This window comes from Trichosurus vulpecula, chromosome 7 (genome assembly GCF_011100635.1).
Source record: "Trichosurus vulpecula isolate mTriVul1 chromosome 7, mTriVul1.pri, whole genome shotgun sequence".
In the NCBI taxonomy this organism is placed as follows: domain Eukaryota; kingdom Metazoa; phylum Chordata; class Mammalia; order Diprotodontia; family Phalangeridae; genus Trichosurus; species Trichosurus vulpecula.
In genome coordinates this window covers 158,955,032-159,027,120 of record NC_050579.1, presented here as the reverse complement: position 1 = coordinate 159,027,120, position 72,089 = coordinate 158,955,032, and the positions used below count along the sequence as shown (strand labels likewise).

General features: G+C 40.7%; 1 protein-coding gene across 1 annotated transcript; it reads left to right on the top strand.

The window, feature by feature from the left end:
* Positions 1-38,425: 38,425 nt before the first annotated feature.
* NR2E1 (nuclear receptor subfamily 2 group E member 1) lies at positions 38,426-67,998 on the top strand. Its single transcript, XM_036767913.1, has 9 exons — positions 38,426-38,450; positions 44,630-44,775; positions 49,288-49,375; positions 51,504-51,739; positions 53,435-53,581; positions 56,065-56,161; positions 56,549-56,698; positions 57,003-57,108; positions 66,857-67,998. Exons 1-9 carry the CDS (start codon positions 38,426-38,428, stop codon positions 67,017-67,019), a joined length of 1,158 nt encoding a protein of 385 aa, XP_036623808.1. The 3' UTR covers positions 67,020-67,998.
* The last annotated feature ends 4,091 nt before the right edge of the window (positions 67,999-72,089 follow it).

The following is a 72,089-nucleotide window of genomic DNA, read 5'->3' as shown; positions in this document are numbered from 1 at the left end:
TCAGTTTGGATAGAAATGGTCCTGGGACAAGATGCTAGTCTACCTACTATTACTCTTTTGTATTTAATATTCTACAGACTTTGCACAAGTGGGTAAAAAAAGTACTTGTAATTGAATAAAAGTATTTGATCATCTTTGTAGGATTGTATGCTCATTCAAAGCATTTTTGGAATAAATCCAATGGCAGACAGCATAACAAGGATGATATGTACCTCATCCTAATCCCACATGATTTTATTATTTTTTCTCCTAGGTCTCTATATTTTAAAATGTTTTCATTCATTGGAGTTTATGAGTATTTGGTAACATGACATCTATTAAAAACATTGTTCATAAATCAATGTTATGTCTGGACAAATATAAATAACAGTTCTGTGTGATAATGGCCTACTTCTAATTCAGTTTCTTTGTTGAATTCTCAAGGATATTTTGAGGTCTTTAAATTTTTGTATATAGGTATTTGTTTTCTCTTAGTTTATGAAGTACAGTAAGCTGCTGTTGAATAATTATAGTAAGCATTTTGTATCTTGCTCGGTTTCTACTCTTTCCTGGCTTACTCTAAATTGATCAGCAAGTCAGGCTCTTTGTGGATGGGCCATATATCACCATTTTTATTATCATCATTATTGTTGTTATTTGCTTCTTATTCAATAGAATTCAGAAAGAAGTGGTCCTAGGACAATTCACTATCCTGTTGTTATTCTTTTAGATTTTATAATTATTATCATCACCATGATCACTACTACTGCTACTACAAAGTGAAAGACAAATAGGTCAACAAATTCGTTGACTCCCTATTCAGATTTTGAAATAAGTAGGAATAGAAATTTGGATTTTTAAAAATTTTAAATTTAATAGTCTGAGTATGACAACCCAGGATATGGCACTTATTGAAAATCTTTTAAACCTAAATTCCTTTGGAAGAATGGAGTCTGGAATAGCATTTGTGTGAATGACTATTGTTTATTTGTTTGTTTCTCTGGTAGCCAATACAGTCCTCATTCTCCGTGCAGCTCCAAATATTAGGTGAGGTTAAGAGGAAGCATTTCCTTAGTGAAAATTTCATTTTTGGAGCTATTAGCATTTATACTTAAAAACACATCATTCCTCAATAGCACAATTGCTTAAAATGCACATGCTTAGTACAGTATCTTTTCTTTCATAGATACAAATGCATTCAAGCAAATGCTATTTCTGCAAGATAAGAATTTGGTTTATCAGCAAACTTTTATTGAATATCTGCCAGTCTTGCATATGTCAGTGCAGTGAACTAAGTTTAACATTTTTTCCCTGCATTTTTACTTATTTTATTTTATTTTTCCTGCATTTTACACTGGAAGAAACTAAGGTTAAACAATTTTACCCAGTCACACAGTTTGTTGATAGAGCTTTGGAAGGGAAGTCATGAGCTACTGATGACTAGAGCTAATAGAATACATGACCCTCCCACAGAACAAGACAGAAGCACAGTGAAAAAGTGGGGGACACAAGTGCTACCTTAGAATATTTCCCAATAGCCCTGACCTCACACATTTTGAGAAAGGGCAATAATTGGGGAAGGGATGGGGGGAGGGCAAGCAAAGCAGTGTCTTCCCCATACATTCTTTAGGGTTTCACTGCTGTTACTGATCAATTTATATGGTCACAGGTTTCCAGAAGATCTATCTGCTTCAGCAGTCTTTCTGTTTGCCCTTGTGGAAAACACAATGCAGCAATTTGCACAAGGATGAGTGGGGAGGAGATGAGCAAGCAAGTGATTTGCTAGTGAGATTAGAAAACTCTCCATAGGAATGGAACCCAAGTTGCCCACATCTTGAACAACAACAAAAAAAGGAAAGAAAAGAAAGAAAGAAAGGGAAAGAATAAAGAAAGACATTTTATAATCCCAGTTGTTAATCAGTAGGGTTAGATATCACCAATGAGAGCTGGGAATAATGGACTGCAATCGTTTGGTCACCCTTGCACATTATCCCTGGCATCTGTTCTTTCCTCTTTGTATTCAATATCTGTGAGATCCGACCCACAAGAAGGAAGACTTCCTCCCAGTGTGAAGAAACTTCCTAACATGTAAGAAAGTTGAATGTTGTCTCTACTGAAAGGTTACATCTTGTTTAAGGGTTGGGTTCTCTATTTTTTAAAGTTCATGGGGAGAGGGGTCCTGTGGAGATGTATTCTTCTCCTTGGCATAATTTAATCCCATCATTCCATTCGTTACTTGTTTTCTCTCCCTTTACCCTTTCTCTTAACTTTTTGTTTCCTGTTATTTTCCCTCCCTTACTTTTCTCCAACCCTTCTCCATCTCATTCCTCACTTCTCTTTCCCATTTCTTTTTATTCCATTCATATTTGGTTATATATTTAATGTTCCTAATAAAACCCATACTCTGTCTACTAAAATGAGTTCTTGACTCCTAGATTCTGACTGCTACACTCTGACAAAGGTCAGCTTAGTACTAGGAGGGAGAAGTTGGCCAGCATCCTTCACTATGAATAAACATTCAATATCCATCAATTAGACAATGGGAACCATACAAGGAAGCTCCCTAGCAAGTTTATCCAGAAATAATCTGTAGAACCTAGTTGTAGGTATTCACATATAGCTATACATGCATAATATATACACTTATATACATAGATGTGCATATATATTAAAGATGTTCCTGGATTTTCTTCTTCCTTTGATGTCTAGTCTGCATGTTAATTTCAGTACTAATCCAGATGCCACAATTCTTTGTAACATTTCTGAGGGGTCACTGAACACCCATCCTGATAACCCTCCAGGGATAAACAATGGAATAGCAGTACAAAACATTTTTTTATTTACTAACTTTTTAGTATATGCTTTGCTGTCATCCTGTCATCACTAACCCTTCCACTGTCCCCCTTCCCTCCACTTCCACCCCTAGGAAAAGCTAGTCAAATTCTAAGGAGATCTTGCATCTAAAACATTAATTTCTCCCTAGTTCAGTCAGTCATCAAGTGTCTGTAGGAACAATTTTGAGTTTTTTTCTATTAGCAAAGGTAGATTCTGTGAAAGGGAACCTATTAGGAATCCACTTTGAAACCTCCCCTACCTAAACTACTCATTTTGGTATTTCTTTGATGGTATGCTTCAAAAATTACAAATGTTACAAATGACTTTACCTAACAATTTGGACTTTTAATAGCTCCACATGCAATGACAGCTTACAAATTAATGCTTTGTATCTGAAACCTGTTACACATATTACCAAGTAGAATTTTCCATTTGGCATGTGCAGTGAATAGAGCACCAGGTCTGGAGTGAGAAAGATCTGAGTTCAAATCCAGCCTCAGACACTTACTAGCTGTGTGACCTTGGGCCACTCATTTAATGCTGTTTGCCTCAGTTTCCTCATCTGTAAAATGACCTGAAGAAGGAAATGGCAAACCACTCCAGTATCTTTACCAAGAAAACCCCAAATGGGGTCAACAAAGAATTGGACATGACTGAAATGACTGAACAACAGCAATAAAAGTCAGGCACAACTGAGTTTATGATAGACCTGGGGAAATGTTTCATTAGTAAAACAAATCAGTTTTAGATGAACTGTTTTTGAACTCTACATTTACATCTCCAACTGCCTAAAGAGCACTTGCACTTATGTGTCTCCCCAGACCTTAAATTTAGCATGTCCAAAGTTGAGCTTATTTTTAACTCATTCCTTTCCTTCATCTCATAAATGCAATTATCAAGTCTTGTAAATTCTAACTCCACATCTTTTGCTTGAGTCTCATTTTTATTTCCCCTGCTACCACTTTAGTACATGTCTTCGTTACCATCCTACTAGACTATCAGCATAGCCACCTAAAAGATTTTCCTGACTTCATTCTCTTCCTCTTCCAATCCATCCTTCATTTTACTGCCCCCTTGGCATATTGAAAAGAATACTAACTTTAGTGCCAGAGATCTGGGATGGAATATAGGAACTACTGAGCAGCTATCTGAGTGACTATCTACAGGCAAACCACTTTGCTGAGTCTGTTTTCTCTAGCGAGAGAGTTGGACTAGATCATCTTTTCAGTATCTTCCAAATCTAAATCTTGGATCCTTTTTCCTGACAAGAGTCCTTTTTTGCCTAGTTCTCAAGGAATTCAAAATCTTGTAAAAATGAATGCTAAAAATTGTTTACATGTAGTTGGAGAAAATACTATTAAAAATAATACATTATAATCAATCAATCAATAAACATTTATTGAGTGCCTACAACACACCAGGCACTTAATCTCTGTGTACCCTATCTCCTTACAAGGCTGAGAATTCTATGGGGGAAAGAAGAATGAATTATTTGAACTTTGTATCCCACCCAGTGCCTCCATTGCTTAGTGTTCAGCACGTAGTAATTACTTAAACATTTGTTGAATGAATAATACTCAAGTTATCAAAAGCAGCTCACTGATTCAGATGTTCCCTGCAACAATGCAGACCATAATCCATCCATGCTAGCCCATACTATGCAACTAAGATTGTATGTCCTCCCAAAAGTTAACCACAGAGAGTCCATCCAATATGCTCAAGGTCTTCTTCCATTTCTCCTGATGTTGTAAGGGTACCAGTGGAGCACTTTGGCTGACTACCTGTCATCCCTTATTCATGACCAGCCCATCTATTTTTTCCACCACACAGGTCCTTGATGACACTTTCATTTCCATTCTTTGAAGTTTCTCAGCGGTTATGTTACATCTAGTCAGGACCACCCTCTCCACCATATAGCTCTCTAATGCCCTCAGTGTGATACTCATTTTTAGTTTTTCAGAGTCGATTGAGTTCTGTGTCTTGATATGAGCAACACTGATAAAATGTTGTTTTGAAAATATGGGTCTTTGGTTTCATGAAAAATTTGGGGTTAGTAAATGAGTTTTGCAGTTTCCTGAAAGTAATCCAGCCTACTTTCCTCCTCTTGTTCAACTCTGGGACCTACTCTTTTGTCTATCTAAAAAGGGGTTGATTTTGCTCATCTCTCCCTATATAAGTTAAAGAATGTTATGAATTCCATCTGTGGACTTCTTTCACTCACCACAAAGCATTGCTTACGTGGAAGTGACCCCCTAGCTGTATGCCTGCAAAAGAAGTATTTATTATTTATAGCAGCTCTTTTTGTAGTTGCAAGAACTGAGAACTAAACTGGTGCCCAAAGTTGGGGAATGACTGAACAAATTATGGAATATACATTTAATGGAACACTGCTGTGCTGTAAGAAATGATGAAAGAGGGTTTCAGAGAAACCTAGGAAGACTTGTGTGAATGGATGCAGAGTGAAGTAAGTAGAACCAGAACAATTTATACAATAAATTTATACAATTTTATACAAATACATATTTATACAATAAATGTAAAGACAAACAACTTTGAAAGACTTAAAAATTCTGCTTTACACCAATCACAATTACTGAAGCCTGATGATGAAACATGCTATCTATCCATCTTCTAGTGGATACAAAATGTGACATTTTGGGGGCATGAACAATGAAGAAATTTGTTTTATTTGACTATATATATTTGTTACAAGGGTTTTCTTTTTCTTTTTCAATGGGAGAAGGGGGCTGGAGGGAAAAATGGATTTTTAATTTTTAAATTTAAATTTCTATTTATGTGCTTTTCTGCTTAAGGTCATAGGATTTGGAGCTAGAATAGACCTTAGCAATCATCTACAATTCATTCTACAGATGAAGAAGTTGAGATGGGGGGGGGGAGTGACTTACCAAAGGTCATATAGGTAATAAGCATCCAAAACCCATATTTCAACCAGATTTTCTGACTACATATCCAGTGCTGCCTTCCTGAAGCCTCTTCTCTTGAGTAAGCCTTTAGGAAGCTCCATGAGGATAGGGACCATTTCTTGTCTAGACTTAGCACAGAGCTTCTGCATTTAGGATTTGTTTGATTAGATTGAACTGATTGGATAGTAACACTCATTTGGAACTTTAAAATGTGGTCCTCAGATAACTGGGGATCCCTGAAAACCTTTTTAAGGGCCCCATAAGTTCACAATTATTTTGATTATAATACTAAGACTTTATTTACTCCTTATTTTTCCAGCTACACATCTTTGTGAGGCCAGTTTTTCTTCATATACTTAGATTAAAATAACAGATCAAAATAGATTGAATGCAGAAGCAGATTTGAGGATCCAGCTGTCTTCTATCAAGCCCAATATTAGATTTGTAAAAATATGTAAAACAATATCATTTTTCTAAATTTTTTTTGCTTAGAAAAATAGTTATTTTTCATTGAAATTGTTATTTATTTTAGCATGTAATAGGTTTGTTATTTTTAAATGAATTAGTATTTTTAAAACTATCTGTTTTGATTTCTAATAAATAAATATCAGTAGCTGTATCTCACATAAGCAAAAGCTCTTTGTGTGGGGCAGGGGTGGGGGGCGGGGCAGGGATTCTCAATAATTTTAAGAGTATAAAGATGTTCTAGGACCAAAAAGTTTGAAAACCACTGCAGCAGAGGTACTTTACATTTTTTTTACTGCTATTTGATATTAAAATCACCTCTGTTTCAAAAGCATGTTGGTATTATAAATGTAGACATTACATAATCAAAGCATTCTGTTATCATCTTAAATTTATTTCCTGCCTCCTTTGTTAGTATGCTTACATTTGTAGTTGTATGTATGTTTTAAATGAAACTGATGAAAACTGGCTTGGGATATTCCTTATATCTGTTATAACAAGTGTTGTAGAATACAATCTTCTCGAGGGTAAAGATTTTTGAAGTCATACTTTTTGTCTCCAAAACCTAGAACAGTGCCTGGCATATAGCAGGCACTTCATAAACAGTTTTGTTGTCATTGTGAGGAAAGTGTTCCAGGAGCTACAAAAGCACCATAGAAATGTGAGTTGATAATTCTTTTTTTTATGGCCTGAAAATAATTTTTTTTATTTTTCTTGAGATTTTTTATTTTTAGTTTACACTTGGTTCTACATAATTTTGAATTCCAGATTTTCCCCCCTTCCCCCCCTCCCTCCCCAAGATGGCATGGAATCTGATATATCTTCTACATATAACTTCACATTGAACTTATTTACACAATAGTCAAGTTGTAAAGAAGAATTATGACCAATGGAATGAATCATGAGAAAGAAGAAACAGAACCAAAAAAAAAAAAAACAAAAATGAAAGAGAAAAAAAAAAAACAAAGGAAAAAAAAGGCAAGCATAAGGTGTACCTCAATTTGCATTCAGACTCCATAGTTCTTTCTCTGGATGTAGATAGCATTCTCCATCATGAGTCCTTTGGAGTTGTCTTTGCACCTTGTATTGCTGACAAGAGCAAAGTCTATCAGGGTTAGTCATCACAGAATCCATATATCTTTGGTTGTGTATAATGTTCTCCTGGTTCTGCTCCACTGGCTCAGCATTATATCATGTAGGTTTTTCCAGGTTGTTATGAAGTCCATATCCTCCCCATTTCTCATAGCACAATAGTATTCCATTACCTTCATATACCACAACTTGTTTAGCCATTCCCCAATTGATGGGCATCCCCTTGATTTCCAAAAAGAGTCACTATCAATACTTTTGTACATATGGGTCCTTTTCCCACTTGTGTGATCTCTTTGGGATACAACCCTAGACTTGTTTCTAGTATTTTGCTTCATAGATTGTTGCTCTGCCTAGGATAAAACTATTGGCTTTTTTCATGTCCTAAGTGTTGGAAAATGCCAATCTCTTTTTAATCTAAATCCAACTGTCCAGTGCAAGTGATTTTTTGCACATTTTTTTCCCCAGAAAAGGAAAACCCTATTCTGAAACATCCCTCTCATTAGATAGGTCAGAAATAGTTGGGCAAATTGTTGCACGTGTCAGATATAGTCCCTGTATCAGTCGATTTTGCTTACCTGTTTTTGCTTTTTAAAGTTTTATTGCTGTCTTTTGTTTTAACATCACAGTTCTTTCCAGATATGATCCTCCTGACCTTCCACCTCACTCCCCCTGCCCCTGCATTTAGTCCTTTGTCCTTGTGACAAAGAAAACTAGTTGGATAAAAAAAATTTACAAAGGGGCTGCTTCTGATAGCATATGCAACATGCCTTGCCCATATAATTTCCCCCTTTCCAACAAAAGGAGAAAGGTGATTTCTTTTGTTCTTCTCTTGGACCAAGAATGTTCATTACAATTACCATGGTCAGTTTCATTTTATTGTTCTTTTATGTTGTTGTGGTCATTGTGTATATTGTTTTCCTGGTTCCACTTACTTTTCCTTGTGTCAGTTCATACAAATCTTCCCATATCTCTCTCAATTCCTAATGTTTGTCATGTCTTATGCCACAATAATATTCTATTACTTTCAAAGACCACAGTTTTTTCAGCTACTCCCCAGTCTATGATCACCCACTTTGTTTCTATCTTTTTTTTTACTACCACAAAAATACTTAACTATTTTTTCTTTGCTACAGAAGAGAGTTCAATTCTACATCCAAAACTGATGTGATATAAAAACAAAAGACATCAATAAAAGATTTTTAAAAAACAGAAATACTCCCTTTTTAATTGGTGAATATATTCTTCCTTCCTCTTCTGTTACCATAAAAGCCACATTTCTATATTTGTCTGTCATTCTGTTACCACACACCTCAAGATTCCCATCTTCCTTCTACAGAAATGTTTGCTCAACCAACGAGTGCCAGGGAAAATTAAGTTTAATTATAATCATATTTCCAGTGCCTTTTTTCCTCTGATGATTTAAATAGCAAGTAAAAAAAAAAACCAACCCTAAAAGGGACAGCAATTCCAGGATTTGAATGGCAAACCAGATAATCAGAACTGGAGAATTCTAATTCCAAATTTACCACTCTTTTAATGTCTCCAACTATAAAATAACAATTCATATTTAAATAGCACTTTAAGATTTGCGAAGCACTTCTCTCACAAAAACCTTACAAAATAAGTTAAGCATTATTGTATATAGTATTACTGTATGTTAAATGATAATAATATATTAATATCCCTCATTTCACAGATGAAGAGACTGGCCCAAAGTCACATGGTCTGCAATTTGAACGTAAATCTCTGACTACATGTACATTATTCTTTTCACTTCTATGAAACTGCTTCTTTTTTTTAAAATCTGCATCTCTTTTCAATTTAAAATTATTTATTTATGGCATTCTTTTTTATTTTGAGTTCTAAATTTTACCCCTCCCTCCAGCCCCTCTTCCACTCATTGAAAAGGCAAGCAATATGATATCAATTATACATGTGAAATCATGCAAAACATATTTTCCTATTAGCCATGTTGCAAAAAAGCAGGAAAAATAAATGAAAAAAAATTGTATTTCAGTTTGCACTCAGAGTTCATCAGTTCTCTCTGTGAAGGAGGATAGCATTTTTATGAAACTGCTTCCTGAAATAAGATGACAGGATTCTTTCTTGGCTAAAGTAGAGGTTATGATCATAAGCACAGAATAAACAAACAGGAATTTTCAGTCACTTAACTCCTTGTCTCTGTCCAGCCCAACCCCAAACCCAACCTAAACATTTCTATGTTTGTCAGCTTTTAAAATTTATGATATTATTACTCTATGAGATTCAAAGTCTCCTTTTCTAGATATTGTGTTATGTCAGTTTTTGTGTTCTCATCTCATTTTTTTTTACTGACCTTAACATCTAGCAAATTCATCCCACACCTTGTTAAGGTCAAAGATGACCTTGTTCTGTAGACTTTATGGGCTTTGAATAATATGTGAAAAATTCTAGCTTTCCTGCTTTTTTTCCTCTCTCCCTTTTTCTTTCTTTTTCTTTATTCTTTCTTTTCTTTCTTCCTTCTTTTTTCCCTCCTTCCTTTCTCTCCTTTCTTTCTTCCTTTTGATTTAAACTTTCAGAAAATATAACTTAATGACACTTTATCTCCTGACCCCATGCATTTTCACTGGTTATCTCCCATGCCTGAAATATTCTCCCTCCTCATCTCTGCCTCCTGGCTTCTGTCAAATCTCAGCTAAGATCCACTTTCTGCAAGAAGCCTTTCCCTATTCTTTTAATCCTAGTGCCTTTCCTCCAAAATTACCTCCATTTATCCTGTATAGAGCTTGTTTGTACATAGGTTTTACATGTTGTTTCCTTCCTCATTAGACTTTTAGTTCCTGGAGAGCAGAAATTGTTTTTGCCTTTCTTAGTATACACAGGGCTTAGCATAGTGCCTGGCACATAGCAGGTGCTTAATAAATGCTTGTTGACTTAAGATGGAAATAATCATACCCAGAGAACCACTGGAATAAAAATACTAATATTCCCCAGACTAACTTTGGGGATTCCAAAATGTACAGTCTTTGAGAGTCTCATCAGAGATCAGTAGATAAATCATTAGAGTTACAGAGTTTTAGAATTGAAAGGGATCTTTTCTAATCCAAACTCCTCACATTACAGATGAGGAAAGTGAGATGAATAACAAATTTTCATTCCCTTCTAGTACTTTAAAGTTTGTAATGTACTTTCCTCACAACAAACTCTTGTTTGCAGGTTGCCTCCCCCATTAGATTGTAAGCTCCTCGAGGCCAGGGACTGTCATTTGCCTCTGTTTGTATCCCCAGTGCTTAACACAGTTCCTAGCACATAGTAGGCATTTAATAAATGTTTAATGATTGATAGGTTATGAAAGTACTACTATTCCCAATTTACAGATAAGAAAAATGAGGATAGAGGTTGATTGACTTGCCCAGAGTCAAACAGGCAGTGAATGGCATTTATTTTTGAACCTAAGTCTCCACTGTGTCTAAATCTTGTCACTTTACCCCATACTGCACTGCCTCTTATCCACTCCATAGCATCTCATCATTATTGAAATACAAAGTTGAGCTATATTCAGACAACTATTTGGGACCCAGCTTTCAGATTCTCTGGATGAATGGTGATTCTGAAAGCCTGACAACTAAGAATCACTTTTTTTTTTTAAATCTTCAGCTTTGATATTTGGTGGAAAAGAAGTCTATGTCGGACCTTGGGGGCACAGTTTGTCTGTTGCTGCTGTTTCCCAGGTATCAACCTCAAGGTTACAGGGCCTCAAATTGTGCTTCAATGTGTCCTTGAAGTGTTTCTTCCCCCTTCCCATTCAGTTTGCCATAGATTAAAGTACCTGGCATCATAGCACTCTCTTCCTGGTGCCAGCCCAACACAGCTGGGTGGCCATACAGTGGCTTTTGATGCCTTTGGAGTGACTTCACTTCAGAGCCTCTCTATTAAAGCCTTTACCCCAATTATCAAAGTTATTTAGCCTTCTTTGGGACCTCTTTCACTTGCACATCAAGTCCCTCTTAGGGACCTTCCCCCGTTAGGAGGAGTCCTAAATGCTTTTGGTCTGCATATCAGACATGTTACTATCTTTTTGGTTCACCTTAACCTTATGCATTATCAATCCTGGGGGACCCCCAAAGAATGATGGGCTGAGGAAGGGGATTTGGCCTGTGGAAACACACAACAACCAAAGAAAACCAACCTGCCCTTTCTACATTGGGCCAAAGAAGTGGAGAGCTTAGCCTCTACAGTGGAAGGGCATTAACTATTATTTTCAAAGAAAGGCTTTCTTGTGTAACTTTGAGGAATGAACCTCTCCATACTTTCTTGTTCATGGGCTGAGGATCTGGGGTACTGGACCTCATCATCTTTGGACTAATAACACGCTAGAGAATGATAAAACCACTGCACTTTTCTTACAGCTCATTGCTTTGAGTTCGGAGTGGGGCTCGTTCAGATAAGGAAACTGATTTATACGAACAACTTACTCCCACTCCAAATCCAACACCTTGTTTTATAGTCCTACCTTCCTTGTAAACCACCAGCCAGTGACAAGCTCCCCAAACCTCCTTCTGAAGTCAACTGCCGACCCTATTCATCTCCCCCCAAACAGCAAGACCTTTCAACCTTAACTGCTAGCACTTTCTCTCTCCCTATACCTCCCCTCAATTCAGTGAGGCAATAAACATTTATTAATCGCCTACTATGTTCATCTGAGGAAAGCAAAGACTTGGGGAAGAAGATGGGGACCAAGGGCTTGAGGGTATTGTACGACAACACAGCCCACTCTCTGGTCACCTTTTATTCCATGCCCCCCAACCCCCCACACACACCCTGTCCTCTCATGTCAGCTCCCCAAGTTCCTGCCTGCCTCTCGGTGCCTCCCCCTCCCAGAGTGCAACTAGGAGGGCAGGCTCTTGCTGGCCATGCCCCCCTCCCCCGCCTTATAAAAAAGAAATTGACTTTTGTTTGGAGTTTGTGAAAAGTGGGACTCGGGGCCCAGTCAATGGGGCGCCCCGCAGCGCGGGCTGAGTGGAGCCAACGCGAATCACTCAGCCGCGGCACCAATTAATCCGCTCTTTGTGGCGGGCCGGGCCCCGGCCGCCCCGGCGGCCCCCGCCGCAGCAGCACCAGCGGCCCATTGTTCGGCCTCTCCAGGCCGCGGGATTTACCCTTTTCAAACAGCCGGTTTTGTCCGGGCCAGTTCGAGCGGAAGTTTCTCACTGACAATTTGCCCCAAATAGATAGATTTGTCAGCAGCGACCTTCGGGAAGGAAGCAAAAAGCCAATGGCCGGAAAGGTGCGTCTAGAAGCAGGGGACACCGAGCTACCCAGGCCCGGCCTGAAGGGCTCTTCTACGGCCCTTCTCCCGAGTCCCAGTGCCAGTCCTAGTCCCCCGAGCCTGCGAGATCCAAGTACTGGGACCTCAGCGCGCACTGGCCCCAGTGGCTGCGCGCATTCATCGTGCACATCTGCCCCATACTAGAGCACATCTGCACCACAGCTATTCCACCGCCAGCTGGGCCAAAGCTCGGACTCGCCTCCTTTCCAACTTTAAAGTCCCAACTACGCTGACCCTGGTCGTACCCCACGATTAAGGCACTCAGTCCGCCAGCCCAGCCTTTGCTTATCCTTTCTGTGAAATGGTATTGCTTGGAGCTTATCAGCCGAGGTTGGCAAGAACAAATTGGGTTGTTTGGGAGAGAGGAGGACACCCAAAGAATGACAAAAACCTCAACCTGAGAAACTGGCAGAACCATGGCGTCTATTTGAAACAGCCTTGAAGCTCGGTAACAGGTGAAGGAAGAGCTATGCACGTGCTTGGTGTGCTCAGCTCTGGGAGCCCCTCCTTAACAAAGATGTCAATTGTGCTAGATCTTCACAGGTGGTGCCTTTGTAAGTCAAGCCATTGTCCCCTTCATAAGTCAAGACAGAAAACACACTCCACCGAACACCCACTCCCTGATCAATTGCTCCCAACCTGGGTTTTAGACTGTTAAGTATTTTTTTTTCTATTCACTAAAGCCACTCTTCTCTCAAGTGACCTCACTTAATATGCAAAATTAAAATGGGGGAAGGGGAGGGAGGAGAATAAAAGCCCTGGTGCTGTTGATGAAAAGAATAGTTACTGATTTCTTCACACTTAATGGCAAATATGAGCCTTTTAAAATACAGTCTCATACCAAACAGAGCTATGAATTTTAAGCAGAACTGAATTGTATTAATCAGTTGATGGGTTTGCGCATTTTTCTGTAACTAGACTGGAAATCCAAAGGTTTGGTTTCATGGCAGAGGCTGTTTCTACTGTAGATGAGCAGCCAGTTTCTTTAGGCTGCAAAAATGTCCTGCAAGTTGCACAAGAGAGAAAATGAAAACAAAAAAAACCTGCGCTTTGTTTATCCATCAGGTGAATAGACACTTAAACACCATAGAGGGGAAAACCCTAGGTGGTCTTTAACAAGATTTCAGTAGTTAAGAGCTACAATTTACTGAAGATGACAATACATACACAGTGTCAACAATATTTAAACAAACATCCCAGACAACAGAATAATGGTTATTAACTATGGCACTTTGGGCTTCTGACTAATTTTCCATGTACATCTGCAGCCAAACAGCTGCAGGATTTTTCTCCTTTTAAACTCATTGGTGAAAATCATTATTTTTAATGCCACCTTCTTTGAACCAGGAAATAAACTGTGGAAATGAACTGCACAGTTAGGGCATTAGTGGCAGTAGATATGTATCATGCCAAAGAGGACTCTTTTGTAACCACACAACCAAAAATCAGCTCCTTCTCATGGCCACACATTCCTCTGTAACTTGTGCATCTGCCTGTAAGAACCATTCTTTCTGGAAGAATGTTGCACCCAAAGTGCTGCTTTCGTATTGGATCATAAAATCCAAAGGAGAAAATGAATCTCTGCAACCCTCTGCATACTTGGTCAAAACTGTTTTCTAAACCGATTAACACCAGCTAAAATTGCCTTAAGTGTGCTAAAGTATACTACTCAGTCTGACAGCCTAGAATTCTTTATTCCCTGAAGACTGAAAATGCCTAAAGGAATCGAGAGAAGGAAAGCAAGATTGTCTTGGATCATCCTTTGAGCTCTCACTTTCCTAAACAAAAGTCTGGTTTCTTAAGTGACCCCACTGAACAATTTGGACATTTTAATAAACATATTGTCCTGAACACCTAAAGTATGCACTTCCAATCATATTCACTTCCAATTAATTTAGCTAATTCAAGTGGAAGCACATACATTTGGATATCCAAATATGTGCGGTTATGAATACTTGGGTGATTATACATTCAGTTTATCTAATCATGGATGCATGGACTGATGTTGCATTATCACCCATGGGTATTTTTGTTGTTATTTGGCATTCATTAAGCACACACTTGGTACATAGAAGTGTGCAAAACACAGAAAAGGAGGAATCTCCCTGTCTTCAAAATAAGGGTGTGTCTATGTACGAGAAAAAACCAATGCTGAAGGAGAAATTTCATTTGTCAGACATTATTTACCTATCACATAGATAACATACATACCCTTTTAGCAGTGTCTAAATGTCATACTTAATAGTTTTCTATAACATAAAGTTGACATTTTGTTCCACATTTCTGAAATAACATATTTTGAAGATGTGAGTTTGTGAGTCTCCCTAGTTTAGATAATACCTATAGATAGGGATATGCAAACCTGCACATACATGCCCTCTCCAAATTTAAAGTCTTGGTTTCAAATCACTGATCCCCTCTGCTCAGAAATGATGGTGGCTGCTTTAGCCAGTATCTGAAATTTCAGAGACCAAGAAGACCAAGAAAAAAACAAAAGGCTTCCAACCCACCTCCTGAGTCCTGAGCCGCTGATGTACCTGAAGGGGCAACTCCTTCCTGATCCCAGCAGGCAATCATCTTATGCCCTGAAGCATGAGATCTGCTTACCCCTATCATTCTCTTGGCTTGCATAGATACAGATGTTATTAACAGTTGTAGTTTATCCAGTCTTTTTAAAAAACCCAGCTGCAGCAGTTGACTTGAGGACCCCCTACAAATTCCACCAGTTGACTCTACCCTGCACAAAGCAGTTGGAGTTTGGGGGAGTGGGAGTTTTGTTTTGTTATGTTTTGTTTTTCCTTCTAATCACCTCCCCCCACCCCATCAACCCCAGAAACTGCTCAGTATCTGTGGCTCTGGTGGTTGGTGGCAGTGCTGAGGAGTCTGGAATTATCTATTGGAAAAGGGCAGTTTACACAGTGGTTTACACAGTGAGGAAGCCAGATCAGTCTGAAATAAAACATATTTAGTAAAATCTGTTCTGCTTTTTCTTCCTTGCTTTAGGATAGACCAGATAGTCAAGCCATTCCTTTGCTAATTCTGTGAGGAATTGTAAAATGGATCAGAGATGGCAGACACAAACAAATTAGGTCAGCCATTTTCATTTAAGGACTATATATACAAAAGCAAAGTTAAGGGCAACCTACTGCTACAGAAAAAGTATTGTTTTAATAGAAATGACTCCAATTGAGGTGCTACTAGCATAGTGTGTGTGTGTGTGTGTGTGTGTGTGTGTGTGTGTAGATGTTTGTCCTTTGTTCTTGAAGAGGACCATGACATTAGGAAGGTGATGTCATGACTTGCAATAGAATTGGATTTAAGTAAAGAAAGGCTATGCAAAGTCACCAGCCTCTCTCCTCTGGAGCCATTTGGGTCCAGTGGCAAGATATAGATCAAGATGACTGGAGATGGCCCCAGAAGCAGTGGGCGACCTTGGCCTTTTTAAGTTAAGATATATATGTGGGTAAGAATCACCTTTAAATGCAGAATCTTATTGGAAGTTCACAGCAGCCTTAGAATAGGGCAAGTGTTATTTTATTATCACTTCTGTGTTATAAATGAGAAAACTAAGACCTGGAAAAACTAAACAACTGGCTTAAGTGGCAGACAGGACGAAAACAAATAGATTTCAAAAGAAGAAATGCAAAATGTAAACAATTACATAAAAACATGTTTCACATCACTAATAGTAAGAGAAAAGCTAATTCAAACAACCCCGAGGTTTTCATTGAACACAGAAAGAATAGGCAAAGGGGGCAAAATGTAGGAAGTTAGAGACACTCTGAGAAAACCACCACTATTAAACTGGGTGTAAGCTGTGAATTTCAGCAGCTAGGTGGCGCAATGGATCAAGGGCTGGGCCTGGAGTCAGGAAGCCTCATTTTCCAGAGTTCAAATCCGACCTCAGATACTGACTAGCTGTGTGACCCTGCACAAATCACTTAACCCTGTTTTGCCTCAGTTTCCTACTTTGTAAAATGAGCTAGAGAAGGAAATGGCAAACAACTCCAGCATCCTTGCCAAGAAAATCCCAAAAGGGGTCACGACTGAAAGTGGCTAAACAACAGCCACAAAGCTGTGACTTGGTCTAACTGTTAAAAGTGACTAATCCTTTCTTGTCCTTTGACTCAAAAATTACACTACCAGGAATACACCCCAAGACCAAAGACAAAAACAAATGTCAAAGTAGGGACAGGAAGTCAGACTAAATGATCATAGACTTAAGAGTCAGAAAGGACTTTAGAGACCACCAAATGCAATACAAGACACAGATATGAAACGGCTTGCAAAGGGTCATGTATCAAATCCTGTATCTTTCTTATTCTGAGTCCAGGGTCCAATCCACTGTAGCACAAAAAGCTTATCTTTTTTTATCCTTCTTTGCTGCATCAGGCTGACTCTACATTAAGTTGATTCATTGGGCAATATGCTGTGGTGTCCATTTGCCTATATGGGGTTTGGTTCTAAAAAGTTTCTATTGCATCTTGCCTCACACCTCTTTTAGATACAGATGAAGATTCTTTATCCAAAGGTGATTCTTACCTACATGTGTGTAAACTGTGCCAGTAGCACATCAATTAGAGTCATTCTCATTAAAACAATAGCTTTTCCATAGAAGTAGGTTTGGATCCAGATTATCACTATAACATTGCCCCTAACTTTACTTCTGTATATACATTTCTTAAATGAAAATGGCTGTGTGTCTGTCATCTCTGAATCCATTTTATAACTTCTCATAAAATTAGCAGAGGAATGGCCTCCAGCTACAGAGAGACACACAGACAGAGACAGAGAGGAGTGAGAGAGACAGAGGTAGAGACCCACAATTATGGGAAAGTGGTCAGTCTTAAAAAGCAAGAGGGAAGGATCCAGAATGTGGAAAAGGATAGAGTTAATGAAATAAAAGTTCCTTAATCTCCTACCAAATTAACTTTTCTTAACCTTCAGCTAATTTACTAGCAGGGTAATTAAACCAGTGGGCTCTATGATTTTGTCAGGTATTATTATTTGCAAATGATTGGATATAGATACTCCAAATGCAGAGATTGATCAAGGAATTGCCTTATTTGGAATGTTTAAGACCCTTAAAATAACATATCTAAATGAGATTGTTCAGAAGTGAAAGATCAGACTATATTGTGCTGTGTGATAAGATCAGCAGCTCCCTGATGTCTGGGAAGTTTGCTTCTTAAAACTCTGGTTTCAGAAATCAATAGCCAATGTTCTTTTATTCCTGGGCCTGAAATCATCCTACTGCTTACTGTCAAGTTTCAAGGAGATTGGAAGACAAATTCTAGTCCGTGGCCTTAGCAACTCAATTAAACTTGAACATACGCAGAGGACTGTGCTAGAACCCTGGTAAAACATCACTTTTAGATCAACATGATTTTTTCCTTCATAGAGCTTCCACAGGGGATATGATATAATCACAGATAACTACAAGACAGATTATGTAGCATGTAGGTCATCCCCTTTTTACTTCAGAATATATATCCCAGATTCAAGATATTCTCTGGATCCACATATACTCCAAAACCATAGTTCAAGAGCCCCACTAATATATTTACTTTTTTTTTTCTAGTCAGCCAGAGGGTACTGTTCAAAGCAAAGGCATTTAATTCAATAGCAGAATATGAAAAATTCAATACAACATTACTCCCATAAATACATCATCAGCAGGAAGTGTGGGCCTGTATCAGGATCACATGGGAGGGAGAATGCATGTAGACAGTGCATCCATGTGTCAAGACAACTTATACTTTCCATATTTCTAGACCAGCATTATCTTATGGTGATGTCATGATGATCTTATTGTTCCTGATAACTGATGGATGTGATTTTATCCATTGGACATAATACTTTGTTGGTCCTTTGTTGGTGACTACTGGGCACTACTTCAGTGGTCCCTTGGTTTGGGAGTGAGATAAACTCTGCTGGAAATTACTCCCTGTTAGCATCTTCTAGGCTTCATCTTTTCAGGGCCACCTACCAATCAATTCATCTCCAGTTCACTAGAGTATAGTGGAAAAAACCTCTTCCAAATCTGGGAAGGCTGATAGCTCTTTAGTCATACTTACTATACCTAGTAGTACAAGGGGGAGAGAGAGAGAGAGAGAGAGAGAGAGAGAGAGAGAGAGGTATGTAGACTGCAACCAGGATAAGATTAAATCTTTTCAGTCTCTATATTTGTGTGGACATCACATCCAACTATCTCAGTTATTGGTAAAATTACTAAGACCCTCTCTGACATGCAAATTAACCTGAGCCAGAACAAAAGGTAAGCAAGGTAGTCAAGGTCATCATTGTTCTCTACCCACTTACCCAGAATTTTCTGCCTTTATTATGTATTACTTTCAGTGGAAAAAAAAATCATTGCTTTACAGAAAAGCTATGCCATTGCTATGGTCTTGTCCTTTGACTAGCAGAAAAGCCTTTCTTGGTCCCTACAAATACATCATAAGTTCATAAGGAAAGTACATAAAGTAACAAATAAGGTAACAATTTTTTTTCAAGTAAAGATGTTTATTTGGGGATAACATACAACATAACACAACGCACCAAGCAGGCTCTCCAGCCTCTTAAGGACCTATAGGAAAAAATAACTCCTTTTCAGATGTCAGATACTCAAATGGAAATACCCCTAAGAAGCCGCTTGCTAATATTTTTGGCTTTGAACAAGAACACCACCAGGCAGATAAGAGGCTCTCTTCCCTCACTTGCCACCAATAGCCTGCCAAGTTCCCCCAGCTATTAAACAAACAAAGAGAAGAGGTAGCCTTTCCCTTGTAAAGATCTCTTCCTTGGCTCTTTCCTTTCTCCTTTTCTCCCTTCGCATGTCACTATGGCTTGCTGTTGTCTTAAAAATCAAATAGCTTAATCTTGAAAGTATATATTTAAAGCACGTTGTGACTGTAAAACACAGTATAATATCAACAAACATCATTATCATCAATATCAAATAGTCCACCTGCAGTGATGGAGAGAATTCCAGCCTTAGACTTTGGAGGCTTGGGTTGAAGCTTTACCTTTGACACTTAGTAGTTGTATGAAAATAGGCAAGTCACTAACAGGCAATATTGTATCCTGCTAGACTTGAAAACAATACCTGGGTTTAAATTTTGCTTCCAATACTAATTGTAAGACTGGAAAAAATCATTTCACTTTTCTGAGTCTCCATCCCCATTCATGGGGAACAGAAAGGGACAATAATAGCACATATCTTAAAAGGTTGTTGTGAGGATCATAGGATCAGAGAGCTAGAACTGAAAAAGGGCTTCAAAGGCCGTTTAGTTGAACCCTTTCATTTTATGGGTGATGAAACTGATACCCAAGGCAAAATGGGCAGAATTATGAAATAGGCAAAGTTGGCCCATCTCCTTCCTGGAAGCATCCCAATACCAATCCCTGGCCTTTACCTTATAGCCATAGACAATACCAATATAGGCAGCTAGGTGGTACAGTGTCAGGCAAATGGCAATTAAGTGACTTGCCCAGGGTCACACAGATAGCAAGTATCTGAGGTAAGATTTGAACTCAGGTCTTCCTGACTCCAAACCCATCACTCTTTCCCCTATGCTACCTACCTGCCTCTATCTAGAAGAGAGATTCAATTTTCTCTGTTTGTCTCCAGAGGGTAGAACTAGGAACAATGAGTAGAAGTCAAAAAGAATCAGATTTAAGCTTAATGTCAGGAAAAACTTCCTAAAAATTAAACCTATCTAAAAGTCGAATGGACTACACCAGGAGATAGTGAGTTCTTCCTCACTGGAAATGAGGAAGTTATATGATCAAGTATAACCTTTGTATGGCATGTTGGTATGTAAAGGCGATGTACCTAGGACATGGTTGGACTATATGGCCCCTGAGACCCCTCTAAGATTATACAATCAGTTTGTCGGCCACCATATCGCACCGTTGACTCATACTGAGTTTGCGTTCTTTTAGAGCTTTCATATCATTTTCGGGTAACTTGCTGTCAATCTTTGCTCTTTATGCCTTGCACTTGTGAAGTGTTTTGTTTTTTCAACCCAAGTATAAGACTTTACATGTCAACTTATTAGCTTTAGCACAATTTTCAAATCTAGATAGATATAGATACATAGCCAGATAGATACACAGAGCAACTGTTAAATACCTACTGAATTCTAGGCATTGAACTAAATGCTGAGAATATAAATACAAGCTAAAATAAAATACAGTTTTTACCCTCAAGGAACTTACAATAATACACAAAAGGGAGCTTAGGAATTGGCAGTGAGGAGGAATGTCCAAGCAAGGCCATGATGAAAAAAAAAGTCAGGAGTGAAGTGTTCATGGATAATGGCCTGTGCACTTCCCTAGATGGAGCAGGCAGGAGCTCACCAATTAGTAGAGAGAGGGCCTCAAGGGCTGAGGCATTTCTTGAGTGAGAAAGCTGCCATGGGCAGAGGTGAGATATTTCTGAAAGTCAGGAACTGAGAGAGTGATACTTGGAATACTGCAATATATCGGTGGACTTGTGATCCTATCCATGTGTGCACTGCCTTTATCGGTTCAGATTACGACCCATTCAAATCTTCTCATTTTGGTAATTCTTATCCATGTTACTCCTTAGCCTCTCCCAATCATCCTGGATACCTTGTAGAAATTGTTATACTTCACAGGAACAATGGAATATTCTATATCTTCCCTTGCTCCAACCATCTAACCAGAGCATTTTCTTTTCAGATCATACACTTCCTAGATGATGTTCCTCATGCTCCTTCCTACACATAGGTAATCATTGAGACATTTCTACCCTCCTTGCATCTCAGTGATGGCTCCGATGTCAAATCTGCTTTCTTATATTATAATTTCTAGTTCACTTTGCTTATTATCCATAATTGGTGAGTATGTGTGTAGGCATTCAAAACCATAGATTTTATTGTTGGTTCCCTTCTGAGAATTTATGTTCTATGGATTTCTGGATACATATTGCTATTCTTTTTTCCTATATCAAAGCTACTCTCTGTGATATATAACTTGGTGGATAGGTATTTTTATCTTCCTCCTTTTCAGTCTAAAGCCCTTTCGATATCTAGACACACACACACAGACACAGACACACACACACACACACACACACACACACACACACACAACTCTCCTTACTAGGATATAAACTCCATGAGGTGAGAAGCTGTCATATCTAAACTTGATATGTCTCAGAGTCTAGGACAGTGCCTAAAACTATTGCAGGTTGCACTCTGCCTCAAGTCTCTGCCTACAACTTCCACTCAGCTGTCAAATTCGTCTTCCTAAAGTATAGATCTGATCATGTCACCCGCTCCTGCTCTCTTTCAATAAACTCTATCAGCTTCCTATCACCTCTAGAATCAAATATAAAATCCTCTGTTTGACCTTCAAAGCCCTTCATAACCTGGCCCCTTCCTACCTTTCTAGTCTTCTCCCACCTTATTCCCCTCCCCTTACACTGCAATCCAGTGACCCAGGCCTCCTTGCTGTACCTAAAACAAGACACTCCATCTCCAGAGTCTTGGCATTCTCTCTCGCTACCCCCATGCCTAGAATGTTCTCCCTCCTCACCTCTGCCTCTTCACCTGCCTAGCTCCCTTTCCACTGCAGCTAAAATCTCATCTTCTACAAGAAGCCTTTCTTGAGTCCCCCAAATGCCCTGTATACAGTTATCCCTTCCAAATCTGGGGGGAGGGGAGATTTAGGAGTTCAGTGCCCCTGGATCTGGAAAATTCAAGTAAAATTTTTTGGCCATCCCTTTGTACCAAAGAAGAAGTCTGAATTATTATGGTATTAAAAGATAAAATGCGTTGATATTATATAATACTATACATATATTTAATGCATTTCTGAGTTTCTAAACTTTTTCTGTCATCTGCTGGCCTTTCCATGTCATCTACAGCTTCTGCAAAACTCCCAAAAAGTTCCCATTTAATTTCTTATGCCAACCTGAGATATAGCCAAAGCAAGATAGAGAAAGTCGAGATATGGAAGGGATAACTGTATATCCTATTTGTATGTTGTCTCCAATATTATACTGTGAGCTTTTTGAGAGCAGGGACTATTTTTGCCTTTCTTTGAATCCCCGGTACTTAATATGAGGCCTGTCACATAGTAGGTGATTAATAAATACTTATTGACTGACTAGTGAATTTAGATGAATGGAGCCACACTTCAACTAGAGACCATGGGAGAGAGAAAAGTGTGTTGAACCTTGTTTCAGAAGACTGAGGTACAGATCTCTAGTTTGGGCTCTTTCTAACTCTATGACAGTGGGCAGGACAAGTAACGAATCAGTGCCTCAGTTTTCTCAGTTTGTAAAATGATAAGGAAATAGGAATAATAATCCCTGGAGGGAGGTCATGAAGAAATTACTTTGTGAGTCTATAGTTTTGGTCAACTTTATAAGGTATTAGCTTCTCAGAGGTTAAGGCTTCTGCTCTTCCAGGGGTGTTTGCATTTTAACAGGAGAACATAATTTCTGTGGCACATTCCCCTTGTGACTGTTCCATTAACAATCTATGCAATGTATCAAGTCCATTTTCCTCTCTTGGCCTAGATTTCCTTATCTGTAAAAAGAAGGGCTCTAGAATATCATTTTAGTCTCTTCTGGCCTATAAGTCTATGGTTCTTGAAGATTAAAGAGGTCCAAAGAGCCAAAAGGGATAAGATGTCACCTAAAAATGGAATGTCAGGCAGTGAGGTTGGTAATTTTGGGCAGGATGACCTGCCCAGTCCCCCTTTCATATTCCATTCCTTTGGTAGCCACTTATTTCATTTACTTCATTGAGCTTTATGTGCAGGTAATAGAAACATTTTTAAGGGGGGAGATGGGTAAGGAGAGGGGAAGGAGTAAAGGGAGAAATGTTGGAAGAAAGTAACTTTTATCAGAATAGCTAAATGGCACAATAGATAGAGAAGTGGGCCTGGAGTTGGGAAGAACTAAGTTCTTGGGCAAGTCACTTAACCTCTGTTTGCCTCAGTTTCCTCAACTTTAAAATGGAGAAAATAATAGCACCTATCTCTCAGAGTTGCTGTGAGAATCATATGAGCCTCTGGGGTCCCTCTCAGCTAAAAAGCTGTGATGTTACAAAGTTTATAGGGACCTTGTAGCTCAAAGGACTCACTTGTTTTGTTTGCTTGTTTCACTTGTCCTTGTCCACTGAATAGGGCCCAAACTCTTTAGCCTGGCACTCAAGAGGCTACCACCCTCCATTTCCAGCTTCATTTCACTCTACTTCTCACCATGTACCATATGTCACAGTCAAACAGGACTGCTCATCACAATTCCCCATATATAATTCCCTGCTCTCTCACCTCTGAACTTCTCTTTGGGCTCTGGAATACCCCCCCAAAAAAACCCTTTCCATCTCTACCTGTTAAATTCCTACCCATTCTTTAAGACCCAACTGAAAAGCCCTTACCACCTTCATTAAGTTTTCTCTGATTTCCCCAGTGAGAAATGGTTTTCCTTCTCACTCTTCATGTGGCATTTAGTTGGCACTTCTCTTATGCTTTGATGCTCTTCTAATTTATATCATAATTAAGGCTGTGTTGTTTACCTATCCTAGACAGTAAGCTCATTATAAGTAGGAACAATGTCTTATTTAATCCTTGGATTTCCTGAAGTTCCTAGCAAACAGAGTTCCACAAAGGTATATAGGAAGTACTTGGCAAAGTCTGGTGAAGTTGAAAAAGAGGGTTAGAGAGCCAGGCTGTAGGACAGGGGATCTTAACCTTTTTTGGGTCATGGACCCTTCATCTAGTCTGCTTAGGGGCTGCTTCTCAGAATAATATTTCTAAAGGCATAAAATAAAATGCATAGATTGCAAATTAATCAATTATATGAAAATATGATTAACAGATTTTGTGTCGGGGAGGTCACAGGCCCCTGGTTAAGAACTGCAAAGTTAATATTAGTCATGGACAGAGTGACATCTCCAGCTGCATGACATAACTAAATCTCACCAGCCTGTTGCCAAGGCCTAAAATTCACCACTACGGATTCATCCCATTGATTGAAGGCTTTAAATCTCCTGTTAAAAAAGCAAATAACCCTGGGAGGATTACCAGATATTTTTCTTTTTGGTATGATTTAGGGCCAGAAGCTTAACTATTGCCCTCCATGCTTTAATCTAGTGTACTTCAAAAGGAAAGATGGACCATATCCATAAGATTGATAAAGATGACAAGAGACAAAAATAATAAATCTCAAAGGGGCTATAAGAATACAGGCACACAGACTTACCACTGGTGGAGCCTATGAATTGGTCCATTTGTTTGGGGAAAGAGTCTGGAATTATACTCTAAAAAGTTTACAAATTGCCCATGCCCTTTGATACAGCAATAACACTGTTAAGTATATATTACTAAGAGACCAAAGAGAGAGAAAGGTGCCATATATACAAAAATATTTATAGCAGCATTTTTTGGTAGCAATACAGAACTGGAAAGAAAATGGCACCCATTCAATGGAGGATGACCAAATGACTTGTGTTATCTAGGTGTAACACGTTATATTAAAACATCATATATATATATCATATTATATATTGTCACGTTATATTATATGCTATATTACATCATCCTATATGTCACTGCATTAAATATGCACTAATATATAGTATAAGCAGTACTATAGACTTATAAATTGTACTATTTCATAACAATATGATTAATATTATTTAATATTTAATATTAATCAATATGCTACATGCCATATAATATTATAATAAAAAATAGATAATATGAAGAGTACAGAGAAACTGGGGTAGTCCTATATGAACTGATCACTGTAGAATGAAATAAGCAGAACCAGAACAATTTACACAGTGGTCACAATAACTTAATATATGCTAAGGAAAAACATGCTGAAAAGCTTCAGAACTCTGATTAATCCAAAAACCAATAGTGACTTCAGAGAACAAATGATGAACCATGATTCCTCCAAAAGGGCAGAATGGAGAATGGGTGCAGAAGGAAGCATACATTTGCAAACACGGCCAATGTATTGATTTGTTTGGATTAACTATACTTATTTGTTAGAAGGGATGGGTCTATAGCAGAGAAAGGTGGCATCAATGGGAAGTGATAGTGATATTCAAAATAAAAGAAAGGAATATCAATAAAACTATTTTTAAGGAAGGAAGGAGCACCCATTATTTGATTATGAAATTGAACTAACCAAATTCAACTTAGTTTTTTAAATCATTTGACACAGGATAATTAGGAAAGCTTTACAAAATGATCAGACTTGTATGAACTGATATAGTTCATTCTTTATGTGCACATACTCAGAAATAACAATAACATCGTATTTGTGTAACACGTTCCTCATACAACTCTCTGAGGTAGGAAATGTGAACATCCTTATCCCTGTTTTACAGATGAGGAGATTGGGACTCAACAAAAGTGAAGTAAATTTCCCAAGGTCACATGGCTAATAAGCATCAGAGTTCTGATTTAAACCCAGGTGTCCTGACTTCAATTCCATTCTTTCCATTCCACTACATTGCCTTTAGAATGGGTGCATACATAAAGATGCCCTATGAATCCTCAGAGCAGTGAAAAGTCCCCCGGCAGAAAAAAAAAAATTCCCCACAAGCCTGTTGCTGATGTCTGAATTTCTACAACTAGAGATTATTTCCTTTGTCCAATTTTTGCTCTCAGTTAAAAACAGGAATTGTCCTGGGAAAGACTAACTACTTGACCCTTACCAATCATTTACTTTAGTGGAATCATAGGAAGAAGAATCACAAGGTTGCTAGGGACCTTACAGTGCATCTGATCCAGCCCCCTAAATTTTACCGGTAAGGAAGTTGAGTCACAGGAAGAAATGTCATACTAGTTATTGACAAACCCAGAACTAAAACCTGTGGCTAATTCCCAGTCCTATGTGTTCCTAATATCTTTCTGCACAGACTTTTTCCCAAAATCAAGTTTGATGAGGGGAGGGTGGAAAGGTCATGATGACACAGCCTCTAAAAGGAGAAAGTCAGGGTAGATGGAAAGGGAGTATCACAGAGGAGAGAAAAAGAATTAGACTAGGTCTAGACAAGCTTCAGGACAGAGTTGTGCTAGAAGACATCTAGAAGGCAGGCCATATATACACATGGAGAAACATTCTTTCCCATCATCATCACTGAACAAATGAGTTTTTGATTTTCCTCATACAAATCCCATAAGACCGAAATCAGAAACCTTAAGTCTAGAGAACTTATGAATGCAGAAAAGTAAGAGGAAAAGGACACTATCACCTGGAAGAACAATTTTTTGTAGACAGATTAATATCAGTCTCTTCCCTACCCCAAACCTCTTTTCAGGTATTTGGGCCCCAGACTATGATTAGCCAAAGAAAAGCTGAAACATAGACCCCCAAAGAGGAATATTTAGGATCTTTCCAAACTATTGCCAGTCAGTGAGCCAATAAATATTTATTAAGTGCCTAATATGTGCCAGGTGCTCTGCTAAGCACTGGGGATACAAAGAATGGTAAAAGATAATCTCTGCTCTCAAGGAGCTCACAGTCTAATGAGGGAGATAACATGCAAATAACTATGTACAAATAAGGTATATAGAAAACAAATTGGAGATAATGAACAGAGGGAAGGCACTAGCCTTAAAAGGGATCAAGAAAGACTTCCTGTAGAAGATTGGATTTTAGCTAAGACTTGAAAGGAGCCAGAAAAATTAGGAGACAGAGGAGAAAGTTCAAAGCATGGTGCACAGTAAGTAAAAATGATGGGAGTTAGGAGATGGGATATCTAGTGGAAGAAGACAAGTGTTAGTGGGATCAAAAGGTATAGAGGTGGAGGGCAGTCCTCCCTAACTCCTTTTCCATAAGGGTTTGATACAGTCTCATCAATATGGATACATTCTCCAGCAGAGCATTTCATAACCCATCCATGGCTCTCTTCTCTATTTTCTTCCATAAATTCTCCATAGGGGGTCTACCTGAAGTCCAGGAGGCCTTCCTCTAGATCAGGGATTCTTAAATTGGTATCCATGAACTTGTTAAAACAAAAAATATTTTGATAACTATTTCAGGGTAATTTTAGCTTAGGCATTTAAAAAACTTTATTCTAAAAAGAGAACCATAGACTTTGCCAAAATGCCAAAGGAATCCAATGCACAAGAGGTATGGGACCACTCAGTTAGATCTTTCCACATTGCGTAGCCACCAACAGAGTCTGCACACTTGGACAGTCATTCTTTATTCTTGCTACATGACCTGCCCATTTCCTTTTCTGGTCCAACATCCTTCTGATGACATCCTTTATGCTATCTCTTACAGAATTCTGCCTTGACAATGGACTGCAGCCTACACACCTATCCCATGAACCTCTCTGTTGCCCCTTGGGTGACTTTAATTCTTTGTAGACTGTGATATCTTATGCCATATAGTGCCACCCAAAGAGTATTTCTGCTGAAGTTGCATAACTTGGCTGACTGTAGTTAAGTTACACATTTATGTAACTTAGTCTCAACCAGGCCCTCAGAACTGCACAGCAATTTTTTTAGTCTTCCCTGAATAAATTATTATCCCACTCTCTACAACATTGGTTTCAACCTTCCTCTCTCCTTAAGCCATCTGTACCATTCCTTTCCTCTCCCACTAAGCAATGAATTATACCTCATATTTTACACCCAGAAAATAGAGGCCATCAGTCATCAGCTCCCACCACTCCCAACTCTACTTTGCAAATCCCCTCAACATTCCTCATTCTCTCCTCCTTTTCTTCAATCCCTGAGGAAGAGATGGACCTTCTTTGCCAAGACAAATCCATCTACCTGTGCTCTTGGTTCATTCTCCTCTTAGCTACTTTGAGAGCTTGGCCTGTCCATTATTTTTTCTTCCTAAACTTCAGTTTCTCTTTATACCCTGGCTCCTTCCCTTGCTCTCTACAAACATGTCCAGATCTCTCTCATCCCTCCCACCTCAAAAAAAAAGTTGATCTTTCTATTGTCTCAACTTATCTTCCTAAATCTCTCCTCCATTTCCCTGACAACTGCCTAGAAAAAAAAGCTGCCTCTGTTTATTGCCTCCTGTTCCTTGCATCCAGCTCACTTCTCAACCTCTTGCAATCCACCTTTCAACACCAACCTTGACTGAAGGAGAGAAGAGGATAGATGCAAGTTATATTGTGATTGTACAACCAACAAGACTTCTCAGCTGATGGAATGTGAGGAGTAAGGGAGAGAAAAGTCAGGTAATATCTGAAGTTTCTAAGTAAGCTAAATGTACAGAAGGGGGTACCTTCAATAGAAATAGGGAAGTCTAGGATGACGGCCCCAGAAGCCTTTGGAATAGCAATGCTTCCAACCAAATACCCTCAGACATCATCCTAGGAAGTGACCCCCGTGGTGATACAGCCTGGCAACTATGTAACCACATCTATTGAAGATCCATAAAAAAAAAGCTTTTGTCACTAAATGTAATAGTAATTTAGATTTGAAGATCTTTCCTACCCATTGATAGACCATGTGACCTGCTTACATCATGGGAAGCCTAAATCACATGTGGTGGGAGATGCTTACTGAGAAGAAAAGGAAGTTGTGTCACAGGAAATACTAAGAGAGCCATATGGCTGTTAATGGCCATTTATGATAGAGGTGAGGTAAAGAAAGTTGACCTGTGATAGCAGTACTGTGAGTTTTGTGGGAAGGCCCCAGCAGGGGGTCAGAGAGGTGTTGGGATGGCTAGGCTCCATGCTGTGACATTGTGTTTTAAGTTCCTTGCTGTTATGATAAAGTGGGCTGACTGGTTGTGGGAGCAGATTGCTTGGTTATAGGATATGGATATCTGATGTCTGAATAAATGTTTTACTTCTTCTACTTTCTATATGGAGAGTCTTTCATACTTTGTGATACAGAACTAAATACACATATTCATGATTGTCATTGATGTTGTATTTGTTGCTTTGCTGCTGCACCAAAGTCCCTGGCACTTTCAAATGGTTGAACCACTGAAGCTGATATAACTTTGTTAGTAGAAATTATATCGAAGAAGAAGCATTAACATTAGCATTGCTGCTTTACCATAAGGATCATGGGACCTTTCCATTTGATTTGCAGCAGAAACCTTCCACATGTATTTGTTTCCCCCACAGAAGTTCCTTGAGAGCAGGAACTGTCTTACTTTTCTTCTTTTTCTTTTCTTTTTTAAATTTATTTAATATTTTTAGTTTTCAGCATTGATTTTCACAAGAGTTTGAATTACAAATTTTCTCCCCATTTCTACCCTCCCCCCACTCCAAGATGGCATATATTCTGGTTACCCTGTTCCCCAGTCAGTCCTCCCTTCTGTCATCCCACTCCCCCCATCCCCTTTTCCCTTACTTTCTTGTAGGGCAAGATAGCTTTCTACGCCCCATTGCCCGTATATCTTGTTTCCTAGTTGCATGCAAAAACTTTTTTTTGAACATCTGTTTTTAAAACTTTGAGTTCCAAATTCTCTCCCCTCTTCCCTCCCTGCCTACCTTCCCTAAGAAGGCAAGCAATTCAACATAGGCCACACGCATATCATTATGTAAAATCTTTCCACAATACTCATGTTGTGAAAGACTAACTATATTTTGCTCCTTCCTATCCTATCCCCCCTTATTCAATTTTCTCCCTTGGCCCTGTTCCTTTTTGAAAGTGTTTGTTTTTGATTACCTCCTCCCCCTATCTGCCCTCCCTTCTACCATCCCCCCTTTTTTATCTCCTTCCTCCTTCTTTCCTGTGGGGTAAGATACACTAATTGCGTGTGTATGTTATTCTCTCCTCAGGTCAGATCTGATGAGAGCAAGATTTCACTCATTCCCCCTCACCTGCCCCCTCTTCCCTTCCTACAGAACTGCTTTTTCTTGCCACTTTTATGCAAGATAATTTGCCCTATTCTATCTCTCCCTTTCTCCCTCTCTCAATATATTCCTCTCTCATTCCTTAATTTGATTTTTTATAGATATCAGCCCTTCATATTCAACTCACCCTGTGCCCTCTGTCTATATATATATATATGTATATGTATATGTATATGTATATATATATATTCCCTTCAGCTACCCTAATACAGAGGTCTCATGAATTATACACATCATCTTTCCATGTAGGAATGTAAACAAAACAGTTCAACTTTAGTAAGTTCCTTATGATTTCTCTTTCTTGTATACCTTTTCATGCTTCTCTTGATTCTTGTGTTTGAAAGTCAAATTTTCTATTCAGCTCTGGTCTTTTCATTGAGAAATCTTGAAAGTCCTCTATTTTATTGAAAGTCCATATTTTGCTGTGGAGCATGATACTCAGTTTTGCTGGGTAGGTGATTCTTGGTTTTAATCTTAGCCCTTCGATCCCTTCTTATGCTAGATCTTGTATTGTTCTGATTGCATTTCCACAATACTTAAATTGTTTCTTTCTGGATACTTGCAGTATTTTCTCCTTGATCTGGCAGCTCTGGAATTTGGTGACAATATTCCTAGGAGTTTTCTTTTGGGGATCATTTTCCAGGAGGTGATTGGTGGATTCTTTCAGTTTCTATTCTGGAATATCAGGGCAGTTCTCCTTGATAATTTCTTGAAAGATGATACCTAGGCTCTTTTTTTGATCATGACTTTCAGGTAGTCCAATAATTTTTAAATTATCTCTCCTCGATCTATTTTCCAGGTCAGTGGTTTTTCCAAAGAGATATTTCACATTATCTTCCTTTTTTTCATTCCTTTGGCTCTGTTTTATAATATCTTGATTTCTCATAAAGTCACTAGCTTCCACTTGCTCCAATCTAATTTTTAAGGTAGCATTTTCTTTAGTGGTCTTTTGGACCTCCTTTTCCATTTGGCTAATTCTGCCTTTCAAGGCATTCTTCTCCTCATAGGCTTTTTGGAGCCCTTTTGCCATTTGAGTTAGTCTATTTTTAAGGTGTTATTTTTCTTCAGTATTTTTTGGGGTCTCCTTTAGCCAGTCATTGACTTGTTTTTCATGGTTTTCTTGCATCACTCTCATTCCTCTTCCCAATTTTTCCTCTACTTCTCTAACTTGCTTTTCCAAATCCTTTTTGAGCTCTTCCATGGCCTGAGACCAGTTCATGTTTTTCTTGGAGGCTTTTTATGTAGGCTCTTTGACTTTGTTGACTTCTTCTGGCTGTATGTTTTGGTCTTCTTTGTCACCAAAGAAAGATTCCAAAGTCTGAGTCTGAATCTGGGTGTGTTTTCACTGCCTGGCCATGTTCCCAGCCAACTTACTTGACCCTTGAGTTTTTCAGCAGGTAATGACTGCTTGTAGAGTATAGTGTACTTTGTCCCAAGCTTGAGAGGCTGTGCTGTTGTTTTCAGAGCTGTTTCTACACAGCAAGCTCTGCCACACCAGAGCTACTCCTCCCCCAAGAACCGCCAACCCAGACCTGACTCAGATCTAAGCTGGCTCTGCACTTCTGCTCAGATCTGCCACTTAATTCCTCCCACCAGGTGGGCCTGGAGCTGGAAGCAACTGCAGCTGTAGCTCTGTAAGCAGCCTCAGAGCTGTATCACCTGTGCTGCTCCTGGGGCATTGGCCAAACGACGAACTCCTTTCACTCTGTGCCAGCAGCTTTTCCCACTAACCTTCTCTGTTGTCTTTGGTGTTTGTGGGCTGAGAAGTCTGGTAACTGCCAGAGCTCACGGATTCAGGGCACTAGGGCCTGTTCCGCCAGGCTCCTGATCTGGTTGGTCCAGGTGTGGCTCACGCTGTGCTCTGTTCCACTCCGCTCCCAGCTCCGTGGGATAGACCTTACTCATGACCATCCAGGCTCTCCTGGGCTGGAGCCCTGCTTCCCTCTGCTATTTCATGGTTTCTGCAGTTCTAGAATTTGTTCAGAGCCATTTTTTTAATATAGGTGTTTGGAGGGACCTGGGGAGGAGCTCACACAAGTCCCTGCTTTCCAGCCGCCATCTTGCCTCCACCCCCTCTTTTCTATTTGTATCCCCAGCACCTAGTAAAGTGCTTTGCACATAAGTTAGTGCTTAATAAATGATTTATTGATTCATTCTTTCAATAAATGGTTTAAATTGAATTATTTTTTTAAATTGATTTTTTTAAAAGATGAATATTTGTTTCAGAGAAAGTTTGAGGTCACTAACAATATTTTGAAATGCCCTCAAGTCAATGTATCCTGCTCTTCCTTCAAATTCTGGATCTAAGTCATTGTCTGGAGTTCCTGTTGAAGATGTATGTCCTTATAGATGAGCTCTTTGAGTTGTCCATCTAACTGCATCTAACAAACTGCATCACAGTCTCAGAAAAGGCAATCTTCATCCACTTGGGTTTTCCTTTGGGGATTGTTAGAACTCTTTTGAATGACTGTGCTCACATTCATAAGGCACTTCAGTTTTCAAGAATTTGATACAAGTAGCACAATGTCATCTGCAGACAGAAGCATCTGGTAGAATTCACCATCTAAAGGTGGCGAAGTCTAATGGCCTCATAGTAGAAATGAAAGAATCTCTCTGGGATTATTTGGACTATGTGCTGGTTGTGTTCCATGACAATGGTGAACACCTTTGGTGAACACCTGTTTTTCTGTATCCCTTGTTGTTAATAATCAGAAGGTCTCTAACACAGTTAAGGCAGCAACTGTCTTTTGCCTCTTTTTTTATCCTCAATGCTTAGCTCAGTGCCTGGCACATAGAGGGGCCATAATAAATAATAATTGTTTATTGAAAGATTGATGCTCCTTAATGACTTAGTTGAATGGATATGACTTAGCCACTGAGATGACCAAATGAATCCTGTAGCTACTTAATTGTTTTCCTGTTTAGTTCTTGCCTTTTAATGTAATTGGCATAAGTATGTGTTGGGACAGGGGTAGAGGTGAGTGGCAGATGGGTAAAATCATCTTGGTAAGAAAAAAAAAAGCTTGGATCTCCTTGGCCCAGGAAAGCTGTACAGAAACCTAGTAAATATCTCTACTTGGGGGCGCCAGGATATATTTTCTCTGAACCTACAGGTTGATGAGGGTTGGAATACAGATTTGACCAACTCCAGAGTTGAGTATGGCAACATCTTTTACAGCTTCCCAGGGTTTCCTCTGGAGAGGGATTACTAGGTCTTCTCTCTATCCATCCAGGCACACCTGGATGTGGAGACTTTTTTCCTCTGTCCTCTGATACTATCTCCTCACCCCGAACACACACACACATACACACACACACACACACACACACACAAACATGCTTTTCTTTTTGGTGGTCAGACTATCTGTGACTCCCGAGGTTCCTCAAAAAATATTTACCACAGATCAATAGCTGCTCTTCCTGTTTCCTAAAAGCCAATCTCTTCGATTTAGTGGATGCACCTAAAGACACAGGAACAGGTTTAACCCTACACCCACCCCGACTTCTGATTACTCTCCCTTATTGTTGGTTTTTTGTTGCAGTCTAAACGCTTTCTACCTTCCCCCTCCCCTTCCTCACCCCCCCCCCCTTCTTCCTCATTCAGGGCTAAAGTCTGGGGTTCCAAGGTCTTGTAAGTCTGAAGCCTTTAACCGTCGGAACAACTGTGGCTGCGGATAATTCTCCAGAGGTTCCCTTGCCTTCGCCCGCTGCCCGCCTGTCATCCCTGCATTCCCCCTCCCGGTCCCTCCTGTTCAAGGCGCTTTCTCTGCTATTGCCACCGTACCAATCACGCCAGAAAGTCATCACGATGATTTCAGAGAGGCATTGTGATTTATGCAAAGCACGCGGATAATTACAGCCGGGCGCTAAGAGAGAGGAACACAAGGACGCAGAGGGCGGGGGGAGTAAAAGAGGAGGGGGAGGGGAAAGGGAGATCGATGGACCGACCGAGACAGAGAGGGAGAAAGGAAACAGAGATAGAAAAAGAGGGGAGAGGAGAAGAAGACAGACCGAGAGAAACAAACGGAGAAACAGACTGACACCTAGACACACAGAGGGAGAGAAAGAACAACAAGAACTAGAGTAGACAGAGAGCTAAAGGAACACCACGAGCACTTGTGTTGCCTGGGGTGGTTTCTCTTCTGTGGAGTTTTCCTAGACGTCCTGGTTAATTGGGGTTAACTGGAGGGGGGCAGGGGCATCTATATTTCCATCTAGAAGTTGAGATAGCTTGTGACCACCGCCCAAAATGTTCTGGAAAGCAAACCATTGAGGCCAGGCCAGGAAGAGTCTCCTACCCAGAGGAACAATGGTTCTCCCAGAGTGCAGTTGAATTAATTTCATTCAGAACCTCTAAGAAGAGCTAGAGCTACGCAGGCTGCGAGTGGGGGTGGGGAGAGCCTTACCCCTGTGCTTCTTAGGGCTCGTTAGGTACCAAGAAAGCGAAAATTCTTCCTTCAGATTACCCAAAAAGAAAAAAAAAGTCTCTGTCTTAGCACCTATGATTTTTCTTTTCCGACCTTGACAATCAGCTGCCCAGAGGTCCTAGGGCATAATGGGAGTGAGGATGGTGTTGCTGACCATGCGTGTGAGAGTGAACGAGGAATGTGTAGTAAGTAAGGTTTTCTGCTGCAGCCTCTGTGGAGCTCGGTAGAACGCATGTCATAGATTTAAAGCTGGAAGAGACCTCAGAGGTCATTTGGTCCAATCCCCTCAAACAGGAACCAGGGTTTTCAAACTAAACTCTGGCATGAAGCTGGCATTCCTTAGCTGCAGATGCTCTAGATTTCGAGCTCCGTGGGTTTCTTTAAAGCTTCAATATCAGGACTTTTGTGAGTGGGATTCGTGACTGCATTGGTGTTGGACTATATTAGTAGTCATTCTCCCCTTCCCCCTTCCCCCCCCTTTCAAAAAGCATAGGGTGGATGCGGCATTTGTTTCTCCTTCCTCTTTAAATTAAGATACCTAAGGGCATTCGCAAGTGAGCTGTCATTTCATCTGATTTGTCTTGTACCTACTGAAAACTCTGATTCTAGTAGACTGCACCAACATTTCCCTCGTCGGGTTTCCAAAAAGAAAATAATTGGGTTATACAACCCTTCCTACCTCTCTACAAGGGATCACGGAATCATAGGTTTCTAGCTGTAAGGGACCTTAGAGGTCACTTGGTCTAACTCCCTCATTTTGATTTAGAAATATATGCACAGAGATGTTGTGACTTGACGGAGGTCACAAAAGTAGAGTCTGGATTTGAACCTAGGGCTTCCGACTACCAACGCAGGCTGCTTTCTTTGCAAGCATATAAATATCCCATCCCACCTCCAACCAGATGCCGATTGTGACTAAGGATGAGCCCACTGATCATAGGAAGACCCTGTGATTTCTTGTCTGTTAATGCTGTGTTTTCTCAGTCTGTTGTGTCCAGAAAGTCAGTGTCACATGTTGACTCAGGCTGAGTAAGGGGCACTCACTGCTCCTGTTTCTTAAGGGAGTTATTTACCCACTAAGGCTTTTCCAAAACCAACTGACACACACATACACACGCATACACTTTTTAAAGCCAGGAATTTGTCCCAGAATCCCGAGGAATAAAATATGCCTTGACCTACGTGACAGATTTAGACAAAGCAAAAGAACCTCCCCTCTCCGCCCAGCTCCACGCCCCTTAGATCCCGGGTTCGGGAGACCCGAGCCCAAGGTACTTTGAAGGGGTGGAGGGAGCAGGGGCCGGGAAGCTTGATCTCCAGGGGCTCACACAGCCCCCTACTGGTCAAGTTAAAGGGCTTCGTGATGGGGGCCAACTAAGGGGTAGGAAGGGGGAAGGTGAGGGAAAGTAAAGGAAGACAGAATCCGTGACCTTCAACCCAAGGCCTAGCCCACGCCCCGAAGAGTGGTTAACAAGCTCTGGTAGGACAAGTTCGATCTTCCCTCGGGGCTTAAAGGAGTATTAATCTCGTAATAAAGATGTGGGATGCGGCTAATGATCCTCAGAGCCCTCGCTCCACCCCTCCCTCCCTCCCTCTCTTCTTTTCCAGGTGGAAGGCGGGGTGAATAGCGGAGGGGACTGGGCTAGAGGAGGCAGCGACTGGGGTGGGGACCCACAGGGTGTTCCGACCGAGGAATGCCTCAATCCTGGATGGGCAGAGGAGGTCGGAGGGCCGGGCTCAGACGCACACCTGTTCCCCCTTCCCCCCGGAAAAAAAAATGAAGGCTATGGATGCTTCGGTCCCTCTGGCCGGGATGGGCCTATCTTTGTTCTGGGAAGGAAGAAAGCACCTAAGTGAGAGGAGTGGGGCGGGAAATCGGCACAGACACTAACAGCAGCAACACCAGCACCACCAACAACCCTGGCCCAGACCTATTGCAAAAAAGAGAAACTAGGCACCGACAGAGGTTCTTCCCCTTCAGCTTCCTGGTCCCACCCTCCATCCTCCCTGTGTGACCCCAATATCCTAGCCCAGGCCAGAATACATGCTTGCAAGCCTCCAAAACTTCTCGCAGGTAGTTGCAAAATGAACAGTTACTCACCTCGGGTCAGATGCAAGTTTTACCCTCAACAGAAGGGACACAAGGCACAGAATGAACCAAGCTCACATGGGCCACGTCCAGAGCGCGCTCACACACAAACACACACACACGCACGCACGCTCTCACATACAGGTCTCACTCGCAGCCCTGGAGGAGTGGAAAAAGTATTTTGAGGAAGCCCCAGTATCCCCTCCCCCTTACCCATTCCCCAAGAAAAAATAATCATAATTCACTTTTATTACTGTGGAAGCACAAAACAAACGCACACACGCATACACCCAAGTCACACTCCCATATAATGCACACACCCTGCAAATCCGCTCCCCGAGCGCTTGCATTTTCTATGGAAGCCGCTTGGAGGTTCATTAATATCATTAGCATTTAACCCCCTCCCCCTTCTTCGCCCCCTCCCAGCACACAGCTGACGTCAGACCCCGCCAGGAGTTGGGGGAAAAGCAGGGAAAAGCTAAGTGGGCAAGGGACGCCCTATTCCCCTCCCTACTGCTGCTGTCAGAGCTGCTCTGGAGGTATTATAGGGAATCCAGCCCGGAGCTCCAGACACAAAGTCACAGTGCAATGAACTTCTGGAAACCTTTGCTGGTTGGTGCCATTCCCTTGCTGAAAGCCGAGGCGCTGCTTCCTCGGAAGCCTTCTCCCCCAGCCAGAATCTATCTCACAGGCTTGGAGCCTCTTTCTGGGCAGCGCCGAGCCCAGCTGCTTCTGAAACTCGGACGTTGTGATTTGTCGTTGTTTGCTTAGAAGATCAAGCGGTCTGTATACATTTGCCCGTGGTCTACTCGTAAAAGGAGGTGGAAGAGAGAGAGAGAGAGAGAGAGAGAGAGAGAGAGAGAGAGAGAGAGAGGAGAGAGAGAGAGAGAGATTAGGAGAGAGATTGGGAGAGAGAGAGGGAGAGAGGTTTTTGGATTTAGAGAGAGAGAGAGAGAGAGAGGGAGAGAGAGAGAGTGAGGGAGAGAGAGAGGAGAGAGAGAGAGAGAGAGAGAGAGAGAGAGAGAGAGAGAGAGAGAGAGAGAGAGAGAGAGAGAGAGAGAGAGGATTCCTCTGGATTCCCGAGAAAAAAATAATCTTTGTATCTGTGACTGTCCTTTAAGCCTCCTTCCCCCCCTTCTCCCTTCTCCCCTCTCCCCATTTCTTTCAGTCTGTCAGCCTGTCTATGTATCTATCCATGTATTTGTCCGCACCAAGAAACATTCCTAGAAGCTGCATATTTGCAAGAGCCGGGAAGAAACTCGAGGATGCTTAAATTTCCACAGTGACACGAATTCTGACAGCCCAGGGGAAACACACTCACACACACTCACACATACATACAACAATCAAAATCCACCTGTCACAGCAACAGAGGCTCGCAGGCGGGAGAGAGGCACCCAAGAGAAGAGAGAGCTACAGGCCGAGACTTGATCAGAGCCAACGAGCCCCTTCACTCCAGGACTGTCAGCATGAGCAAGCCGGCGGGATCAACAAGTGGGTACAATCGCCGGCCAGGTTCTTAGCGGATTCCCCAACCCTGGAAGACCTGGGGGTGGGAAGTGGGGGAGTGGGCGACTAGGATCGGGGAATCTTAGTATCCTCCCGAGCCCCTAGGAAACACCAACTCCCCTTCTCTAAAAATGTACTTCTTGTTGGGTCTTGGCGTTTTTGATCTGGTTCTTTGCCGAGGGATCCTGAGTCTTTTACAAAGAGAACTATTTTCTTCCTTTTAGTGCTTATTATTTTGGTGACTGGGTTTGTTTGCAAGACAGCAGAACGCGCATCAGATCTGTCCCTACGAATTGGGTACCCCCCACTCTGCAGACACCATTGTGGGGCGGAGGGAAGGGCAAGTAAGCGGGGAGGGGGAAGGAGGGAGGGGGAGGAGAACTAGGAGTGGGGGTGATGCCGAAACTCCTTGTTCTGTGTCTAACAACGAATTTGTGCAATTCCCCTCCGCCGCGCAGTACAACAAGAGACAGTTCCAAACTCTGGACACTGCGCGCCCGAGAATCTCTTAAGCAGCTGCGGAAAGCGGATTTAAAATTCAATGCCGTGCACACCATTTCTAGTTCCTCCAAATAATCCTGCAAAGAGGGAAGCAGAAACGACTGAAAAGTCACACTCTCCTTAATCCTAAATCCGTGTACCTCATAACTGGGGAATTTAAAGTATGGCGAAGAGGGGCTCAAATCTATAATCCCAGAGGGAACTTTTGGAAGAGGCAAAATGGGGCTGGGCTGCTTATTATTGTGTGTCTGTTGCATACACATGCATTTAATAGGGGGTTCCTATGTGCCCAATTCGTCCATCCCGATACCATGTGAAGCATTTCCTTTGACAATCGCTTTTTTTCCCTTCAAACTTCATTTGCTGTTCAATATTAAGCTTTACATCCCCACAGGGCTGCTGTCCTGTAACTTCTCAGGGAAACCGATCTACACTGTGTGTGTACGTTTGTATGTGGTGATGACTATATACACATACCACACAGAGACATCGCTTGTCGCACACCCTCGTTGGTTTGAGTTTTACTTCGGTCCTTGTTACTATTTTCCTCGGTCCTCCTTCGGTTTGATCCGAGGTTTGCTGGAGTGCAGGTACTTTGGAAGCTGCAACATAGCCGTTGCAGCCCTCTGGTCTCACCACTTCCTCCTGGAGGTTTTGTTGTTCTTGTTGATATAGTTGTTTTCTTCTGTTTTATTTAGTTATCCTCTTCCCTTCCCACCCCCCTTCTCCTCGAGGTGTGTGTGGCGAGGGAAGCTTAAGTTGTAGGCCAAAGGCGAGCTGTAGAACTCCCTGGTGATTGGCAGAAAGTCTTATGCAGGTGGGAGTTTATTTTCCCCCCAAAGAACTGGGTTGGGATTTTGCTTTGTTGAGGGCAGAGGAGCACTCTGAGCATGTGGTGTTTGGGTTATTAATTTTTTTAAATAAAAGTAGACATTATGAAAAAAGAACTATTTGGAGAGGAAGGAAAGAAGGAAGGAAAGGAAAGGAAGGGAAAGGAAGGGAAAGGAGGGGAAAGGAGAGGAAAGGAGAGGAAAGGAGAGGAAAGGAGAGGAAAGGAGAGGAAAGGAGAGGAAAGGAGAGGAAAGGAGAGGAAAGGAAAGGAAAGGAAAGGAAAGGAAAGGAAAGGAAAGGAAAGGAAAGGAAAGGAAAGGAAGGAAAGGAAAGGAAAGGAAAGGAAAGGAAAGGAAAGGAAAGGGAAGGGAAGGGAAGGGAAGGGAAGGGAAGGAAAGGGAAGGAAAGGAGGAGCTTTATTTATGAGGAAATGAGGAACTGGAATTAGAGGTAATGCAAAAACTCCCTGTTCTGCCTCTTGCAACGCATAGCAATAGAAAATACGCCTGTCTGGGGTCCTCATTTCCAGTCACTTGTACAAGTAATTCGGCGTTGATTTTTGTCACTTGGTGGTGGTGGATTGCTTCCTGAGATTTCTTCCCACGAAAGGAGCAGAAAGTAACGTTTCTTACCCGCCTTGTGGTCACTTTGGCTGTATACCCAGAGCATCTGAGGAAAGTGGAAGCAAACGCATCCAATTCTCTCTCCTGTCGTAAGAAGGAAACCAAAGAACCCTTTCACCCCAACAGGACAAGACGTTTGGCTGCCTGCTCCAAGACCCGGTTTATTCTGCATCGGAAGCTGCTGGGCTGAGCCAGTTAAAAAAGAAAATAAAAACAATGAAGGCTGGTTTTTCCTGAGCCCCGCGCTAGGAGCGGCTATGTTCCGGAGGGGGCGGGGGGAGGCAAGAGAAGAAAGGAACTTTAGGTTTTCCGGAGAAGACACAAAACGCAAATCTCTTAAACTTTCTCTGAGCTTCTAATGTTTAGCTCTTCTAAGCTGGTTTGTGAGAGGACGCCTGAGGTCAGGTCCAGAAGCCCAGGAGTAATTCGCACAGAGGTCACAAACTCCCGCGGCTCTTTATCTACTCAATTGCGCGTATTCTATCTGCCCAGCGAAACAAAACCCAGGGTTCACCCTACGTTCTCGGAGAGTGATTAGGGCCCAGGTAGAGCCCCGATCTCTGCCTTTCTGACTTCGCTTTCTTTCACTCGATCACCCAGCCGGTGTCTGGGATCGGGGTTCACTGAAGCTCCTCTCGTAAAAATATAGGCCAAGAAACAGTACGTGTCCGAGCGCAGCCAGAACCAAGCGGCGCCGGTTCTAGAGGCCAAGTTGGGCTCGGGGTGCCGGCAGAGTAGGGCTAGACAGGTCGCCTAGGGAGGGGGCGGGAATACGGGCAGGGGGGACACGCCCGGCCTACAGACCTCGCCTCGCTTGGCTTCCCTCGGTTGGAGTGTAAGAGCTGTGTCAGATGTGATCCCTGCCTGGGTGGTAACAAGACCCCAGCCAGTCACCCCTCCAGCCCAGACTAACTTCTTTCAACAGCCTCTGATGGTAATTACAGTAATCGAAGCTGCCATATATCTTTAAGCAATTATAACACACAAAAAGCCCGAGGGGACCCCCTGGCGAGGGATGTTAAGAACGGTTTCCCGGCCCCAATAAAATCCCACTTTCCTCACGTTGTACCTCGGCTGGCCAAATCAGAGGAGCTTTACAACAGGACCAGCCAGTTATCTCATGACCCCATGTCACCGTAACGTGGCTTGGTAGGGTTGTTTTTTTGTTGTTGAGGCTTTTTTTTTTTTTTGAGCAGATTTGCTCTGCCCAGGAATTTTTCTCATCCCCTCTTGTCCCCCAGGATCCTTGGCTTCTCCCCTCCCAACCCCCTCCGCCTAGAGTAGTCTACTAAGACTGTCTCTAATCAGCCAGAGGGCCCGGCATCTAGAGTCTGGGTAGAAGGAGGCCCTAGAAGCTTAAATAAGGCTGACCCATGAGGACAGATTTGGCCCAGGGAGCTAGAATGAGGACTAGAAGTCGGGGTGGGGGGCGGGGGGGAAGGAGAGTCTGTCTGTCTTGGATGAGCCACTCCCCTCGCTCCCTCATCTCCACAACTGGAGGTCGCTGCAGAAGTTTGCAGGGACTAAATATCAATTTCTCCTGAAAGCTCGGTTAAGGAAAAACATCAGGGACAACCACAACAGCAATAAAAAAAAAAAACAAGGTCAACCCGAAAAATGAGCAGCGTTATCCAACGTGAAGCAGAAGAGCAGTAGGGACTGCAACAAGTCTTCCAAACTTGAAGGACAGCCGGACCATCTGGCTTGGAAACCTGTTTCCTCCCATTTACTAAAGGCATCTGGAAGCTGCGAAGAGAGGATAAGGAAAGGACGTCTTCACGCTTTCATTTCTAGTGACCACAACTCCAATTCAATTCAAAAAACAAATACCTGGAACAGTTCCGTGCTAGAAACTGTGTTGGGCCTTGGGGGTACAAAGACAAAAACAAGATTGTCCCTCTCAAGGAACTCCCTTCTTTCTACTGAGAGGTTACGAAGTGTAAACAAAGAAGTAAATACAGGACATATAGGAAATAGAAACAAAATTATTATGAGTGAGAGAACGATTACAGATAGGCACACAAGAAAATTAGAATTAATCCAAAGGGAAGGAGATTGGCAGGCAGGCAGGCAGGCAGACAGAGTCCTTCCATTAGAGGCAATGTCAAGTTCTCTGATTTCTCCAAACTCAGTGAGTGGCCTGGGAGGTCCTCCTGCAGAGAGGGCCTGATGCCCAGGACGCCAAAGCCGGGCAACAACGAGTTTTCTTGGCTGTGATGACCCGCCACATGAAGAGAGGGGAGATGGCACTGTTGCCGGTACATTCTCACTGTCTTCCCTCCACCCACCCTCCAGTACCACCCCCACCCCGCAACTTCTCTCCGGCTTTGTATGAGCCTGTGGGCGCGGAAAATGTCTCAGTTGATGTGGAGATGGAGAGGAGACTGGGGTTGGAGTGGGAGCGGGGGGTGGCGCGCGGTAGAAGAGAGAGAATTGAGTGCTTTCCCCTTTTGGCATTGTGTGATATCCGAATTCCCATGCTACCCTTTTTGACGGGTCACTGGTGACTCTATAGGCAGGTGGTAAGAAGGGTTTGTAATTACACAGTCCCAGGAATCATTCCTTGTCGCCCACCCTCCCTCTCCTCCCCTCCTCCCATTTCTGCCCCCCGACCTCCTACCTGGACCAGTCCCTCGGCCACCACTGACCTTGCACCCCTGGCCGGGAAAGCTGGCCTGGACGTGCCCAAAGTGGTTAGGAATGGAAAGAAAGTTTGCCCTACTCCAACGACTACACACACACATATGCACACACTGCTCGCCTTTCTATTTCCCTTCCCCCCTCCGCTTTTTTTTCTCTCCCCCCCCTCCAGTCCCCAACTTAATCCCCAGTCCTCTAGCTATGTTGTATATAGCAGCTGTCTGTCGAGTTTCATTTAGGGAAGAAGCTGGCGGGTTGTACTGATTGGGAGCAGTCAAATGGGTTTCAATGAGAAAATCATTAAGTTAACACTTTATCTAATGTCTTCATTGCCTTCGAAAAGCGAGCCTTTCTAAGCCCCTTGGTGTAAGTCCCTGTGGGCTCCGTGGTTCAGGAAACTGAATTGTGCCCCACCCCCGGCCTCCGGGGCCCTATTTTACGCCTCACCCCCTCCCCAGCCTACTTCGGGGGCGCGGAAGCTTGTAACGAGAAAGTAACTAATGGAGACTGGAAAGGAGAAGCTGGGAGAGAAGTAGAATCAGGTTGTGGGGTGTGTGTGTGTGTGTGTGTGTGTGTGTGTGTGTGTGTGTGTGTGTTTGCCAGAGGGGCGCCGAGTACGGAGAACAGGAGTGAAATGATTTTTCAATCAAATGCCAGTTTTTTTCCTCCCCAAGCCTGGGGACAGACAGAGCCAAAGAGTGTGTCTACTTTAAAGAAAAGGTCAACTGAGGAACTGAGGCTTGGAGAGAAGGGAAAGCTACTTCAGACAAGTTGGCACGGGAAGGGGGGATGGAGAGGAGATACTTTTCAGACCCCCAGTCTGGTAATTAACATTATTAAACAAATATTTATTAACCTACTGTGCTAAGCGCCGTGGGGAGGGGAAGAGAGGGGAAATTGTTTCTAAGATTCACCAAAGAAAAGTAAGGTGAAAGTTTGGCAACTATGTGGTATTATTGTTACCACTTCTGCTACAAAATATACAATAATACCAACAATGAATCTCAGAGCTGGGCCCCAGACTCCATCGCGGGTTCCCAGAATGTTGCTTTTTCTTGTCCGTTTTTAAACTTCAAGTTTGTGACGTCGCTCCATCACTAACAGCTTCCCCGGCTGAATGGAGGAGCCCAGGCAGGCAGACCAAACTTTTTGTCGGAGCAGAAAGGCGAAGGACGTTTTTGCTGTTCCCCCTACGGCTGCTGAGGCTGCCGCCGCCGAGCCCGGGGCTGCAGGGCCCTTTTATTCCAAAATGGGCCTCGGCGATTGTAGAGGATCCAAATAAATGTAGCGGTGCATGAATACTGGTTATTGTAGGAAACTGACACTTGCTCAAGGGAGGGTGGGGGGAAAGGTTGGCTATAAAATAACTTCATTATTTGCGTTTACCACAGCTCCAGTGCTAATCCCTTCTCAGGTCAGATTGCTTAGCCTCTCTCTCTCTCTCTCTCTCTCTCTCTCTCTCTCTCTCTCTCTCTCTCACTCGCTCTACCCCCCCTCCCCGTCTGCTTCCCCACTTTCTTCTCTTTCTCTTCTCTCTCTTCTTTCGGTCTTCTTTCCCTCTGATTTCAGGTCGTATTTTAGACATTCCCTGTAAAGTGTGTGGGGACCGCAGCTCTGGAAAGCACTACGGAGTTTATGCCTGTGACGGATGCTCGGGTTTTTTCAAACGGAGTATCAGGAGGAATCGGACGTATGTCTGCAAATCTGGAAACCAGGTACCAGTCGCTTCTCCCCCTCCTTCCCAGATATCACTCCCTCCTCCTACTCAGAGTCTCTCCTGCCATCTGCTAAAGAGTGCACACACAGTTCTTCTATTTGTAATCTTTTCCGTACTTTTTTTGCCTTTCATCTCCTCCTCCTGGTCTTCACAGGCGTCAAACCTCCGCCTGATGAACGTGGGTAAAAGGCAGAGTGGGAAAGGAGAGGCGTGGGAGGAGAAATAGATTTGTTTTCAATAAGAAAAGCAGGAACACAGAGGTTACAGTGTTTTCGACCTGGAGGAATGATTTTGATAAATGGTAAGACATAGGCAAAAGTGCTTGGAAAGTAGATCACAGTTTCGAACTCAGTACATGCTTTTAGTTTCTTAAAATCAAATAACAAGTAAGAGGAAAGTGCTCAGATTTCTACCTGGCCGCATAACCTTGGGACATATACCTCCTCGGAAGCTCTTCTTCATTCTCAGTTGCATGCATCCACCCTTACACAAATCTGATGCTGTAGAAGTGCCCTGGTACCTTAGGAAATTCTGGAGAGCTTTTTTCTTCCTCTAAACTCTGGACTCAGCCCGAGAAAAGGAGAAACCTTTAGAGGAATCCATCCGAATGATTCCAGTCAGAAGGTAGGACCCTTCAAGATCCAAGGAGTCAAGTTTCATTTGTAAACTGTAGTTTTAATGGAAGCAAACTCTAGAAACACTTGCGCAGAATATTAGGGCAGGGTGAATGATAAGACAAGTGGGATCAAAGCAATCTCCTCCAACCCCCAGACCCAGAGTGAGTTTTCCTCTTCCCATCTTGGGCATCATATTCTGGGCCAGTGTCACCTTGCACAGATCAAATTAGCAAAGAAATGACTTAAGAAAGGCTTTTGGAAGCTTAGGGAAATTGTAGCTAGCATGTTCCTGCAGAATTCAGCAATCACCAATAGGACTAACTGAATTCTGGCATAGGACGTGGGGGAGACCAACCAAGAGCCCAAGCCAGAGCAGTATGAGAATTTCAGAAAAGCCTCCTGAAAGGAAAAGCAGATGCCTCTATCAATAGAAAAGAGATGGCCAGCTTTTCAATAGGCTTAGCTTTTCCTTTTCGTACCAGCCTTATAGTCATAGAATCTTCCCTCTCATCAGCCATTAAATCATAAATGCTCACTTCAGTGAAGATAGAGCTCTAGCTAAATGCTTATGGTGTTAATATGGCAAGAAACACCTAGAAGCTTTCATCATAATACTGAGGGAATGATCAAAACTGCAGAGGTAGTTGCTGCTTTACAGAATTATGGAAACCCACTGTATATATACATACGTGCATACACACATAAAATATATACATATAGACACAGACACTATGCTGTTCATTTTTACTAAATTGTTCTGATTTCTATCTTGGGCTATATCTACACTTATGGAATAATTTGATAGAATTCTATTTTTAAAAATCATATAAATAGAGCAAAACTTGAAGGAGGGTTCTATCCCCACAAATAATTTGATTGAATTTTTCATTTTGTGATTGGTCATTTTACCACTTTGTTAGTAAATCAGAGCTATGTACTTAATATGTACTTGGGTATCTCCATATATGGGCAATTAGGTGGCTCAGTGAATAAAATGCTGGGCCCGGAGTCAGGAAGGCCTGAGTTCAAATCTGGCCTCAGACACTTACTAGCTGTGTGACCATGGGCAAGTCACTTAACCCTGTGTTTGCCTCAGTTTCCTAATCTGTAAAATGAGCTGCAAAAGGAAATAAGAAATTACTCCAGCATCTTTACCAAGAAAACTCCAAATGAGGTCACAAAGACTTGGACAGGACTGAATAACAAAAATTTCCATACATATATGCTTCTTGGGATGTGGGAAGGATTGTTACAGTCACAACATTGGAACGGTGTCTTAGAATCATAAGATCACAGTTTTAGATATGGAAGGGACCTTTGAAGTTATCTAGTCCAACACCCCTTCATATAAAACAGTTGAAAACTGAGCCCTAATTGAGATTAATTGACTTATCGAAGGTACATGTAGTAAGTGCCTAACCCAGATCTTTTGACTCCAAATCAGTTTCACCATGCTGCCTTTTCCACTTGATTTTATTTATTGAAATACAGCATGCCACATGAAACAAACAGAATTGGGGAATTCAAAATATGGGGAATGTTCTTTTAAACACTGGGAAAGTAGCCAACTCAAAACATATTGATGACACTAGAATTTGTAAATGAGCAACAGTGAGCCTTAACTTGCCTGTTCTTTCCCCACTTTGCAAGGCAGAATACATAAATCGATCTCTGTCAGATACCTTTGTCCCAGGCTTTTGATAGTGATATACATTTAATTTGATTAGAAGATGCACATAAACACTAATGAAGGCCTTTAGTTGGAATTAAAATGTTCGACAGAAGAGTGAGATGACACTTAATTAAATGTTAACAAACTTTTAAAAAAAATTAGGAATCTCTTTGAATTGCTTTTTTGGGGGTCAGGGAATGTGCGCTGTAGAATTGCCCCAGGGATCTCCTCCCCTCACCTCCCAAAAATAATTTTTCATTTTACTCAGCTTAGAACCAGAACATCAATAATTATAAATTACCACAAACCCTTTACCTCCTTTTCAAAGACTTCAAAGGTAGCTTCTCTTTATCCACCTACACAATAAATGTGTGGATACTACACTGATCTTACTGTACATCCTATGATAGTATCCTTCCCCCCCCCCCAAGAGAATATTCTGAAGAAGGACAGATCTGAACATTTAAATCCAAGTTTCCTTTGTTTATATGAACTTTCGAAGCAACTTTTTAAAAGAAGCAACTTTTATTTAAAGTGCATCTTTGTTCCACTTTTTCTACCACTTATGTAAAAGTACTAACATGTACAAAAAGAGAGGCACATGCCCTTAGTGGATAAAGGGCTGGTCATGGAATCAGAAAAATCCAGATTCAAGTTCTGTCCCTGTCAAATACTAGCTATGTTACTTAACCTCTGCAGCTCTCTAAGATTCTGTTACAGATGAATTGCCTTTAGTAGAGGGAGTTTTCACACCTCAAGTTTCCTACACAGATAACATCCTAGGTCCAGATCAAAAATAAAATAAACACAGAGCACATCCTCATCGTGTTCCTCTCTGTGTGTTTGTGAATAAATATGTAGTTATGTAGCTATGCACATGTAAACATACACATAAGTATACACATCTATCATACTGTACATGTATATGTAAATAGGTATGCATGTCTATCATTTAGTGATCACAAAGACTTGGTAGTAAACACTATTTTTAAATAAATAAGCAATTTCCCAGGTTAATTTCCTCTCTTAAAGAGCTCATTCCCCAGAATATTGCCCGAGTCAAATTGTTCCTTTCTCACATAAATTACAAACCTGAGGAGTTTGAACTAACTTCTTAAAGTTAGTGTTTGTAGCCTACTCATCTCAATACATGTCGTTATTTCCTTCCCAAAATTATACTGTATGCTGTAGTTTTGGATTTTGTTCATGCCTTTCAATTCTTCCCTTTTCACCCCTCACTGTAGGTTTCCTTTTCCCCTGGTTTCTTTGACCTTAAACTTGCTTCTCTCTTGTGCCATTTTTGTCTCCATATCAATGTGTTTTTTCATAACTCTAGATCGAGTCAAATCTTCAGGAAAGCATTCAAAATGTTGGACCAAAGAATTGATTTAGGAAAGCAAGAAAGGACTGAACCCATAGGGAGTCCAGACCAGGGAAATACTATCTTAAAGGAAAATCTGACTAGAGAAAGTGGAGTAAGGAGGCAGACCGAAGAGATAAAAGGAGAGAATGGAGAATGGAGGGAAGGGGAGGAGCTGTAGCTCAGAGTTCTGCCCCTACCTGGCCTAGGGATGGAAACCTTCTCACTAAGGGTGGGGCAGGGAGGAGGCAGGGGAAGAGAAAAGAAACCTTCATGGTAGGCTGCTGTCTTTGGTGCTGAAAAGGCCTCACCAACCTCTTTGTCAGTTGTCTATTTGAAAATTCCTCTCAAAATTTAGTAGTCTCAGCTTGGTTCAAACTCTAGGAGAATGATCAGCTCAGTATTCTCACTTCTGCTCTCATGTCTTCCTTTTCCTCTTCCTCTTGCATTTGGCCATTTACCCCAGGATTCTGTACTTGCCTGACTGAGGCAACCAGTACTCACAATAGCAAGTGACTTTTTGAAGCTCATACAAGCAAATTCAGATCAGGAACCCAGCTATTTATTGCCTCCCTAAAACACCCAAAAGAAGTTATCCCAAGTTGGGAAACCCAAAATGGACTTTAGCCTTCAGGATATAAGACCTCTCCCTTCTTGGGAACTCAGAAACAAAAGCAACAATATTAAAGGTGAAAATCAAACAAGTGGGACAGCATTCTGCCCCTCTGCTCTTCTCCAACCTCCTCTTATGTGTTGATTTGTTTATTTTCCTTGAATCTGCCCTGATTTGTCCTTCTTCCATGAACAAAAAGCACCCCTCTCGCCTTGCCTGTAGACTCTGATTCTCCCTTTCTGTTTCAGGGAGGCTGCCCAGTGGATAAGACGCACAGAAACCAATGCAGGGCTTGTCGCTTGAAGAAGTGTTTGGAAGTCAACATGAACAAAGATGGTAATCAGCACATTCCTTTATTCTTCTAATGTTGATTGAGTAGTAAGTAAATTATATGTACAGAAAATACATTGCATTCATATGCATGTAAATCATCTTCCCCAAACACTTCTACCAGATGCCTGGGAAGTTGTCCCAGTGTTTCAGCCAAAATCTCTCCCTTCGACCCTGATCAGTGCCAGTCCACTTAGAGTTCCCCCCTGTAGGGGGAACCACTCTGGTAGGAGGCAGTGTGGGCACTGAAATCATAAGACCTGCTTCTGCGTGCTTATTAGTTCTGTCACCCTGGGAAGGTCATCTAAGCTCTCCGAACCTCAATTTCTACATCTGTAAAATGTGGGAGCTGGCCTAGAGTTGGAAGGGATCCTAGAAATCTCTTCCAGCTCTATCATTCTGTGAACTATGGGACCTGACTCCCACTGTCACGAAGAGAGTCCAGGATCACTACCACCATTCCTGAAAAAAAAATGGGATGGGAAGAGACTGCTTCTAAAATGCTGGTCCAGGATTTCCCGTTGTCGCTGTGGGAAGGAAGAACAAGTGATCCAGCAATATTTCCAGCCTCGTGTTCTAATTCCCCTTCTCGCCTCTTTTCGGAGTCACTTCTCTTTGCCTCCCTTTTGTGACCAGCCTTTAAGCCTATTAGACATCCCTGGGACCTTGGCGTCCCATTACTCCTTCATCCTGAGTGAACCCGGAGGACAGAGAATGGAATTCGTGAAACAGGTTTCTGAAGATAAGAATAAAGTCAAAAGAGAAGAAAACCCTCTTTAGCAAATCAACAAAGGAGCGTACTCCGAAGCTGCTAGTCAGAGATCCCACAAGGGACGTTTCTGGATCCTCTACAGAGATGAAGAGGAAAGAATGTCTCTGGGAGGCAGAGGAGCATCTCCTATGGGTCCCCATCCCCACCCCCTGCTTCGGAGGGGCACTATGCCCACTTTGTAGCACGAGGAGGGACCAGGGACTGGGACTCTGCAGGGGACTGGGAGAGTATATATACTACAATTCCGAAAAGTTTGGGAAATACCCGGCTGAAGGCAGCTGCTGCCCAGGCTGAGGTACCAGTGTTGGGCACCAGGGTCAAGGTTAGGGAGGATTTGACCTTCGGGACCAGGGCCAGGGACCACAATCCCGAAGCGTCTAGTTGCCAGCTCAGGAAGCTCTTTCTCAGCAGCGGAAAAAAGCAGGAGCGGAAAAACCTGTTGAACTTCTGTATTGACAAGTTGTCAAGCTCCGCGGGCGGGAGATTGCCCCTGAATTAATTTGTTTGTTTAAACTGTTTGCGGTAATTGTCAGATCTCTCTCCTGCTGCTTGCCTGCCTGCCTCCCTTCCCGCACACTCTTGCGAGGCTAGTTCTCCTTCTCTTTCGTATCACATTTTCCCTTCTCCATTCCCCAGGCCGCTGGCACCTTTCTCTCTCGAAGCCTTGAAGGTAGAAAGTCAATTCGCCCCCGGGGGCTCCCCATTGGTACTGGCTCAGAACCCGCTTTCGTGCTGCTGCTGCGGGTGGGAGCCTGGGCTGCTCTTTGAAGTAGGCCCGGGGGCGACAAGGCCTAAAACTGTTGCCTGATAAAAGGCATTTATCAGAACTCTGCAGTGAGCCCTCCTCTGTGTCCCTCTCTAGGATCAGGCAGGTGACAAAGATACTAGTGTCCAACCTTGCCTCCACATGTCTCTCATTTCCAAAAAATAATCCCCAGATACTGAAGGTATCAGCTCCCTAGACCCGCATTCCTGGACCAATTCTGGGGCTCGGAACCTATATAGTCCTGGGTCTTTCCAGATGACCCAGTGGGGAAGCTAGAAACAACGAGATTATCCGGGTCTCTTAGTGCACACACCAAGTAACTTCATGGAAAAGTAAGATCAGGGACTTATGGGATTTAGCAATTTAGATACAACCTGCTCCTACTCCCTCGTTTTGCAGATGAGGAAACTTGAGTCTGGGAGCGGTGAAACCACTTGCCCAAGGTCATGCCGCTTGTTGGTGAAGGAGACAGGATTCAAAACCGCATATTTTGATTCCAAACCCAGAGTGAGGCTGATCAGCTGAGGCTCGAGTTCTTGAGTTACCAAATTTGTTAGAATCAAGCTCAGCTTGTCACTGTCTGTCTATCCCTCCAGCTGTACAGCACGAGCGAGGGCCCAGGACGTCTACTATCCGCAAGCAGGTTGCCCTGTATTTCCGCGGCCACAAGGAGGAGAACGGTGCAGCCCCTCACTTCCCTTCCGCCGCCCTGCCTGCCCCGGCTTTCTTCACGGCAGTCACGCAATTGGAGCAACATAACATGGAGCTGGCGGCCGTGTCCGGCACCCCGGAGAGACAAACATTGGTGGGGCTGGCCCAGCCCACGCCCAAGGTCAGTGGCTCCACTCCAACAGAGGAAAGATAGGAGGGATGGGAGGGATGAGTGTCAAAGGTTCACTAAGGAGATTGAGAAAGAAAATAAGGTTATATGTCTTTTCTTTTCCCCTTGAATTTAGAAGGGAGAAATACTCCTTTAAATCGGAGTATTCATCTTAGGACTTCTCACCCCTTGGCTAAAGGCGGGGGGGGCGGGGGTGAGTGTGGGAGGGAGGAACCCGGAACTGGTTCTCTTTGCTGTCAATACCCCATCCCTGATAAAACTTGGATTTCCCTGTAGATCAGTTGAACACCAGCGTGCCTTACGGGCAAATGACCTCCAAATTGGAGCTTAATTTAGGTCACTGCTGTAGGACCTCAAAATTCAATCCGATTTAATTCAAGAAGTAGCCATTGAGTGTGCAAGGTACTGTCCAGGGTGCTAGTACTATGAAGACAATAATTAAAATAATTCTTGCCTCCAAGGAGTTTACAATCTGCTGGGATTAAACCAACTAGTCACTTTTTGTCCCCAAAATATAATATTAGACCTAGAAGCCGAAAGAGAGCTGCTCATTAGCTAGTGTGAAAATGTTAAATTCTATCGTACCAATAAAGAGGGAAAACCCACAAATGCAAACCCATCTGGATTGCTTTGGCTCCTTCCCTGACACTCTTCAGTCACTTCCAAACTGCTTGGATTTATTCCAGTGCTAGTCGTCTAGCATAAAAAGGGGTATGACATTTATCGCTAATTTAGAATGCTGCCGTCTAGAGACTGCATTTATAACCCCTAAGGGTTTGTGGTGACCCGGGAAAGTCTAAGATAGTCACCTCAAGATTTCTCTGAAAGGAGATCCAACAACTGCATGGAGTCCTACACTGTCAGAGTTCACACACACACACACACACACACACACACACAGTCTCAGAAAAGCAAAACACCTGTGCACCCGTACACGAACACATGCATACACAATATTTAATGTTTTTTTGCTTACCCCTTGATGTGTATAATAAGCATGGGAAAGTGCTGCTATGAATATGTTGTCAGTTGTGAATGAGAATGCTCTATGAATGATTAAAATGTCTAATTGAAATATTTCCATAATATACTAATCCTTTCTAAAAATATTCATATGCATATTTGTGTTTTGGATGCCTATTAATTTATACTTTTTCATGTCTATTTTTATTTATACAAATACAAGCTGCTCTTGTCTAAATTGGGAGCCAGGCCTGCCACTTGGCTCAGCCCTGTGTAAATTTTCTGGTGAGGATAGAGAAAGACTGAGAGACTCATAAACTACTCACTCTGGAAGAGACCTTAGTAATCATTTAGGCCAACATTCTCATTTTAACTCCCAAAGAAGGGAAGTGACTCAACCAAGGTCCACCTCTCCAAAATGAATACAGCCATCTAAATAAGAGTTTAGAAATGAGGCCTCTCCCACGGGGATCAAAAAAGTTAGTGCAGGGTATGGCTTCTCATGGAGGGTTACAAGTAATGGTTCTTAAACTATGTGCAGGTATTTTAATTGTACAAAATTATATAAAACTTAAGTGTTTCCTTTTTCTTTAGTGCATCCTTTTCCTAGGAATTCTTGGTTCTTATTCAAAATAACAGAAGGTTGCTTTCTTTTTAAAATGCTGTGGTTTTCTCACTCTGGCCTCCTTAATCCAGGCTTCCTCCTTTCTTCTCCCCTTCCAGTATCCTCATGAGGTTAATGGAGCCCCCATGTATCTCTATGAAGTGGCCACTGAGTCTGTATGTGAATCAGCAGCCAGACTCCTTTTCATGAGCATTAAATGGGCCAAAAGTGTTCCAGCCTTCTCTACTCTATCTTTACAAGATCAGGTAAGCTTGAGTGTGCTTTGAGATCCTTGAACAAGAAGGATTATAGGAGAGATGACACAAGAGAGAATAAGAGTTACTAATCCCAGTTTCACAAAGCTGGAAGATCTGGGGATAACATCTGTAACAGCTCCTTGTTATCAGTCAGGTGAATATCTCAGCCTGAAATCCTTAGCCAGCTAAACGACCACTGATAAAGTGTTTTGTGATGTCTAAAAACATAACCATGAAGTCAACTCAACAAATATTTGTTAAGCATTTATTATGTGCAAGGTGAGATGCAACATGACATAGGACTGACCTTGGAGTCAAGAAGAAATGGGTTCAAATTCTGCCTCTGAAACATACTAGCTTGATCACAAGTGATTCACTGTACTTCTTAGGTTCTCAGCAACTCTCAGAGACTATAAGTTACAGATGAATTACTGTACTGCATCCATACACCAATGAAATTATAAATCCAAACTCAAAAAAAATGTATGTGGCCTTGTGCTAGGTCTTGATGATACACAGAAACACCAAGGAAATTATTAAGATAAAGCTCATTTGAGACACTCAGTAAATTGGAAGGAAAAAAGCCTTACTTTTCAGAAGTTGCCCTTTCCTCTCATATTTCCATCAGTTAGAACATTCCTTTACTTCAGGAAAGTAGAATGAAGCTTATAAATGCATAAGAAAATATGCTCTTTTCTTGCAAGAGGAATTTTAAAATATTGCCATGTATATTTTAAAATTGTTGAAACCTTTGTAGGAAATTAGGAAAGGGAGAAATAAGATGTGACTAATAAATCATGAGATATTTCCATTCCTCACCTGAAGACTTAGTCTCATTACATTATGGTCACAGTTTTGTGTTCTCTGAAGATGATACATAGAGTCTGGGTCACTAAACTACATGGAGATAAACAGCAAATAGGAACCCAGAATGTATTTTAAACCTCCATAGAGACAAGAGTTCATTTAATTCTTTTATAAATCCCTAAAAACATCTTTCACAGTCCTGTGGTCACAAAAAGACTTTAAAAAGACTAAGTAAGATTGTACCTAAAATTGCATCATGCCCAGGAAGAAAATAATTATTATTTATCTTATTTAAAATGACTACAAAGAAAATGCTGTCTGGGGTGCTTTCTGAAGAACTGGTTTGGCAAATGTATTCAGAGGGACTAGTGGCAAGGTCTACCAAAAATTAAGTGGTTATACAAGCAAAAGATATAAATCCTTTAAAAAATAATAATAATAATTTAAAGATTTGAATCCTGTTGTGCCTAATGAGGTTATACTAGCTCTCCTAAATATAAAGTGTGTTTCATTACTGAGACACATGCTAACACATTCAAAACATTTACTTAGTCTGCATAAGGTCTATTTGCATCACACATCCAGAATAGGCAAAATTGAGTGATTCCCCCCCCCCTCAATTTTTCAATTCATTTTCTTGTCCCTTATGTAATGAATTTGACAAAGCATTGATTTTTAAAGATTAGAACTAGGTATGAGTCATCAAGAGTATTTTTGATAAATATTTAATGAACCAGTTCTTGGGACTAACTTATTTTAAAAAAAGAGCCTTCCACTTAAAATGAGCTACTTTTGCTCATTTTGGAAGACAGAAACCATTTTAAAATGTTCATCAGCTATCTTGACTCATTTACCTAACATTAGATCCATTTTTGAAGTCCCTATCTTTGTGCCGTATTATAACTCTTCCAAATAAATGGCTAGAATCTGTTGGAAACCAAATATAAACCAGTTCTCTTTTCAGCCTTCAGAAGAAAACCACACAATAACAAGTTAGAATGGGAAAGGGAACTGAAGATGATAATTTGAAGGCTACCAAATTTTGGTTTCAAGTCGTCCATATCACGGCACATAAAAATGAATTCACTCTGTCCCTTCATGCTTATCCGAGAAATCAGAAAACCAACGAGGAGTTAAATGTGGAAACCCTGATTAACTTAATCGTATCACTATTTTTCCTCTCCTAATGCTTGTCTTTGATAAGTACTATGGTTATTATCCCTCACGTACATACTGGTCTTGATCTAGTTCTTCAGTTCTTTTTTGAGAATAAGAGTCAGACAGAGATTCAATAGGCCAGTCAGTAATCCTTGAGAATTTCAGAGTTAATATTCCAGAGGGGTCACTTTAGATGGCATTCCAGTATGATACAGTTTGGCATCTCATAGAGCACTAATCTCATGAGCAACTCCTAGGTTTGGCTGGAATAAAAAGACAAGAAAGAAAAAGCAGACCTTTTCCTGGGAGAAGCAAACTTTGGGAAAATAGGCTCTGAAGTAACATATTACTTTTATCTATAGGCACCTTGTGAAAAAGATAAAAAAAAAAAGATAAAATATTCAGGAGAAATTACCAAGACAGGCATTTAAACCAGTTTTTTTAAATAATGGAAATTTACATATTGAGATTGTTTATAAATTTATAAATTATACACTATATTCTATTATACATCTATTGTATGACAGCTGATGCTTTTGGAAGATGCTTGGAGAGAACTGTTTGTTCTAGGAATAGCACAATGGGCCATTCCAGTTGATGCTAACACTCTACTGGCTGTATCTGGTAAGAACTGCACAATTTAATGACTTTGTTGTAGAAATTACCATAAAAATACATTACTGAAAAAAGAACAACATGTAAAGAATAACAAATTCCTGCTGAACAATAGAGTATACCTGTCATTTATAAATCTATATTTAAATGCAAATAATGTTGTTTTGTTGTATTCATGACTGCTTGCATTGTTATTTAAATGCAAATTACTGTGTTTGTTATCATCCCAGAGAAGATTTTATATTAACTTCCATACAATATAGTCAGTCTACATGGAATCAGAGATCTCAGAGTGACAATTGAATAGATATTTATATGCAGAATTTTGTCAAAAATCAATATGAAATCATGAAAATGCCCTAATATTAGGACATTAATTTCACATTCCCATTCCAGGCATGAATGGTGAAAATACAGATTCCCAGAAGCTGAGTAAGATCATCTCTGAAATCCAGGCTTTGCAGGAGGTAGTGGCCAGATTCAGACAACTTCGGCTGGACGCAACTGAATTTGCCTGTCTCAAATGCATTGTCACTTTCAAAGCTGGTAAGCAGATGTGAACCCCATCTTCTTCTTCTTCTTCTTCCTCTTCATTATCCCTTTCCCCTATCTCGACAGCTTCCCCTCCCCCTCCCTGCCCCTGACCAAGCCTGTCCCCTTCATGATAACAGCCACTTCAGAGTCAGAAAGAGCCTCATAAAATGGAGCTGATCTTTCGGACCCTTTGACTCCATTTTAGAGAGCCACGGTCTTCTTTCATGCTGGACCAGCTTTGCATTTCATCGCTGCTTTATACCGTTGCACCCACCTGGAGGTCAACTGACCGACTGGTTCCTGATCTCTTTTCTAGTACCTACACACAGTGGTTCTGAACTGAGAAGTTTCCGGAATGCCGCGGCTATTGCAGCACTTCAAGATGAAGCTCAGCTAACACTTAACAGTTATATCCACACCAGGTGAACTCTATTTGTTTAATAATTAAGAATAACAATAACCATAGCCAAGGCAATAACCTATTTTACATGAGGTGTAGTTTACAAAGTGTTTCCCCTCCCCTCCAACATCGTCTCATTTGCTTTGATCATGGACCTAAAAAGGATCATAAGTTTTAGGTTTGAAAGGGACTTTAGAGATCATTTAATCTATCAATCAATGAGTCAAAAAGCATCTTAAGCACCTACTGGTGCCAGACCTGGTGATGATCTGGTGATGGGAATACAAAGACAAAAATAAAATAGTGCCTGCCCTCAAGTAGTTTATATTTTAATGAAGGAGACAATATGTACAGTTAAAATATATGAAAAATATTTAGAAATTAAAGGAGGAGCACTGACTACTGGAAGGATTTATCAATTAGGCCATGTTCCTCAATTTAGACTCAGAGGTGAAGTAACTGACCTAAGACCAGGGATGCCAACTAGATGTCCACAGAAAAGATGGGCTTTCACACTGTTGATTCATTCATTTGGGGCTTCTTTAACCACCTGACTGGTAAGCCCTCTGTGACTGGCTCCATCTCTGATTGTGAAGGCAGCCAGAATGGATCTTCTTGATTAGCAGTCATGAATAGACACAGATAGCTTCACACTGTTCCTGGCAATGGGAAGCACATTTCAGGGAAACCTTGGGAGAAAATACAGTGGATTGGAGCATGGAAAGGCTATAATATGGGATTTATTCTAGTTTCCAGGAACCAGCTTTACAATGACATTTCATGACAATGACATTTCTACTTATTTGCAAAAACTAGAAGGCAGTGCTTTCTATCCTATGACTCTATGGATTATTATCATTGTTTCAGGATATAACCTCCTTTGTGATAGTGAGAAACCCTATATTCCTCTAAAACAGGGGTTCTTAACCTGGAATCTTTGAATTTTTTTGAAATTTTGATAACTGCATTTTAATATAATTGGTATGTACTTTCTATGTATTTTCCTTATGGCATTTAACAATATTACTCTGAGAAGTCCATAAATGTCACCAGACTACCAAAGGGGTCCATGACACAAAAAGTTGAGAATTCTTGTTCTATAACTCATGCAAATAATACACTTGGCTTCCTTAGCCAATCAATCACCATCAAATACAAAAAAAAATTTTCTACTTATGCATGACACCTTTTGGGTACCAGAGAGATGGTACCAAAAAACCCAACAACCAAATATCTATCAATCAATAGATAAATATTTCTTAAATGCCTACTATGTGCCAAGCACTGTGCTAGGCTCTGGGGATACCAAAAGAGGACAAAGACAGTTCCTGACCTCGAGGAGTTTATAATCTAATGAGATAATATCCATAAAGTACTTTATGAACCTTAAAGCACTATATTATTATGCCCTAAAATGAGCAAGTTTGTTATGAAATAGCTCCATTATATTCGAAACCCACTGATCAGCCAAGTTTTAATACTCCAAGTATGTGGGCAACTTAATGACTCCAGCCCACATTTCTCTCCTTATTCCATAGAATAGTGTACTGTTTCTGCCCATATTGTCCCTTCCTTTGAAAGGATGAGTTCTAGAGGATGAGTAGCTGGAGGTAGTTAGGATGAGATGTGGGGGTAAAGGAGAAAGAGGTATGTTTTCTCTCTTTATATGTCAACTCTTTTGACCATTTAAATAAAAATGGATAGATATCTTATTCCAATGACTTCATCTGTAAGAATTACAAGTGAAATATATACTAGTGATGGGGAAAGACACTAGGCAGAATGGTGGCCATGAGATCTAGAGGGAGAGGGAAACAGGTTATACATGGACCATAAAAGACCTCAAAGGATAGTCATGTTTTTCAGTGATCTTTCCATCCTTTCTTTACTTCTTTGTTTTTTACATCCTTTACCCTCAAAATGCTAAGTGTCAGGGCATAATGAGCAGTATTGACTGCTATTCTAATAACTATTTTAATAAATTCTAGTGAGTGGTAATTATAATGTCATAGAGTAGGATCTAGTCCCTTACCACAACTGAGTTCATGTCATAGTAAATTTAGAGATGGAAGAGAATTTAGAGATCAAAATTCATTCCTTGCCTTCAACTCTATTTCTCATGACACTTCCAAAGCATTTTTTGCCCAAAGGTTTTTAAACTCTTGAGAAATATGGTTTAGCCAAGAAACAAAATTTTGAGGTATAGAATTTCTGCTTCCATTTTTTTCAGATGGAGAAAGGTTTATTAAGAACAGAACATTTTTATCTTTGCTTACTTTTTAGTTGATGACAGGATCAAGGAGTGGCCCCAGTTAATCTGGTTGCTAGTTCTCTATATTGATATTGAAGGGAAGGATTAAACATGACAGCCAGTTTGGAAAACTTCAAAGGAATCACCACCTTCACAATCAGCCTCCCCAAATTCAAATTCAACCTATTATAAACATTCATTTCTAACTCTCTAGATATGGCCAATTCTAAAAAGAGTTGGAATGAGAGACTCCTGCCCAAGTCTCCATTTTGTCTTGGCTGACATTCCTTCCCCTAGGGACTCTTAATTTCTATTACAAAATCCTTTTTTTGTGGGAGGCTGCTACATATGCTCTGAGAATTATTTGAGTTATTAAGTAAGAGCATGGTGTTTTCCCTCAAAATTAAAGGTTTTTTTTTTTAAATAAAGGTAGGACAAATTTGAAATCCATTTGGTCAGTTAACCACAAACTAGTTTTCTTTTAGAATTGATTCTTGGTCTGACTAATAGTCATAGAAAACAGCGCATTGTGTTTTCTACAACGAACATGATATCTTACATGGACTTCAGATAAAACTAATGATGAAGTAAAACTACAACAAAGCAATAAAAGCATTTTATGGGAAGGCAACTGTCAAACTTTGATCCATCAATGTAAGGAAGTAGTAAGGGTTGTTGTTGTTCAGTCATTTTCAGTCATGTCTAACTCTTCATGGCCCTACTTGGGGTTTTCTTGGCAAAGATACTGGAATGGTTTGCCATTTCCTTCTCCAGCTCATTTTATAGATGAGGAAACTGAGGCAAACGGAGTTGAGTGACTTGCCCAAGGTCCATCCACTGCACCTAGCTCCCCTAAATAATTATTATTACCACCAAAATAAATAGTTACATTTATATAGTGATTTAAGGTTTACAAAGGAATATATATATGTATATATACATATATATACATACATATGTATATATACATATATATATGTGCTAAGCAGATAATGTAAATATTACCATTCCCTTTTGGCAGATAGGGAAACTGAAGCTCAGAGAGATAAAATGATTTTCCTCTAAATAGTTTATCAATGAGTATTTAGTAGGTGTCTACTATGTACTGGGTACTCTGCTAGGTGCTGGGTATAGACCTACAAAAAATGAAACAATCTCTATTCCCAAGGAGCCTACATTTTATCAGGAGTGACTGCATGTAAACATGAGTAAATATAAAATAAATGCAAAATCAATATGTTAGCTAAATTCAAAGTAGTTAGGGAGGTGGAGAGAGCAAGGAATAAAGAAATGCTTTGTCTAGAAGTTAGTTCTTGATCTACATCTTGGAGGAAAAGAGAGATTCTGTGAGGTAAAGGTGAGGAGGAAGTACCTTCTGGCATGGGAGGACAGCTATTGAAAAGAGAAGGAAGATGGAACATCAACACATGAGGAACAGAGAAAAGACCATTTTGGCTAGACTGAAGAGTGCAAGAAGAAATAAGTCCAGAAAGGTAGACTGAGGCAAGCTTGTAAAGAGCTTTGCAAGCTAAACAGAGGATTTGAAGCTAGAGATAATAGAAAGTCACTGAAGTTCATTCCATGGAGAAGTGACATGGTCAGAAACACTTCAGGAAAATCACTTTGGCAGCAGTGTGGTGGTTGGACAGAAATGAGGAGGCACAAGGTAGGGTGAACAATTCGGAGGCAGTTGCAATAATCTTGGGGAGAGGTGATGAAAGTCTGAACTGCTAGGAAGTTGTTAAACTAGAAATCAAATCCAGGTCCTTTAACTCTCAAACCAGGGTTCGGTTTGGTTTGGTTTTTCTGTCATGTCATGTGCTTTCTCCATAGCACACAGCCTTCCATCATTAGGAGCAATAAAATATGTGCCTCGACCCACCCTTCTCAGTTTGTGCATTTAGAATCATGCTTGTTATGAGATTTTCCCTATGTCAGCTCTTAGTTCCATAAAACTAGTGAACATAGACTCACAATCTCCCTTACAAAAAATGGAGTAGTTAAGGAACAAATGCTGTTGAGTTATCATAGCAAAGATGGTAGTGCAGATGAATTCTGGGGTGTGGAAATGCAATAGCTTCAGGCAGTTATCTGAATGTGTATTCCTATACTGAAGTTGTCTGCAGTCAGCATATATAAACTGGGAGAAACAGGGAGAGAGAGAGAGAGAGAGAGAGAGAGAGAGAGAGAGAGAGAGGGAGGGAGGGAGGGAGAGAGAGAGAGAGAGAGAGAGAGAGAGAGAGAGAGAGAGGGAGGGAGAGAGAGAGAGAGAAAGAGAAAGAGAGAGAGATAGAGAGAGGAGGGAGAGAGACAGAGAGAGAGAGACAAAGAGAGAGAGAGATGAGAAAGAGAGAGAGAGGAGAGAGAAGAGACAGGAGAGAGAGAGGGGAGAGAGAGAGAGAGAAAGAGAGAGAGAGAGAGAGAGAGAGAGAGAGAGAGGAGGGAGGGAGAGAGGAGAGAGAGAGAGAGAGGAGAGAGAGAGAGGAGGGAGAGAGAGAGAGAGGAGAGAGAGAGAGAGAGAGAGGAGGGAGGGAGAGAGAGAGAGAGAGAGAGAGAGAGAGAGAGGGAGGGAGGGAGGGAGAGAGAGAGAGAGAGAGAGGAGAGAGAGAGAGAGGAGAGAGAGAGAGAGGAGGGAGGGAGAGAGAGAGAGAGAGAGGAGAGAGAGAGAGTATTGTTTCAAAAAAAAGCAATGAGGAACTATGGGGGCAGGTGGGTCCTGAGCATCTTTTTAATCATATCTATCCGTGCTTTTCCCTTGTACTATGAGTGTTATCCTGAGGGAATCTTGCATGTCACACCTTGCAACCAAGTTACCTGAAGTCCTGGTGTGAATTGCCCACCTGGGAAGTGATCTGTAATCAGCTGATGTCACAAGGTCACTAAAGGCTGCATCCTTGACTCAGTGACCTCTGGCTATCACTCTTCTTCCCAGCCCCCACTAGGATTGAAGGGATCACACAACTGATCTGTGCTATATAAAATATACAAGCACACATGGGCAGTTCTCAAATATTCTTGTTCCTGGGTGTGTGACAAGACCTATGATTTTTTTTAAAACCACATTTAGAAATTAGTGACCTACAACATGACTGATATGGAAATATGTTTTACATGATTGCACACATATAACCTATGTCAAATTGCTTACTGTCTTAGAGAAGAGGGAGGTGAGGGAGAGAGGGAGGGAAAAATTTAGAATTCATAATCTAAAAAAAAAATGTTAAAATTTGTCTTCACATGTAATTGGAAAAAATAAAATACTATTAAAAAGAAAATCACAGTATTAAAAAAAAGAAATCAGTGACACAGGGTAATTTTCAAATATATACTTCAGATCATGTACATGGCTCTCTGTTCCTGCCGAGTTCAATAATACCCGAAGTGACGTGTTCAATTCATGTTTTTTGATGGACTCATCACTGCCTTCCTTTTTTGACTCAGGACCAGCCATGGGAGAAGACTATAGAAGGGATGATTTACTCATAACAAATCAAGAGTTGACTGTCTTTGAGAAAGTAATTGACTCCCACATGGGTTTTTAATCATGTGAAAGCTTCAGAACTTTGAATAACAATGATAACAGTAGCTCACATTTCTATGGCATGCTATAGAAGGGCTTAGTTTTTCTTTTTGTACCAGACTTGTAATTTCATGAGTATGGGAACTCCTAGTGAGGACGCTATCTACTGATGCATTTCAGCATCTGCTTTGTAATACATAGTCTTAGAGGGTGAGCTAAGTGCGTAACTGGAGGTCATATAGCCAATATATGTCAGAGGTCTTCCTGACTCTGAGGCCAACCCTGTATCCAATACACCACTTTGCAAACATTAACATTTACAGAGCTCTTTTCTCACTGCAACCCTGTGAGGTCTGTAAATCTTATTATCCTCGTTTTGCAGAAAAGGAAATTGAGATTTAGAGAGGTCAAGCGGTCCGTGGATATATAGCATATTTCGGAGCCTGGATTTGAACTGATAGCTCTTGACGCTAAGTCTAGTACTTTAACTGGACCCCTTTCTTACTGAGGACATAGTAGAGTCTCATTCTAGACTTTTAAGTAGCCTCTGACATGTCTCTGAGAGTGTTCATCACTCTGCTATAATAGTAAGGTAAAGGGTCAGTGTAGTGAAGAGGAAAGGGAAGGATTGTTCTTAATGCTAGATTTATATGGAAGTTGAGGAGTCATTTGTATGAATTTAAAAACAAAACCTTCAACAATTAAGATTGAGAAATGGTACATTTGGATCAGTCATCTCACTTCCTTAGGCCTCAATTTTCTGACCTATAAAATGAAGAGGTTCAACAAAATTGCCTTTAATGACCTTCATAGTATTTCTGAATGCTTTGCTGTTATTTAAGACAGACCTAAAAATGCTGGTGAGCAATCACTGATTCCATACTGGCCAATTTCAACCTCTTAAAAGATTTTGTTCCCAAAGCTCATAACTAGGTAAGTTATTTAGAACAAAGAATACATTTCCCCATGAAATTAAAATTACTTTTTTGCTCCTGGGCCTGCCTAACACAAATCTACGGTTATAATGCCTGAAATATGGAACATGACTGCATGTAAGTACCAGTGTTTCCCTGAGAGAAATCTTTTCATTTTCCACCTGAGAAGCCAGTTTCAAAATCATTCTCCACTGCAGGCCCAGCAATATTTACACAATCACAAAATCTCAGCTTTGGAAAGGACCCCAGAGGCCATGTAGTCCATCCTATATGTGGACAAGACACCCCTCTACAAGACCTCCAACAAGTAGTGATCCAGCCTTTACTTGTAGATCCACTTGTAGTGATGGGAACCTTGCTACTGAATCCCTCTGACTTATGACCTTCCTATTTTCTACTGACATCCATATTTTTTTCAGGTCTTGGGTCCCTTGCCTATCTTCAAAAGCTCCTTCAGGAGAAAAATCTGATATCAATTCAGCAAACACATATTAAGTGCCTTTATGTGTAATAATGGTAGGCTCCCCTTCCCCAAAGGTGAAAACAAAATAATCTCTTTCCTCAAAGAATTTAAATTCTATCAGAGAAAAACAGGTGTACATATAAGGAAGGAAATATTAAGTCTATACACAGTAGGTAGAAAATAATTTTAGGTGGGGCATCTAGGTGGCACAGTGAGTAGAGCACTGGCCCTGAATTCAGGAGGACCTGAGTTCAAATCTGGCCTCAGACACTTGACACATGTACTAGCTGTGTGACCTTGGGCAAGTCACTCAACCCCAATTGCCCTGCCTTCCCCCCTGCAAAAAAAAATAATTTTAGAGAGGTGCTAATAGTAGAAGAACAAGTAAGCCCTCATGTGGCATGGTACTTGAGCTGAGCTTTGAAGAGATTGAGGGATTCTTAGAGGCTGAGGTAAGGAGGGAGGGCATTCCAGGCTGTCCACTGGACAGCCAGTCAAAGGCAGGGAATTAGGAGATGGAATGTCTTGAATGACAAACAAAAAGTAAGCCAGGTTAGCTGGAGCATAGAGTCAAGGATGACTATGACACTATAACCCTGAGTGATTGAAGGGTGGTGGTGCCCTTGGCAGATTAGGAAGATGTATGGGTCTGAGGGAAATGATAATGAGTTCTATTTTGAATATAATAATTTTTAGATGCCCAATCCAATTAGAAGTCCATAGGAAAATATCCAACATGTAGTTGATAAGGGACCAAATCTTAGGAGATAGACTAGATCTAGACAAATAGATCTAGGAGTAATCTGTATAGAGGTAATCGTTGACCCATAGAACCTTATCAGATCACTGAGAAAGAGTATGAGCGTGTGTGCAGAGAGAAGAGAATAGGACCTAGGGCAGAGCTTGAGGTACACACACAGTTAAGAAATAAAACATGGATAATGATTCAGCAAGGGAAACTAAAGAGGGTCAGACAAGGAGAAGAAGCACCAAGAAAGAACAGTGTCACAAGAACTAGAGAGGAGAGAGTGTCTAGGAGGTAAGGGTGGTCAACAGGAAAATGCTGTGAAGAATTCAAGAAGGATGAAGATTGATTAAAAAGTCATTATATTGGGCAATTGAGAGACCATTGGTAACTTTGGATAAGACAGTTTCAATTAAGGCAGATTGCAAAGGGTTAAGAAGTGAGTAGGAGGAAGTAGAAGCAATGAGAATAGGCAACTTTTTAAATAGGAGTTTAGCTATGAAAACAGGAGAAATATAGGATAATAGCTTGAATGATAATAGGATAAAATAAAGATTTTTTAAAGATGAAGAAGTCTTGGACATGTTTGTAGGCAGCACAGAATATACCAGTAGATAAGGAGATATTGAAGATTAGAGAATAAGGTGGGATCAAGTGTACATGTAGAGGAGTTGACATTAAGGAAGAGAAGGGTCACCTCCTCGACCAAGACTGGAGCAGAGAATGGGGAACAAGGACAAGGGGAGAATTTTCATAGTCTCAAAGGGAAGAAGAGGTCAATAAAGGAATTGGCGCTTGGACTTTGGACTCACCCACTCTCTAGCGTTTGCAGTGACAAGCGGGGAGGCCACTTAACTCTGTCTTTAGTTAAGTGCTTACTTTGAATCAATTCATATACTTGTCAGTTTCCATCATGAGAGCTTAAACTTGGCCTTTTCACCAATATGTTTCCCAAGGAATGTTTGGCCTTTGCTTGTGATTTATTTCCCGAGTAAGCAACCTACCTGACAAGTTTTGTTGCTATCTGGTGATAAAGGAAACAATAGGGATTACACTGGAATAGACCTGCAGTCTCAGAGGCTGTACAGACAGCAGAGGCTTGAGTTTGTGCATTGGAGCCCAGATGGATGTTGGACCTCAAGAGAGAGAATTGTTCAACACTTTTTCATATCTTTAATTAGGTGCCAATTTCATTGACATGTAAGTTGGGTGGCATTCCCACCCAACAGAATTTAGTCTTTAATTTGTAATGTAATAGAATTATTCCTGTGAGTGACTAAGTATAAATCCTGAATAATAATTTGGAGAAACACTTAGAAAAAAGGAGCCATTCATTTGAAAGAAGCAGTCTGGGGGAGAAGCATTGGGACTAAGAATCAAGAAACTTTGAGTCATTCAAAAAAGCATTTCTTAAGCTCCTAATATATTCAAGGCTTTATGCTAGGCACCAGGTATATGAAGATAAAAAAAATTAGTCCCTGCCCTCAAGAAGTTTGCTGGCCAGATATAATATTTGCACAGTTAAGTGATTTAAGGAGGGGAAGGGGGCAGGGAGGGTTGTTTTTGTTTGTTGTTTGTAGTCGAATCACCAGATCCTGTAACACAGTAGGTTCTTAATAAATGCTTGGCTAGTGTGCCTCCATTTCTCCCTCTGCAAAATAAGTGATATTACCCTTTCTAAATTCATTTCTAAAGTACCCTGTTATTAATGAAATCAGGTTAAAAAAAACCTCGCTTGGCACATTTGGATATGGTTTTTGTCCAAATACAAGATACTAAGATTTTTAAACAAAAGTTATTGCAGGAAGCACTCTGGCAAAAGCTCATCTAACTCTCCTGATTTCTTTTCATTCCAGGTATCCTACTCAACCTTGTCGCTTCGGGAAACTCTTGTTGCTTCTGCCAGCCTTACGCTCCATTAGCCCATCCACAATAGAAGAAGTGTTTTTCAAAAAAACCATTGGCAATGTTCCAATTACGAGACTGCTTTCAGATATGTACAAATCCAGTGATATCTAATCTCTGCTGAACATACACGGTCTTCAGGATGGACAGTGTCAGATGAACTTTTACCTTTGGAGAACAAGCCTCAACTAACAAAACCTTCAGGAAGCATAAACCTGGGAATGTGTAGCCTTTCGAGGAAAAAAAAAATAAAAGAATTAATTGGCACAAGACTATTCCAGTAGATATGACCTGCTGCCTCTACAGAAGTTTGTAGACCTGAAGAAAGGGCATTGCTTGATAGGACACCCAGAGCGGAGAGAACTCATCACTTTACCTTCTCCCTGGGAGGGGCTCATGATCACTGGTTGCCACTGGCCACGCTATTCTATCACTCACCAGGAAGATGATTCTGACATAACAAAAGCCAAAATACAGTATTTCCTTTTTCCTTTTCAGTATATGAAGTTGGGTTACCAAAAATTACTCTGGAGATAATACAGTGTACTACAGCCTTCAGAAAGTAATTTAAGCTAACAAATTTGTTCTGAGTACAGGGGGCAACATTCTAAATCAAATACTTCACCAAACATTTTCCTTCTGTTGTAGACATCAAGTGGCCTTCATAATGAACTGAAAAGTGTTTCAGGTGATTGATTATTTCCCCCCCTTTTTTGGCCATTGAAGGCTAGGCAACCCCATCGAACCAACTGGTGAACATAGATGACTCTCTCATCAGGACTGCAGTTTGGATAACATCTCAAAGACAGAAGAGTTTAACTAAAAGAATACAAGTCAAAGAAGGAAGAATAAAACAGCAAAACCAAATAAAGCAGAGATGTCTCATGGAGTGAGCGGATTGCTGTCCCGTTGGCGTAGTGCTGAAACCAAAGGCAATGGGGTCCGAACTCTTGGTCCAGTGAGACGTGCAGAACAGCAACTGAATATACACAGCATGCTAGAATGAACTTCAAAGAGATAGACACTAAAAGGTTTCTTAATTGATAAACTGCTAACAGTCTCTGAGACTCTACAATGCCTTTCAGAAAACTTTGGGTTCTAAGTAAAGCCTTGTTCACACACACACATACACACACACACACACACACATACACACACAACCTTACACTATACGCTGCTTCTTTGATATGAGACTATACTTATGGAAATGTAGAAACAAACATTTGAAGATAGCTGCTGTACTTTTCATGTTTTGATTTGTTATTAGATACTAGCCCTGAGAAAAATCAGCACTTGGCCTATCATAGGATGAGTAAAACTTTTCTTGTACAAAGTGAATTAACAGATTTGTGAAGTTAAAAAGTTGTACTCATTGTATTTACAAAGAATAAAATATATATTGAATTTAAATCATCTTCCCTTTATTTTATCACTGTCTCTTACTAGTTTCTATCCTTTAGAAACAAAGTGATATCAACACTTACTGTTTAATACCTAGTGCTCAGATTATGCTCCACACTGGATGTCCAAAGGATTGTGAGACAAAAGACTTATTTTTTAAAATAGCAAATTCCATGTATAAAAATCGTAAATAAAGGAATAAAACAAAAACTGATCTCCACATCTCTCAACTAGAACTGCATCTGTAGGAGAAAATCACTATGTGAGAAAGAGGATGATTAAAACAGGTTTTGTTCACTTGTCTATTTCTCACCATCTTGCCAATATTTCAATCCCAACCACAAATTCTTTTTTCCAATAATCAGAAAAAAATCATGCAGAGCTAGACAGAGTGAATAGGTAGTGAGAAATAAGAGGTGACTGGAGGAAAAACAGCAAGAGAAAGGGCAAATGGACTTCAAATCCAGATGTTCAAAACTGCAGGTCATCAGCCCTTTTTTGAGAGGGAAAAGAGGTAGAATAAATGAAGAAAATCTCACAGCCCTCAATTCTCCTGTTTGTCATCATTCCTAGGAAAGGTTTGCTTACTGGAGGAATTGAAACTATTGATTAAAATGAAGACTGGAGATGATATGCTGATTTCAATTCATCGTGTTCTTCATAGTCATCATGATCATAGCTAATTGAGAGCTGGCCTTTAAGAGAAAAAGGGTGAAATTTCTCACAAGATTTCACAAATTTGCTGGCTGCCCAAAACAGGAATCACTCCAATTCCTGGAAACTCTGATTTACTTTTAAAGACTCAAATGTTGTTAAATCAAGCACTTCACCAAATGTTTTCTTTCTGTTGTGAGACATTATCAAGTGGCCTTCATGATGGATTGAAATGGATTGATTTTGTTATTTAATCTTTTTCTCTTTTTTGGCCATTGAAGGCCAGGCAACGCTATCAAACTAACTGATAAACATAGATGACCATTTTCTAGGGGGTGACTAGGCTCAACAATCTTCTGGGGAGTCTCCTTGTAACACAGTCTTGTGGGTCCACAACTTACTCAACCTTACATGTTTAGCTATCTTATAATGAGTTCTGTTTGGTACTTCAGCAACAAAATACCCTTGAAGAGGTTTCGAGACAGAACTCACATATACTCAACTCCATGAAAGCATGAACCATGACATAGCCATTTTTCTGACTTTCCCAGGATGTGGCACAATTGAATAAATAAATGAATACTAAATTCTCTCTAGGTCATGGGTTCTAACATGTTCTTTCAATGATAAATTTTCAAATAAATAAGTTATTTTCATCATTTATTTCATCATTAATATTATTCAACAGAGTACTAGAGAAAATGAAAAAAGCTGAGGTAAAACATAGTATTGCCTTCAGGTATCCTATAGTCTAGTAGAGGGAATATGACATTTTGTTAATTAATAACCAAGAAAGCAGGGATAAAAAGAATGTCTGATGATCCACAACAGTCTAAGATCAATGATTAACATCTCTCTTCTGACACAGTCAATATTTATACATATGAAAGGGATTTCACATACCCCAGACAAAATAAGAGATTTTCACAACTGTGAGTAGCAATGACATAACTACACAAAGGGGTTGGGAGGCATCAGACCCTAAATGGACATATCCCAAACTTGATTATTAGAAGTAACCCTTAATTTTTTAATTTTTAGTTTTTTCACTTATTTTAAAATTTTTATTTTTTCAATTATTAAAAACCTAGTATCTCTCTTCCCATCTCTCCTTCCTCATTGAGAAAGAAAAAAAAAACCCTTTTGCAAACATGTATTGTTAAGGAAAATAAATTCTCCCACTGGTCATGTTCAAAGGGGGAAAAAAATCTCAATCTGCCCTACAGTCTATCACTTCTCTTTCAGGAGGCAGACAGTATCCTAGTGGGTCCACTAGAATCATGGTTTGTCATTGCATTGATCAGAGTTCTAAAGTCTTTCCAAGTTGTTTGTCTTTACAGCCATGTTGTCATCGTATAAATTGTTCTCCTGGTTCTGCTCATTTGACTCTGCATCAGTTCATACAAATTTCCCCAGATTTCTCTGAAACCATCCTCTTTATCCTTTCTTATAGCACGGCAGCATTCCATCACATTCATATGCCATATAATTTATTTAGCTATTCTCCAGTTGGTGAATGCCCTATCAGTTTCCAATTCTTTGCCACTACAAAAACTGCTGCTATAAATAATTTCAGTCCTTTTCCTCTTTCTTTGATTTCTTTGAGGTATAGACCCTATAATGGTATTATTGTTGGATCAAAAGGTTATGCACAGTTTAGTAACTTTTAAGGAACAGTTCCAAACTACCTCCCAGAATGGCTAGATCAGTTCACAGCTCCATCAACAATCCACAGCTCTTCCAGAATTTGTCATTTTCTTTTTTCATGTTGTTTGCTATTAGATGGGTGTGAGGTGGAACCTTTTAGTTATTTTAATTTTTGTAATTATTAATGATTTAAAGGATTTTTTCACATAGCTATTGATAGCTTGGTTTTTTTTCCTCTGAAAATTGTCTGTTCACATCCTTTAACCACTTACCAATTGGGGAATGGCTCTTATGCTTATAAATTAGAATCCATTCCCTGAGAAATGCAACCGTTATTAATGAGACTTGTTGCAAGGATTTTTTCCCTTTTCTCTGCTTCTCCTCTAATTTTATCTGTATTGGTTTTATTTGTGCAGAGACTTTTTGATTTTATGGATCTTAAATTGTCCATTTTACCTCCTGTGAGCCTTTCTATCTCTTATCTGTTCATGAACCTCTTCTGCTATCCATAAAGCTCAAAAGCAATTTCTTCCTTGCTCTCTAATTTGTTTATGATGTCACCTTTTATGACCCATAACTCTCTATATGCTTTCATCATTAAAAAGAAAATCACTGCATCTTATCTTGGTGGAGGATGACATCTACACATTGTAGCACATACATGTTTTATTGTTGGGATTCTTGTGAGGGGCTTTTCTTTTAAATTTTCAAATGGTTTGGGGCTTCCAAGAGGAGAGGATAAATTGAAACAAAAATTATTTTGCTTAAAGCAAAAGATTTCAAGTCCAAACTAGAAACTAATGATTGAATGCTTCTGCTATTGACTCAACTTATTGGCTCTGTCCTTCATGTAACTTCTTCAAGAATCAAGAAAAATCAAGAAAAAGTAATCAAGAAAATTATCTAAGGATTAAGCACTCTAACTTGCACATATTTTGGTTTAGACTACAAAGTCCTTAGTTGGATAGCTTCTTCATGAACACTATGCCCTTTTAGCAAAATAAAAAGAAGTGCATTTCTCTCAGATTGCATATCAAATCAACAGAGACATCAAAGTGTCTTTCTTTTCAAATATTTGAATTCAGATCTTGGCCCAAATGACTACTTAAATAATAAGTAAGTCTCAGAGTATGCCCAAAGGCAACCAGGTGGAACAGTGGATAGAGCACTGAGCCAGGAGTCAAGAAGACCCTACTTTAAATCTGGTCTCAGGTACTACTCATGAGACTTTGGGGAAGTCACTCAACCTTTCTTAGCCTCAGTTTCCTTAGCTCTAAAGGGGGGATAATAATAACACCTACCTTACAGGGTTGTTGTGAGGATCTAAAAGAGATATTTATAAAGCCCTTGCACTGTGCTAGGTATGTAGGTACCTAATCGATGTTTGTTTCCTTTTTTCCATGAAGTTTGAAGTTAGTTGGCTGAATGCCTCCCAGCCTTTGCAGTATGTGACACATCTTTGAAGTCACTATCCAAGAGATG

What these genes read in the sequence shown, in the direction of transcription:
- NR2E1 (XM_036767913.1), top strand. Translation starts at nt 38,426, where the DNA reads ATGAGCAAGCCGGCGGGATCAACAA. An exon ending in TCTGCAAATCTGGAAACCAG is followed by an intron (nt 44,776 to 49,287) that starts GTACCAGTCGCT and finishes TTTCTGTTTCAG; the next exon opens with GGAGGCTGCCCAGTGGATAA. An exon ending in TGGCCCAGCCCACGCCCAAG is followed by an intron (nt 51,740 to 53,434) that starts GTCAGTGGCTCC and finishes CTCCCCTTCCAG; the next exon opens with TATCCTCATGAGGTTAATGG.